General features: G+C 44.8%; 1 protein-coding gene and 1 long non-coding RNA gene across 5 annotated transcripts; both read left to right on the forward strand.

The window, feature by feature from the left end:
- Positions 1–2,621: 2,621 nt before the first annotated feature.
- Abhd5 (abhydrolase domain containing 5, lysophosphatidic acid acyltransferase) lies at positions 2,622–31,792 on the forward strand. 4 transcript variants are annotated; one of them, XM_028890427.2, is made up of 7 exons: positions 2,622–2,817; positions 13,424–13,509; positions 16,342–16,714; positions 21,783–21,937; positions 27,017–27,128; positions 29,045–29,231; positions 29,727–31,792. In XM_028890427.2, exons 1-7 carry the CDS (start codon positions 2,774–2,776, stop codon positions 29,814–29,816), a joined length of 1,047 nt encoding a protein of 348 aa, XP_028746260.1. In that variant the 5' UTR covers positions 2,622–2,773; the 3' UTR covers positions 29,817–31,792. The 4 variants fall into 4 exon arrangements, with proteins under 4 accessions (XP_028746260.1, XP_037063962.1, XP_037063961.1 ...); XM_028890428.2 differs by lacking the exon at positions 2,622–2,817 and adding an exon at positions 16,062–16,162 and having other exon boundaries at positions 13,435–13,509; XM_037208066.1 differs by lacking the exon at positions 16,342–16,714 and having other exon boundaries at positions 2,698–2,817; positions 13,424–13,525.
- Positions 31,793–37,725: 5,933 nt separating this feature from the next.
- Positions 37,726–42,447, forward strand: LOC114707659. The gene is made up of 3 exons (XR_003736686.2): positions 37,726–38,580; positions 38,737–38,828; positions 41,983–42,447. It is a non-coding gene; the product is annotated as an uncharacterized LOC114707659 (long non-coding RNA).
- Positions 42,448–56,557: the final 14,110 nt, after the last annotated feature.

Here is a 56,557-nt window from a genome sequence, read left to right on the forward strand (position 1 = left end):
AATGTAGTATTTCTAAAAAGCTGTAGCCATCAAAGAATGTTGAGAATAGGGAGAGGGGCTCAGATGAGGAAAAAAGGCTGCAGTGAGGGAGGAGCGTGAGAAGTTTGAGTGTCCCCCAAAGTTCTCACACCGGGAGCGGCTGCAGTGAGGGAGGAGCGTCAGAAGTGTGAGTGTCCCCCAAAGTTCTCACACCGGGAGCGGGCGGGGGGGGGGGTGGGGCGGGAGGGGGGAGGGAGGAGCGTCAGAAGTGTGAGTGTCCCCCAAAGTTCTCACACCGGGAGCGGCTGCAGTGAGGGAGGAGCGTGAGAAGTGTGAGTGTCCCCCAAAGTTCTCACACCGGGAGCGGCTGCAGTGAGGGAGGAGCGTCAGAAGTGTGAGTGTCCCCCAAAGTTCTCACACCGGGAGCGGCTGCAGTGAGGGAGGAGCGGGGTGTGAGGAGGGGGGGGGGGGGGGGGGGGTGGGGGGGGGGGGGGGGGGGGGGGGGGGGGGGGGGGGGGGGGGGGGGGGGGCTGCAGTGAGGGAGGAGCGTGAGAAGTGTGAGTGTCCCCCAAAGTTCTCACACCAGGAGCTCAACCCTAGTAGTGCTGTTGGAAGGTGAGGCCCAATGGGAAACGAGTGGGCCGCTGAGACACTACCTTCACGGATCAGTTAATGCCTTCATCTCAGGAGTCAGTTTTGGGGTTGTGGGTTTCTCATGAAAGAGTGAAGCCCCTTTCGTGTCCTCCTTGCCCTTCTGCCAGGAGATGAAGCAGCAGCAAGGCCCTCACCACACAGACTCATGGCACTCCTCACAGCCTCCAGCACCATGAGAGATAAATTTGTTACAAATGACCAGTGTTCTTCTACAGCAGCAAACATGGTCTAAGATGGTGAGTGATGAATGGAATCTAAATTAAAGGGTAGTACATTAGTGTAGGCTTCATGAAGGCCAGAGTCCTATTAACCCAGCCTCAACAGCAGTGTTAAGGACACACTAACCATGAGTGAGTACATGGGTGTGAACAAACAAACAACAAAAGCAGGTTGGAGCTGAAGACTGAAAGGAAAATAGGTAATAAAAAAGTTGATATTTACATTATCCGCTTGTCCTTAAAAAAAGGAAAAATAAAGATGGTGGGAACATTTTGCTCAACCCTCAATTCACATACTTGCTATTTGTTAGATCTCTGGGAACGAGGAAAGTGTCACTTAAGTATGATCTTATTATAATATGGTTTGAAGACTCAACCAATTAGCTTACATCAGGCGACTGAGCAGCCCAAGGCATCAGTACCACCCAGGTGCGGCTGAACTAAGTGAGCTGACAGCATATTCTCAGGATCCTTTTTGAGGTGGTGAGGTGGGTAGGGGATGGATGCATAAAAGGCCCAATGAGCTAGTCCTACCTGTACATAGCTTGTCAAGAACACAAAGAGCTAGGCTTCTTCATATCACTTTCTCCTGAGCTGAGGGACCTGCCCTAGCCAAGGAAAACATCCCTTATGCAACACCAGGGTGCCTCTATTTGTTTAATCACAGTGAGTGTCATGGCTCTGAATTCTATTTTTAAAACACAACCTTGGGCTTGCTTGCTAGCTGCTGACTTCTATCTGCCTGTACTGAGCTCTGCCGCCGGTCTGTATCACTTTCATACATTTGCTTATGTCCCCCGGTGGAAAACCAACCAGCCAACCAGCCAACCAAAAAGTTAAAATTATCCCGTGTGTGACGGAATGCTTTAAGGTTTAAAAAAAGATTGTTTTAAGGTTGTGTGTGTGTGTTTGTGTGCTACTTGTCTGTATATGCCTCATATGCATCGAGTGCTCTGGGGCCAGAAGAGGGTGTCGGTGCCTGGGACTGGAGTTACAGCTGTTGTAGGGCCCCACATGGGTGCTGGAAAACAAACCCATCCTCCCCTACAAGGGCAACAACCACTGAACCATCTCTCTGGCTCCCTCCCTTTAAATTTATTTTCAAGATAGGGTCTCACTGTGTAGCTCTGGCTGGCCTGGAGCTCCCTAGGTAGATCAGGCTAGCCCTCAACATTCAACCCACAGAGATAGGTCTGCCTGACTCTCTAGCGCTGTTATGAAGGGCATGTGCCAACATGCCCGGCTAATGAGAGTATTTTCATGAGCCATTCATCATTTCAGAATGGATTCTAGTTAGTTCCTCCCTCCCTCCTTCCCTCCCCCTCTCTCAGTTCTCTAGAGACCATGGGGGTGGGGGTGTCCAATTCTAAGTACCCAGACATAGGCTCCCAGCCTTCCCACGTGTCTGGAGTCTGGGTGGGTGCAGTGCAGGTTAGGGTCAGAGCAGTGCCCACTTAGACTGAGGTTGGATGAAGGGTCCCGTGAGCTGCACTCTCCCGGTGGCCGCCAGCGTGGCACGCCCACCTCTGGGTGCCGCAGACTCAGGCGCTCTCAGGCCGAGGACAGCTGGCTAGCGGGGCCCGGACAGTCCATCCGGGCGGAATGACGCCTCAATGGTCATTATGCAGATGAACGACTACCTAGCTCGCGAGCCTCCCGCCGCAGCGTCGGGCTGACCTTCCTTCGCAGCGACCCAGACTCCCCGAGACAGGCAGGCGGCGCATGCGTAGCTGGGAGGCCAGGCTGCGCGGAAGTAAAGCGAGCCGTGGCGAGGCCGCGCCCTCGAAGCGTCCTAGTGGGTGGACGACGCATGCGCGGGCGGCGCGGTCTTAAGGGCGGCCGCGGCCCGGGGCCGCCCAGTCGGCCCGTCAGCCGGCTTCGAGGTGTGTTCCTGCGCTTGCGCGGCGGCGGTGCTGAGCGCGATGGCGGCGGAGGAGGAGGTGGACTCGGCGGACACCGGTGGAGGGTGAGGATCACCCGGGAAGAGGGACGACGTGGTTTGGGGGCGCCCCAAGGAGGAGTGACGCTCTGGCGATGCCGGGCGGCCGGCTGAGGGAAGACGCGGGGCTGACAGGCCGCGGGGCCACGGGGAGAGCGGCCGCTGAGGGCGCCCGGCCAGGCGACCCTGATCAGCGTCACCGCTCGCCTCGAGCGGGGCGGAGATCGGGACTCCGCGCCGGGACCCAGCGACCTGGCCTGGACGCGGGGAGCCGGGCGTCACCAGGGTGGGGAGTGGGCATGTGGACTTCCGGGAACCTCCTGGGGAGGTTGACAGTCAGCTGTGCCGGAGAGCGTCCTCGGTGGCCGCCTGCGCTCGCGTCACACCTCCCTGGCCCGGTGCGCTCCTGTCACCAGGCGGTCTGGCTTTCCTAGACCAGTCTTCTAGGCGGCAGCAAACTTTGTGGAAGTTGAAGGGCAGATGCCTAACAGGAAGCCCTTAAGTTTTTTTGTTTTTGTTTTTTTGAAACTGTGTGTGTAGCTCTGGCTGGCCTGGAAATCAATGTAGACCAGGCTAGCTTCAGATCTGCAGAGCTCAGTCTTTTTGCCTCAGCTGCTCAGGGCTGGAATCAGGTGTGAGGCACCACATCCAACTTTTTGATGGACTCGTTTTAAGTTATTCTTGTCTGTCTTTGACATATGTCATGCCCTTGTGAGTGGAATACTAACTGTTGGAGAAATTAAATTACCATGAACTAAGTTATTGCATTGATTCTCAGAAGGCTGCTCTTTTGTATGGACAGGACTATACATCTCTCCCTCATAAGTGTTTTGACAGTTCCATTTCAGATGTTTGGAGACATTTGCATAGGAAAGATAGTTTATGATACTATGAAAGCAAATACTTTGGAAAGATGTTAGTTAGGGAAGGAATATTTTGAAATATGTGAAACCATGTTCTCCTAGTTTTGCTCAAGTGATAACAACTTGTGCCCACTTTTTGGTTTGTTGTTGAGCTTCCTAGTTACTTGGTATGAAATGCAGAGTGTCTCAGGGTACAGCCAGGAACTGGCAGCTTGTGTTCCTATCAAACTTGTCAAGACAGTTTTGGGCTCTGAGACTACTAGCTTGTGGACCTTTTTGGTCTTGATGGTGTGAGGCTCCAGAGTCCAGAGCACAACAATGAGAGCGAGTTATGGCTTGGGTGGTGTCTGGAGGTCACGGAGGGCAAGACCAGCCACAGCCCCAAGACAGAGGTAGCCCTCCCTGGTATATTTTTGGCAGGACATTTGAGCAGTTGCTGGGTATCTACTTGGAGATGGTCTTCTGAACTATACCAAACAAGCACAGAAAAGGCTGAGTTCCTGCTGGGTGTTCCCCAGTGTGGAGATAATCCTAATGTCTATCCTGTGTGCTAGATCTGACTACTCCCATTTTTATTTGGAACTACCTCTAACAAGTAGTTGAGCTAATTGGAACCTATCTCTTAAGATGTCTGCATTTAGTTTTAAGGCATTTCCTCATATTTCTGCTGCTTCTTGATTGGATTGGGACTCCTGGGATATTTGCCTACTGTTCTGAGTCAAGTTCTTCAAACCATTTGGACTTAGGCAGTGCCATATCTGAATGTCCTAAGAGGCTTCACATGTTGAAATTTAATCCTCATTGTGAGGAATTAGCAAGTGGAACTTTAATCTGATGACAGTCCATAGAGGCAAGGCTTTGGGAAGTGATTAGGATGAGATAGTCAGTAGAATGGAGTACTGGTGATTGAATCCTTGTAGTTTTATGAAAGAAGAGGACAGATCAGTATATGTACTGACTGTATGTTCTCAGCAACCTGTGTCTTGCCTTGTGCTACCCTGGGATTTTACCAAGAAAAGTCCGACACTAGAACTAATCCTTTAGTTTTGTACCTCCAGAACTATGACCAAAACACCTTGTTTCTTTGTGACTTATCAGTACATATGGGGAGATGACATTAATAAAGTAAGCAGTAATAAAGCAGTCCTCTCACAGCTATGTAAGTCTTGTCTTTCCCCTTGTGGAGACAAGTGTACCCAGAAGCTTTCAAAATCCAGTCCTTTTCAGTTGCAAAACAGTTGAGAAAGCCAAATATAATAAAAATAGGGTAGATTTCTGTGACTCGCTGTCATAATGTCCCAGAGAATTAAGTGCTGATTGAATTTAGGGGAAAGCTATCACAGAACTCCACTATTGAAGAATAGACTATAAAATAGGTGACTTGCAGGGCATGCTAGAGTTGGTGTGTACTGGCAGACCATTGCTGAATTTTCAGGAATTTTATAGCACCAGCATCCTGAAACCAGCCACTGTGGGAGAATTTACACCATGGAAGTCATCAGATGCTATTAAATAAGACAGAATTTCTCCCTTGCTGCCCAGTTGACTTTCCAGCATCCTGCTGAGTTTATGTTAAAGACTGTGTATAGTCCTGTGCTTTGGAGATTCAAGAGTGAGCTTCCTTATCTTCCTAAAGAACTGCTAAGATCTGTACATTCCTTCCTGCTGCTGTTGCTCTGTAATCCTTGCCCCATGACTTCTTTAAAATCATGAAATTGCAATTCCAGTACTTATCTGACTTGGGTCTTACACACACACACACACACACACACACACACACACACACACACACCACACTGACCTCAAGACCTCAAGTGAATACTGTACCACTGAGCTACATCTCCCAGCCCTCTTGAGTCCTTTTCAGTATTCAGTACTATAGTGAAACTCTTATTAGATAGCTTACTCTTATGACTTTTTGTTTATTCAGTTGCGTTGGTCTCAGTTAAGAGAATAAAGGCTAATAAAGGCTCTATTCTTTTAACTATTTTCTAGATACAGTAATTTATTATTTATTATTATTTTCTTTTTATTTTTTATTTATGCACAGTCCTTGAGCTGTCTTGTCTTTGAAGGGCTGAGATCGCATTCTCTTCTGTACTGTAGTATACGGTTGTGTTTGCCAGCTCTTTGTATCTGTTTTCAAGTTCAGCATGTCTAGACCATAGCCTTATTGTGTCTCCTTCCTTAAATGGTGTAAAGTGCACAGCTCTTCCCCTACTCTTCTATGTTTTTGAAGACAGTTTTATTCTTCTGGTTGTCTGCACTCTTATAACTGGCCTTTAAGTATCAAATCTGTTCCCTTTATTGTCTTTGGATAACAAGTCCCCACAGTCTAACAACCTGCCCGTTATTGTCCCACTGTTACCTGGGAGCCGCTTAGTTCAAAACTTTCATGTTCTTTCCTTCGATTTTTGTGAGCTTGGTAACTTACATCAAATCTAGCTCATTTCATTAGTGCCTTTTATACTTCCAAGAAGAACTCTCTTCTTCACACACAGTGGCTCTGTTATAGTTATGGTATATCCTGAGCCTGACTGTGACACCATTTGGAATCTGTGTGGCTTCCATCCAGCTCTGGAGTTTTATTTCCTTTCTATACATTCTAACTCTGGAAAGCCATACTTTTTCATGCTTCCTAAACCTGTCACCTGTTTCCCTGTCATTCTTCATGGTTTGTTTTACTTCATTTTCTATAACCCCAAATAGATTATTACCTTCCTTCTCTCAGGTCATGGTATTTTGTGTGTTTGTGTGATGCATGCTTGTGTATGTACATGTGTGTATGTGTTGCATGTGGAAGCCAGATGAAGACATTGGGTGCCTTGTCTGTCACTCTCTACCTTATTCCTGAGAGACAGGGTCTCTCACTGAACCCGAAGCTTGCTGTTCTGGCTACTCTAGGTCCCGGGATCTGCTCCCAGTGTTGGGGTTATTGCATGCTAGGCCATGCTGCTTCGCATGGGTGCTGGGATCTGAACTCAGGTCCTTGTGCTTGCACAACAGGTGCTGTGACCCACTGAGCCGTCTCCGCAGCCCCCATGGCATTTCTTTTAAAAAAATTGTTTTTTTTACTATTATGGCCTTCAACTTTTGAATTTTCTGCCTTTACTTTCCAAATGCCAGGTTTTCAGGCATGTACCACCACACTCGGCTCTAAAGTTTCTTTGTCTCACTTAAATACTGTTTAATAATATATTTATTTATGTATTTATTTTGTGAGCTCAGAAAAAGGTTTTTGTCCTACTCAAATATTTAGCAGAGTCCAAAGGGGCTGTATAAATAGTAATCTTCAATAATTTCTTATTAAATCTTTAACTATTATAAACTTACACTGACATGAACCCTGAGCTTACAAATCTATTAGTTAATTATTCATATTTCAGGTGTATGGCTTGTTTGTTTCCCTGAGATATTCAGAAATTTTTGTATATTAGTGGGACAACAATTAGAACCACTCACTTCAGTTTTCCTGGGATGTTGGAAACAGGTTTCTATTTCTTGACTTTAGATGAACCAACCCACGCCTGCACTCCAGAATGCCAATCACAGACCATCAAATGCAGGTGTCAACCCTGTGACAAAAAACAAAGATTATAAAATCAGGGGTAGGCCGCATAGTCAAAACAATGCTCAACAATATGTTTCAGGACTCAGAGATATGACTCATACTATTTATTTATTTATTTTATTTTATTTTATTTTATTTTATTTTATTTTATTTTATTTTATTTGAGACAGGGTTTCTCTGTGCAGTTTTAGAGCCTTTCCTGGAACTCACTCTGTAGCCCAGCCTGGCCTAGAACTCTGCCTCCTGAGTGCTGGAATTAAAGGCGTGCGCCACCACTGCCTGGCAACCCATACTATTATAATACCTATTCTGAAACATTATATTGCTTTTTTAAAAAGTCTTGACTAATTGTTAAAAGTTTTAGTTAAACTTTATGTGCCCCTGATTGTGAGTTATAAAAAGTGTAAAGATAATTTTATTAAAAATAGTTATTTGGTTTGAGACCTAGAACTTTTAGTTTTATTATCTTCATTGTCTGATGGATAAGCTTATTTTATAACTGACTTAAAGAAACATTTCTCTGACTTGTTGAACAGTGAGTGTGAGTGTTCACATGTAACTGCTTCAAGGGTGTCTGACATGAGGTTCTGACTCTTCTCCTGAGTGGCTGTTTAGGGACTGTGTTGGGGAAGGTAGGAAATGCCATAGGAAGGATATGTGTGTGTGCTTGTGGGCATGCAAGCTCCTGGTTTTATGAGAGAGGGTATTTCTGTATAGACTAGACTGGTCTCAAAATTTTAATCGTTCTGCGTCAGCCTCCTGAGTGCTGGCATCGCAGGCCTGAGTCATGCCACTCAGCTTAAGAATGTTCTAAATTAACCTGTAAGTATATTAGAGGGCATGTACTGTCATGATGGCCAGTGATAACTTGAATCTTTTTAGTAACATATATCCAAAACTGTTACGTTCATCACTTAAGTTGTACTTATATGTAGCATATTCTCTTTCCCCCTCTTTCACAAGAATGGGATTTAAAAATTCTGTTCCCAAGAGAAAAGGCCTTTAGTTGTGTTGCAGTTCCAATTTGGAAGTTTTTAATTCTTTGAGTGAGGAATTATTTCAGAGGAATTGTATATTACCTCTAATTTGTTTATTTATTAAAGAAAATTAAAGCTTCATGGTTTCTTTAAGAGAGAATTTCGTGCTTAGATTACAGGGAACAATAGTAAGCACACTTTCTCCTCTTGATTGTACCAGTAGAGGGATGGGACCTATTTTAAGCAAAACAGTAACATAATTAAATCCTCTTTACTTATAACCTAATTAGAAATGCTGCATTAAGTGGCCAACAGAGTGTGGAAATTGGCCAGACTTCTGTACATTTTCTTCAGGATACTTTGAAACCTCTTTCACCGTTTCACAATGTTTATAGATTGTGCAATTCAGGTTTAGTAACACTATAGATAGTCAAATGTCTCAGAGAACAAAACAGGAATTACCAGGAACTTAAGTGTTCATGGCATGAGAGATGAGTACATTGTTAATGATAGTTACAAAAAATTAGGTAGAAAGTTCAGGAGAAAATTCAGGATACTTAAAATCAGATTTTTTTTTTTGGTAAATATATTCTAATATGTTAATCACTACTTGGTTTTCCTAAGAGTTATCACTTTCAGTGTGTCTTCTAAAACTTTCCTTACTACATTTTTTTTTTGTTTCTACTCCAGTGGTTATAGATCTAGATCAAGAATCTTTTAATTATTATTTTTTTTAATTAGATGCTTCAGGACTTGCACTTTTTGTCTTACCAACAAGGTCAGTGCCCAGGTCGTAGGGCTTTTGTAGAAAAACTTTTGGCACCCACTGGCAAGCCTTCCTGGTGTTGTGTTTACTTTGGGGGAAATTACAGTCTTTGCAGTGAATGACTTTTCTTTGTATTGCAGTTGATTCTTCCATGTCTTCTGAAATCAGGATTTGCTGTGGATAATAAAGTTTACTGATTATTGCTCAAATAGGCCATACATTTCTATTTTACAAAACCGTGTAGAGAGTTTACTACACGAGTAAGTAGAGAATCTACAGCTGGACCTCGTGGATTTTTGCCTTGAATCTGTGACCTCAGAAGAATGGCTCTAAGTCTGACAGCCTTAGATTCAGTGTCCACATGCTAAGTCCAGGGAATGCCAGACAACAGAATGGCCTCAGACACGCAGTGGAAAGCATAGTCTATTTAGAGATGTGGTTAAGTTACTCTGCAGACAGAAGAGAGGGCTGGCTAGGGAATAACAGAGGTAGCAAGAAAGGCATGAGGACTCCTGAACAAGAGCCTGAGTGGTGGGTAGACAGACTAGGGCTTTTCACTCCTTAAAGGTGTTCCCTGGGGGCTGCTGTATGTGTGGGACTTGGTCTTACACATGCAGAATAGAAGTCCGCTTCTGTAAAAGTCTTACCAGTAATCTGATTAAAGCAGACCTGGACAGAGCACTGCTGGGGTCAGGGAAATGCTATTTTCATAGTTCTATTAGGCATGAAAATATGTGGGTTTTTTTTTCTACTTCAAATATGCTATAGAAAAAGCTCATCTGTAAAATCTGGTCTTGTGTTGATGAAAAGGTAGCTATGAAAATATAATGAGAATCTGTGCCCTTAATTATTGATGTACCCACTAGGCTTATAGACACTAAACTAGTCATTAGGAGTCAAAATTAATAGATCTAGCCTTCGAAGGTGGTTTTGAGGGTCAGGTGTGGTTTGTACCTCCAATTCCAGCACCTGGGAGACCGAGGCAAGTGAATCAAAAATTCAAGGCCATTCTCAGCTGCTTAGCAACACAAGCTTGGGTTTGCTTTTTGAAGTGGTAACTCAGTGGAGGAAGACCTATGCCTGCACTACAGTCTGTTTCATAACTTTTAAAATTCCAGTCTCCTGTACAAAGAAGGTTTCAGTCTGATTTTTTTTTGGGGGGGCGTTTTTTTGTTTTTAATGACTGAAGCAAATACTGCATTTGTGCTTTCTTTATCCCAACTTGTGCATGTCATTTGAAGCAAGTAGATTATAGTTCACTTCAGTTGTTTGTTTTTTTAATTGATCTCTGATTGTCTCTGACAAAGAACTGTACTATGATCTGAAGGATGTTTGTTAAAGTGATGAGATTCAGTTATAAGAAACTTCCTGTTCATAATTTTATGATCAAATAGAGATATGCAGGCACAAAAGAGGATGAAAGAGCGTCAGTTTAGTGATAATTTAAAAATAAGCAAAAACACATTACTCTCTTTTTGAAAATTAAAAAATTGTTAATAAATTAAAAAACAAGTAGCCGAAGCAACTTTCCCTGGTTAGTTTGCAGATAGATTTGCATACTCATCAGTGGACTAGTGTTAACACCTTCTTAGGTTTATACCTCAACAGTTGATCAGTGTAGCACTTGTGAGGGGTGGCCAGAGGTCTTCTTGTCTTGTATTGTCAATGCACAAATATGAAACTGACATTTTAGTGCAGGCCATTATATGTCTATGAAAAGCTGACCAAATATATCTGCTAATATTCTTGTCTTGATTCTTTCTATTTGTGTATACACCACACACACACACACACACACACACACAGAGCTACTGAACCTACTAGAAAATTTTGTCTAAAGACTTAGATAAGAAGAAAGTTAACTGTAACTATAAAGGATGGACAGGCATCCATTAGAGAGTGAAGCTGTTAGGGCATTGTCCTGTTCTCCAGTCACCGTCTGATGGCTCTTTCCTGGATTTCTGCTTTATATCAACTTTCAGTTATTCTTTGTTTTGAAGTTTCAGACCCTTGCCCTGCTCACATACCTTGTTGTAGAACCTGAGGTACACTAAGTGTTCGTTGCCTATATAGAGAGCCCATCTGCCTTTCTTCATCACGCTCTATTAGGCTGCTGACTGCAGCCTCCAGTTTCCAGTCACAGTTCTCAAGGGCTCACATGACCACCAGCTGGTGTATTTAACACTGGATATTTAAGGTCAGCTTTGAGATAGATTTAACTTTTGGTGTGCCGTGCAGTAGGCAGATAAATATGTAAACAACAGCCACTGACAACAGTAACTGTATCTGTAGTAAGGACCATGCCTTTGCACCCTAGCATCAGGAATAGTGTTTCTGGAAAAGTGAGGTATTAGGACCAAGGGAAGAGCTGGGTGGACCATAGAGACCTGCAGTAGTGTGACCTTTTGAGAGGGATGAGGCAAAGCAAGAGAAAAGCTGGGAAGGAGCAGACTGGAGAGGACCAAGGAGCCTGGGCCACCTGTAGACAGTAGACAGTTTCTCAGGCATTTTGAGGGAGGTACTCTCCTGTGGACAACAGGGATTTGGGGGTCTTTCAGAACTGAGCTTAAAAGGTCTACTTTTCTTACTAGCCATGTATCATCTATCCTGATTTTAACATCAGCTTTCACATCTGTGAACTGAGCCTAATCTAGACTAAGACTACCCTAAATTGTAAGTGACCTAATCATTCATCAGACATTAGTTACTGAGTACCTATTACATGTAAACTATTTTATAAGAAAAGGAAATGTTGTAAGGAGAGTCTGTGAAGTTTAGAAAAAGTTAGAGGCTGAATCATCCCTTCCCAAACTTAGACTAATTCTCTACTCACACCAATTTTTTTGTTTCTCTTGTTGCTTGTTTTATTCTGTTTAAGGTACAGGGAGTCAAACCTAGGGCCTCCAGTGTGCTAGACTAATGATTATCACAAACTGTACCCATCTTTGTATTTTATTTCTATTTAGTGTGTTGTCTGTCACAATTAGTGGTACTCTGAGGCAAAACCCCAAGAATCTTTATTATACCTTCTAACCATAGATCAAACTTAGCTTGTATCAGTTTTAAATATTCTTTGACTAAATCTTCATGTCTCTGTCCCTCTTGCCAGTGCTTTGGTTCAGGCCCTTAACTTTCATCTAGAATTGATCTCCTTTCCAGATTCGTTTGTCTTCTATTAGGAGTGTCTCACTACCATGACAGAATCCTTGCCAGCTATAGATGGCTGCTAAACTCTGTATTTCATCAGATCCCTGCAGTGGGTTTTGGTCTGCTGCCAGGCCTGAAGTTGAAGGTTCTCCCTACCTTGTAGTTGGCTCCTGGCAAGTGTCAGTTGTCTCCTCTCCACGTCCTCCCTCACCTGTTGTCTCAGACTTGTGTTCCTTGTTCTCTTGGTTCCACTGTGTTCAGGCAGGTGCTGTATTCTTCTTCTCATCTGCTGTTTGTTGGAGCCAAGGTTGTTGTGCCCATCAACAGTTAACCAGCTGCTCTAGGAGGTTGAGCACAGGCCATCAGCTCTTCGCCCTTTCTCGTGATGTCTGAAGCTTTTCTTTTTTCTATTTTCTTAGGAGAATTTTTAATAGTTTTCTCCTCATTTTAAGCCTGCTGCTCAGGTGAGATTAACCTATTCACACATAGTCTTTAGCAATTTTACACTTACCCTGTTAAGAAACTGCCTTACTTTGGGAGTGGTGTGTGGTGATATTGTGTTCCCCAAAAAATTGTGCACCCTAATAAACTTATCTGGGGTCAGAGAACAGAACAGTCACTAGATATAGAGGCCAGAAAATGGTGGCACTCACACCTTTAATCCTAGCATTCCAGAGGCAGAGATCCATCCAGATCTCTTGAGTTCAAGGCCACATTGGAAACAGCCAGGCATGGTGACTCACGCCTTTAATCCCAGGAAGTGATGGCAGAAAGCAGAAAGGTATATAAGGCATGAAGACCAGGAACTAGAAGCTTTTAGCTGGTTAAGGTTTCAGGCTTGGAGCAGGAGTTCAGCTGAGATCCATTTGGATGAGGACTCAGAGGCTTCCAGTCTGAGGAAACAAGATTAGCTGAGGAATTGGCGAGGTGAGGAAGCTGTGGCTTGTTCTGCTTCTCTGATCTTCCAGCGTTCACCCCAATACCTGGCTCCAGGTTTGTTTTTATTAATAAGACCTTTTGAGATTCGTGCTGCAGTGGTGTCCCTGTCTCCTTTCCTCCCTCCGTCCCTCCCGACCTTTCTTTCTTATTATTAGCCTTTCTATAATTATTGGAATTTGACTATCGGGAAAGATAAGGTGGAGTTGGTTACTTCCCTGTAGGCCTGCTCCATTGACCTGCTCCATCCACTTGTAGCTTGCCCTCACACAGGTGGTGGGGTTCCTCTGAGGCTTTGCTTTTCAGGATGTAGTAGCTGAGAGTTGAGAAGAGTGTGACCTCACCTGTCTGCACTTTGTTTTTGGCATTCTAGGTCAGGATGGCTAACAGGGTGGCTTCCTACCTGGTGTCCTACGTCTACATCACACCTTAAAGAAGCTGAAGAGAAAATGTTAAAATGTAAGGTTTTCCTCTTGTAAGTTACTTAACTATTTACTAAAATAGACCTAATATATTGCATTGTCCTGAAACTGAAGATAAGATTCTGTAGTGTGTTAGCTGCTGGCAAAAGAGCCTTCTTACTCTTCTGTGTCAGCAAGTGGCACAGTGTCCGGGGGGCAGTGATTGTCAGTTTTTTGGTCTTAGATCCCTGTTTAACTCTTAAAATAGTAAGGATCCCAAGGAGCATTGTTTATGGATTATAGTTATCAATATTTATTAGTAGAATTAAATTTGAATTGAACATTTTTAACATGTTAATTTTTTTAAAATAATAGTAATAAACCATTGCATGTTAAAATATTGTTTGTAAAAACATTGCCTGCTTGTCAAAAACTGTAATTAGAGGAGGAACATCGCTTTCATGAGTACAGATCTGTCTGATGAGCTGGACTCTACCTGTTTCTGTGTACTCACTTGTCACATGACTGCAGCCCATCGAGAATGAGAGTAGGCAGGGCATGGTGATGCATGTCTTTAACCCCAACACTCGGGAGGCAGAGGCAGGTGAATCTCTGAGTTTGAGGCCAGCCTGGTCTACAGAGAGAGTTCCAGGACAGCCAGGACTAAACAGAGAAACCCTGTCTCAAAAAACAAAACAACACAACAACACAAAAGAAGGAGAGTAGAAGGGCAAACAGGGAGCTAGAGAGATGTCAGCTTTAAAAGCACGGACTGGTTTTGCAGAGGGCCAGAGTTCAGTTTCAGCACTCACGCCAGGTTATGAATCCCCTGTAACTCCAGCTCCAGGGGATCTGATGCCTCTGGCCTCCATGGGCACTGCACTCACATGCACATACTCTTGTGTGAGTTCTCAACACACACACACACACACACACACACACACACACACACACACACAGACACACACACAACTTTTTTAAAGCATGACAAATAAAGCTTTAATACCAGTGTTAAAAGTTTTAATAGCCTCAAAACCTCTCAAAGACCTTCCTGCTGTGCCCAAGCTATGTACTTGAGAACAGATTCCTAGTGCTCCAGAGCCCCATTAGTGGAACATTGTCTAGACTGTAACCAAGTCACTTGGCCCAGACCTGCTGTGAAGTGGTGCCAGCTCTTGGGTAAGTCACCTTGCTCAGCCTCCCAGTCCTTAACTATAGAACGAGGCGGGGTGGGTGGGGGTGGGAATGCTCCTTTGCATTCTGACTGTACCATTCTTTAGATCCACATTTGTATTGGCACAGAATCCTGTTGTTTTTTCTTAGCACTGAAATTGAGCCAGACTTCTGGTATTTATTGTACAATTTTGTTCTGCTGATAGAATCTACAGGAAGGGCTTCCTATTGTGATTATTCCTTATGTTTCTGCTGATGTCTGTCTACACCTGTTTTTCACCCTCTTGTTTATACACTTAGCAATTGCAGAGTAAGTGATCCTAACTGGTTACCTTCTTAGAAATGAGTAGTTAGTTAGCCCTATTATGTGGGTTTTAACACAAAAATGAATTTCTATTCCATATACCTGGATAATGTTGCTCTGTACAAAGCTAGCAGAAATTTTAATTGTGGTTTGCCAAAATAAACTTTTTTTGTTTGATTGTTTGTTTTCTGAGACAGGGTTTCCCTGTGTAGCCCTGGCTGTCATGGAACTCACTTTGTAGACCAGGCTGGCCTCAAATTCCAAGAGATCCACTTCCCTCCTGAGTGCTCGGATTAAAGGTGTGCACTGCTTGCTACCACCCAGCAAATAAAAAACTCTTGCTAGGAGATTTATTAAAAATGCTAAATTCCCAATATGTGTATGGATGTCTGACTGAGAATTGGCCCTATTCTGATGTCAGACATGAATGTAAGTGACTGAACACTGGGATGAGCGCTCTACTAGATGTTACAAATAATTTTTATGGGAATTCTTAGGCCTGTTTCAAAAAGCTGAAGAGATTTGGCTTGTTGCGAGAGAGAGAATTCTGTGAGAGAATTTCTTCCCAATTAAGGCAAGGCATCTATTAAATTTCTAAATGCTGCCTTTCTCTTTGCTGCCTCCATGAATACAAAACCTAAAGTTAGTTCTTTGACAAAGGCAGGAAACATGTGGCTGTCCATATTTTGTCTGTTGCACATGTATATGCACAGGTGATTAAAGATATTCCTAGAGGGTAGCTATTCAGTTGATAATTTAATATCAGTTGACTTTAATTTTATCTTTGGTCAATTTAAGGCATTTAAAGTATTTAGTTTTATGTAATTGTGAACACAAGGGTTTTGATCTATAAAACTGTATCATTTTTATTTTCTGGGCAAGTGGCTTGAACTCAAGTCGCCTCATGATGAGGTGTTCTTGTCATGCCCTAACTCATCAGGTATGTGTTTAGTATAGATATGATCAATCCTTCCCCAAGTTCCTGATGACTTTCCATGGTCCTTTCCAGTTGACTTCAGTCTCAAGCTAATCCATCAAGTGCTCTGCAAATTCAAGTGGTATTCTTTTGTTATTGTCTGCAAAGCTAGAGACCTTAAAATAATGGGATCAGTGACCACTAAGTTCTTCTCCAGTTCTAGGCATGTAATACCTTCATATGCTAGAGTGGAGAGAAGTCAGGAGGTCATATGACTTGCCAAAGACTTTAACCACAGATACTTGAGGCTTGTCTAAGGTAAGTTTTCCCACATAGTTATAAAACATGGTCATTTAGATTTGCTTGCTTTACTCAGGTATATACTCTTTTAGGGTTGATATAATAAAAGCAAAAAAAAAATATGACTATTCATTGTGTTTGCTCTGAGAGCTCTCAGAAACAGTGAAACTGAGCAGAGTGCTCTCTGTTCCCACCAGGTGTCCCCTGCACTTACAAGAAAGAGCCTGTTCGCATATCCAATGGAAACAGAATATGGACACTAATGTTCTCTCACGACATTTCTAGTAAGACACCACTTGTCCTCCTCCATGGTTTTGGAGGAGGTCTTGGACTTTGGGCCCTGAATTTTGAAGATCTAAGCACCGATAGGCCTGTCTATGCCTTTGACCTGCTGGGCTTTGGAAGAAGTAGTAGACCTAGGTTTGACAGTGATGCGGAAGAAGTGGAGAATCAGTTTGTGGAATCCATTGAAGAGTGGAGATGTGCCCTCAGGTTGGACAAAATGATCTTGCTTGGACACAACCTGGGAGGGTTCTTGGCTGCTGCTTACTCATTGAAATACCCATCAAGGTAAGTGTCAGCAGCAGAGGAGAGGGTCACAACCAGCATCCAAGTATCAGTCTCTGGTTCCCATTCTTTGTAGTTACTGATTAGCCTTACATGATAGACATTCTCTTAAAAGACACTAAAGATAGATGACCACAACTGGTAACCAATTTTGTACCTAAAAGAATGAAATCAGCAGGTGCACACCTTTAATCCCAGCACTCGGGAGGCAGAACCAGGCGGATCTCTGTGAGTTCGAGGCCAGCCTGGTCTACAGAGTGAGATCCAGGACAGGCACCAAAACTATACAGAGAAACCCTGTCTTGAAAAAAAACAAAAAAAAAAAAAAAAAAAAAAAGAATAAATTCAGATTTTCCCATTACATGTATTATATGTTGATAAGCTTGACAAAGGACATTTTATTTGTTATTCATAATTATACAAAATCTAATCTATAAGTTCTTTTGAGACAGGGCCTTACTATGTAGCTCTGACTGGCCTGGAACTCACTATGTAGACCAGAATGGCCTCCAGTTCTCAGAGATCTACCTGCCTCTTCATCTCTAGGGCTGGAATTTAAGGTTTGTGCCACATGATTGGCCTAATGTATAACTAACTTTAAGCCACCGGTGAAAATACCATGGTGTTATTGCTTATTTTTACTATAACAATTAAACCTTTGGATCTATCGGGCTTCTCCAGACTTTTTGCTTAATTATAGTAAGGTCTAATGGGAAGTAGGCTATGTCTGTGACAGAGCAAACTGTGAGCTCTGAACTTCAGTTCCCTTCATAGTGCACCTTTCATGGTTTTTGACTCTATCATTCCCTGAACTTTTTCATTACAGAGTGTTGATGTAACTAACCGTCTTATTAAATAAGAAACACAGAAACAATGTAAAAGAGAAAGCCGAGAGGTCAGAGCTCAGAGCTAAAATCTCACCCTTCCGCCTGCGGTGTCCCAGCTTCCCGAAAGAGACTATATCCTGTCTGTTCGTTTCTTTTATAGTATGTTGTTCTGCCTTCTCATTGGTTGTAAACCCAAACACGTGACTGCCTCGTCACTGTCTGAATGTACAGCCCCCTAGGTCTTAAAGGCATATGTCTCCAATGCTGGCTGTATCCCTGAACACACAGAGATCTATGGGATTAAAGGCGTGCGCCACCACCGCCACACTCTTGCTATGGCTCTAATAGCTCTGACCCCCAGGAAACTTTATTTATTAACATACAATCAAAATCACATTTCAGTACAATTAGAATACCACCACAACAGAGCTTTTAAAGAAATAATTATTTTTGAAACAGGATCTTGCTGGGTGCAAGGCTGACTTCTAGCTTACTATGTAACCCATGCTGACCTCAAACTTCAACCTCAAGCCTTTTTCTGCCTGAGAACTATTCTGCCCAGCCAGAACTATTTTTCAATTCTTGAAAATTTTTTTTTAATTTTTAAAAATTATTTATTTATTTATTCATTTTTCTATTATCAGCTTGATACAGTATAAATTCTTGTCCTAATAGTGAAATGTTTCATTGAGGCTTGCCTAGTAATTGAGTAAAACCAAAACTTATTATAAGCCACAGTCATCCTAGTGTCCCCCCTGCTATATAGCCTCCCTGGTTCTGTGGGTTGTGATCTGATTGTTCTTTGCTTTATATCTAGAATCCACTTATGAGTGAGTACATACCATGTTTGTCCTTCTGGGTTTGGGTTACCTCACTCAGAATGATATTTTCTAGTTCCATCCATTTGCCTGCAAATTTCATGCTGTCATTGTTTTTCTCTGCTGTGTAATACTCCATTGTGTATATGTACTACATTTTTTTCATCCATTCTTCCATTGATGGGCATCTAGGTTGTTTCCAGGTTCTGGCTATTACAAATAGTGCTGCTATGAACCTATGTATCTTTGTGGTATGATTGAGCATTCCTTGGGTTTTGTTCTTTTCTTTGCCTTTTTAGGTGTGACAAATAGAATCTTTTTAAAATAGTTTAAGAATGTAATTTTTTAAACTTTAAGTAAAATAATGGGGATAACAGTGAACGCAGCATTTTATTTGGGGGTGCCGAGGGACCCAGTCCTACCTGTTCCTATCCGTGTCTTATATGGGCAGTCTCATTCTTCCATTCTATATTTTTAAGGACAGTTTGAAAAGAGTGAAAATCCCTAAGAATCCTACTGAAGAAGGATTCTTAGAGAAAACAAAGTTGGTTTGTTTTTGTTCTATTTTGTGCATTAGGTCAGTACAGGTGCATTTCTAAGTCCCCTGTCCATCACAGCCGTTTCCAGCCTTACTGTGGCAGTGTCCCTGTGTGTTCCCCATATTCCACCAGCTGATAAGAGCTGTGTGCTGTATACTTGACTTCCATTGAATTATTGGTGATGAATGAAATGTTCCAATAGTGTATTCTAGGAGATTGGTTGTTTACTGATATTCAGTGACTTTGTGTTTGGAGGAGGGCATTTTGTCTTAATTCTTCATCTTTAAAAAGAAAATGTCTGCAGAGGCACCTGAGCTCTGTGTACACTGTAAACTTTGGTGGTGGTTTTGAGTCACAGATGCATTTTCCCCAGATGCTGTTACTCACACCCTCCCTACCCTCCCTAAAGAGATGCTTCACAATGCATCATACCTTGTTGGTATGTCAGATATATGCCCAGTTGTGTGTGCAGAGGAGGGAATGTGGCTCAGGACCATGTGAGTGTGGGGTTTATTGGAATGGCACTTTAAATACCCACACAGTGGCTCCATCCCTGGGATGAGTGCTGTGGTGGGGAGGTGGACAGTGTTGTGAAAACCTGATCTGGTCTCCCGTCCAATGATGGTCTAAAGAAATATTTCTTGAGCTGAGATCTAAAAGAGGAATACTGGGTAGCAGGAGATTATTATAAGCAATGGGCATATATTACAGAGGCCCAATGCTAAGCAGGCACCTGGGCTATTTAGGAAAGGCCAGTGGGCAGAGAAGTTATGGGCTGCCTAGTAAAAGACTCCAAATGAAGGCACAGCACCTCCTTGTTCCTTCCCACACAGCAACCTCAGTTCATCTCAGTTGTTGTTGTTGCTGTTGTTTTTTAACTACAGTGTGATGAGTGGTGATGCCACCTGGAATTTCATGAGTAGATTGATATGATGGGTCACAAATAGAGCTACTTGCTGCTTGAGGCGTCTTGGGCTGTCTCCCCTTAAGAGTGAAGCTAGCCAGTGTTGGTAACCAAGATACTTGCCTCTTCCTCTCAACTGTTCAGATTTTCCTTTTAGATCTCTTTTCTTTGCAAAGAAATATCTGTGTCACAGGTATTTGCTGTACACTAAGAAAAGGATATGATAGAAGCTTAGAAGGTTGTATGGTGTACCATGGCACAAAACTGAGTCCCAGCACCTGGGGGACAGAGGCCAGGAGTGCAAAACCTGAAGGTCACTCTGGAACACACAATGAGATCTTATCTCAAAAATGAAACTAGTAGAAAGGAACTAGCAAAGAGAGCCATCCTAGGTTATACAGCATGTTAGAACTTGTCTCCACTAATAAAAGATTTTTGGACAGTATTATCTTGAGTTCCTACAGCCTTTACCTGACTGCTTCCTGACAATGCAGCCCTAGACCGAGCAGCTTCCTGGCTCCTCTTAAGAAGAAAAGCTCTTGCACTTGACCTGAAGCTGGAAGTGCTTTGGTGGTTTCAGGTCCTCCCTTTCTCCCCAGTGGTGTGGTGCCAACAGGAAATACCCTGGGCTACCTCTGGTCTGAGAATGCTCCTTTGTGTAGACTGGAATTCTTTCCGGTTACCTTCCTTGCTCCTTTCCTTATTTCAAGGAAGCCCTGAATTGGCTAAGGGTTGGTAAAATAAGATTTACTGTTCTGTTGCTGTGGTGACTTCAGGAATAAAAGCCTGCCGGGTGAGTAGTTGTCCTCTGTGAGCATACTAGAGTGGGAAATGAGGTTCAGCCTTATTCTGCATTAAGAACCATTGCATGCTGGTGCATGTCCACTATATGGCTCAGCTTCCTTCCGTCTGTGATGAGAGGTGAGACTGAGTTTTCTCCATGCTCCTGAGCTCTGTTCTCTGGGACTGTGTTCTAAGGCTTTCTGTTTGGAAAAAACACCAAGTAAGAATTGTTACTCATCCTTACATGTGCTGACAATAATAAAGCAGATTTTTATGTAAGGAATAAAACTATGTGGACAGTTTTCAGTTGCTTTGCCACTGTTTCAGGTGTGGCTAGGGAGGCTGTCAGAGACATTGTCGTCTTATTCTGGAGGTTACCTAGCATGGATAACTTCTTTGGTTACAGTTGAAGATGCTCTCGTGTTGAGGATGGGTTGTGCTTCAGTTACAACCCTTATGATGACTAGAAGAAATCACACCTGTTGCCTGGTGGCAGATCACAGTTGTGTTTTTTTCTTTATCAGGATAAGTTTCATAAGACAAACTTACACCTTTTAATGGTGTAATGAGTCTATTTGTATGAAATTGAAATGAAAAAGTTTGCTAGTAAAGAAGTTGGGGATGGATTAGGAAGAAAATTATGGCTAGTATATCATGATGTCATGGGTGGAGTAGACAGACATGCTCCTTTCACCACATCCAGACTCCAAACTAAAATGCACTTTGTTAGCCCAGGTTCTATAATTGTCAAGTTTGTGGGGAAACCCTAACTTGCCTTAAAATTTTATAATTATTGTCCCATAAGAGATTAACCATTCCACGAGTGCAATGTTGAGCTGCACAGAACCACTGGACTCTTCTGAGTGGTCAGTGATGGGTGTCACCTGCTGAGTGCCCTCTCCTCTTCCTCACTTTCCCCTTCTCTTTCTCTTTTCTTTTTAAGAAACACAGTTATATATTCTACTTTGGTGTGCTTTTTGCTACCCAAATTTACATATAAGCAGAGCCTTCTTTTTACTGTAAATCCCTCAAATCCTTCCAGTCTTAAGAGCTGACAGAGCAAAAGCATGATATTGCCTGGTTAACAATTGGTCTTCTCTTTAAGGGGATTCAGTCTACCTTGAGTTTGTTCAGTTAGCTCTTTACAGTTAACGGATGAATTTACAAAATCAACTTAAATCTATTATTTTTCCTCAACAGGGTTAGTCACCTCATTTTAGTAGAGCCATGGGGTTTTCCCGAGCGACCAGATCTTGCTGATCAAGAGAGACCAATTCCAGTTTGGATCAGAGCCCTGGGAGCAGCATTGACTCCCTTTAACCCCTTGGCTGGCCTCAGGATTGCAGGACCTTTTGGTGAGTGTTCATGTCCTGGGAAGGAATGATGTTTATAGATGAACAGTAGAAGTGTGCCTGATTCCTCTACCTAGGATAGGACAGGGCTGCATCCCATTAAAGCCACTGTCAGCTCAAAGTTCCAACCTAACATCATGGAGCAGCAGCAACAGCATAGTATACTGTAGAGCTCTTATGTAGAGCTGGTCAAATGGGTCCCTGTCACTTCCTGTCATCACAGGAGAGTCTGGTTCCGCATGTCAGCTCAGGAAACCATCAAAATTCAAAATATGATTTTTACTCAACACCTATTGCTTCTCTACTGTCCTAAATTGAAGTGTCATCCATCTGTGTTTACTGATCACCATTGTTAGTCAAAGTCGTGAATAAATCAGGGCTCTTACTTCCCTGATTATCCCTTCATAAGTGTCAGGCTGAATAATAATAAGATGAAGCTAATCATGTTCCTGGAGAGGGAGCTTTTATATGGAAAAACATTGCAAGTAATTAGCAAAGCAGAGACAGCGGAAGTGCTGGGGTAAGGCAGGTCAGTCTCAGCACCCCAAATCCAAGTAAGTGCAGTTTTGGATACGGGCAGGCGTGAAGCATGATGACCTCTGGTGGTCATTTGAGAGTACGTGGCTATCAGAGAGAATTAAGCAGTAGATCATAAAACCTAATTGATTGACTGTGGAGCGGACCAATGTCACCATACTCAGATTTCTTCTTTCCTCCTTCCTGTTAGTGTGATGAAAGGTAAAACCATCGTTTGCATGAACATTTTGGGGACTCCTGATTATTTATTTACTTTAAGTATTTATTTGTTTTGAGTATTAATGTTTAAACTCTTAGTTCTAGTGTCTTAGCTCATAGCCACAGAAATTTCCTTCTCATTGACTCAGATGATGATGATCTGAGCCTCTACTCTGCCCCCTTACAGTTTATATAAGATGGTAGTGCTTTTAGCAATAAATAACTGAATATCTGGTAAATGCCTTAAACCATGAGGTCTTTTATTAATTTTCTAACAAGCAGTCTGAGGTGGGTGGCTCTATCACTTTCTGGTAGCTTCTGTGATGTTGGTGCTTGTTTCTATACCTCTGATGATGAAAATGATCAACTGAGACAGGGTTTCACTATGTAGCCCCAACTGGCCTGGAACCCAAAATGTAGATCAAGCTGACCTCAAATTCACAGAGATCCACCTGTCTCTGTCTTCTGAGTGGTAGAATTAAAGGTGTACCACCATCCTGGCCCATGTCTGTGATCCTTTTAACAATCTTAAAAAAAAAAAATGTGTATGTATGGGTGTTTGGTCTGCATGTATGCCTGTACACCATGTGTATGCCCAGTGCCCTAGGAGGCCAGAAGATGGCATCAGATGCCCTGGAACTGGAGTTACAGATGGTTGTGAGCCACTATGTGGGTGCTGGAACTGAACTCAGGAAGACCAGCCAGTGCTGTTAACTGCTGAGTCATATCTCCAGCCCTGTTCTGTGATCCTCTCTTCCCTGGTTGTTATCCAATGATTCCAAGACATGAAGTCTCCTCTCACAAAGCAGCTCCTGGAACAAAGAGGAAACGGAAAAAATGCTCTCTAGAATCTTCTACGTCAGTGAAGAAGGCTCCAGTAGACCATCTCTTCTCTCTCTCTGCCTACCACTAGTTCTTTGTCTAGAAGGATACATTTTAAGGTCCTGATGACAATTTGCTCCAGAGCTCAAGGGAAGTCAGCCTTCCTTGGCAGTTGCTGCCTAAATCAGTACGATAGAAGAAAGCTGCATTCTATTAGCAGGAAAAGGAGAGAGGCATGGGAAGGCAGATAAAGGTATAGAGTGACCACTCCCTGGCTGGCTAGATTCTGTTCCCTTCTTTCCAGTCCTGGAAACCTCCTTGCCCTTTGGGTGAGAACAGTTGGGTAAGGGAGTCATAAGAAACCACAGGGTTGAACTAGTGACGTGTGACACTTCTTCAGGGCTCATTCAGATATGATTTCTCCTCCTTCAGTCTTCAGTCTGTCTTAAAAACCACTCCTTTCTGGATATTTGGCCACCCCTTGGTGAGCTTTTTGGATACTCATGAAATGTGAACAGTTGTACTGCATCACCAGCATACAAATGACAATTATGGGGAAAGGAAAGTGTGAAAAGAAATTAGGTCGGGCAGTGGTGGTGCATGCCTTTAATCCGAGCACTCGGGAGGCAGAAGCAGGTGGATCTCTGTGAGTTCAAGGCCAACCTGGTCTACAGAGCAAGATCCAGGATAGGCACCAAAACAACACAGAGAAAAAAACCAAAAAAAAAAAAAAAAAAAAAAAAAAAAAAAAAAAAAAGAAAGAAAAGAAAGAAAGGAAGAAATTAGGAGGCAGTCTTAATGAATTTTCACATCACTAACCAAATACTTTACCAAAACAGAGAGCAATGGATTTACATTAATTCAGTTTCAGGGGCTTTTGGATCATTGTGACTGGGAAGGAATGCACATCACGGTCATGGAGACTGTTCACATCCTCCAGACCAGGAAACATCCATTCTAGTAGCCTGTTTCTACCAGCTAGGCCCTGCCTCCTCAATTCTCTATCGCCTCCCAAAATAGTGCCACCAGCTATTTAAGTTTAGAACCTGAGCCTGTAAGGGATGTTTAAGGTTCAGACAGGCAGTGATGGGTGGGAGGCACGCAGGAGTGGAGTGTGGGGGGGGGGGGGGGGGGGGGGGGGGGGGGGGGAGGAGTGGATGTGAGGGAAGGCACGGAGGAGTGGATGTGAGGGAAGGCATGGGGAGTGGATGTGAGGGAAGGCGTGGGGAGTGGATGTGAGGGAAGGCGTGGGGGAGTGGATGTGAGGGAAGGCATGGGGTGGATGTGAGGGAAGGCACGCAGGAGTGGATGTGAGGAACAAGGCAAAGGCACGGGAGTGGATGTGTGGAAGGGAGGCAGGAGTGGATGTGAGGGGAAGGGGGGGAGTGGATGTGAGGGAAGGGGGGAGGGATGTGAGGGAGGGGGGAGTGGATGTGAGGGAGGGGGGGGGAGGAAGGCACGAGGAGTGGATGTGAGGGAAGGCACGGAGGAGTGGATGTGAGGGAAGGCACGCAGGAGTGGATGTGAGGGAAGGCAGTGGAGGAGTGGATGTGAGGGAAGGGGGGGGGGGGGGGGGGGGGGGGGGGGGGGGGGGTGGATGTGAGGGAAGGCACGCAGGAGTGGATGTGAGGGAAGGCGTGGAGTGGATGTGAGGGGGGGGAGGATGGAGGGGGGGAGTGGATGTGAGGGAAGGCGTGGAGGAGTGGATGTGAGGGAAGGCGTGGGGAGTGGATGTGAGGGAAGGCACGCAGGGGAGTGGATGTGGAGGGAGAGGATGTGGAGGAGTGGATGTGAGGGAAGGCGATGGAGTGGATGTGAGGGAAGGCGTGGGGAGTGGATGTGAGGGAAGGAGTGGATGTGAGGGAAGCGGGAGTGGATGTGAGGGAAGGCGGAGGAGTGGATGTGAGGGAAGGCATGGAGGAGTGGATGTGAGGGAAGGCGTGGGAGTGGATGTGAGGGAAGGCAGGAGTGGATGTGAGGGAAGGCGTGGGGAGTGGATGTGAGGGAAGGGAGGAGGAGTGGATGTGAGGGAAGGGTGGGGAGTGGATGTGAGGGAAGGCAGGAGGAGTGGATGTGAGGGAAGGGGGGAGGAGTGGATGTGAGGGGGGGGGGGAGGGGGGGGGGGGAGTGGATGTGAGGGAAGGCAGGAGGAGTGGAGGTGAGGGAAGGGGGGGAGTGGATGTGAGGGAAGGCACGCAGGAGTGGATGTGAGGGAAGGCGTGGGGAGTGGATGTGAGGGAAGGTGTGGAGGAGTGGATGTGAGGGAAGGTGTGGAGGAGTGGATGTGAGGGAAGGCACGCAGGAGTGGATGTGAGGGAAGGCGGAGGAGGGAGGGGGGGGGGGGAGTGGATGTGAGGGAAGGCGGGGAGTGGATGTGAGGGAAGGCGTGGGGAGTGGATGTGAGGGAAGGCACGCAGGAGTGGATGTGAGGGAAGGCGTGGGGAGTGGATGTGAGGGAAGGCACGCAGGAGTGGATGTGAGGGAAGGCGTGGAGGAGTGGATGTGGGAGGGGAGGAGGGTGTGGGGGGAGGGGTGGATGTGAGGGAAGGCGTGGAGGAGTGGATGTGAGGGAAGGCGTGGGGAGTGGATGTGAGGGAAGGCGTGGAGGAGTGGATGTGAGGAAGGCGCGCAGGAGTGGAGTGTAGCGCCAGTTCTCTGTCTTCTGCTACTGCTTGTGCTTGGGCGTGGCTGAGGTGACACGGAAAATCATCTGTGGCTCAGAATTCTCCACGTGATGTGATTCTTCAGAAGTGGGAGAGCCAAGCAAAGGAGGAACATTTTGCTAGAATAATGACCAGTGAGTGATCCAGGAGAAAATAGCCTGTGTGGAGCCCTACAACAAACACCCGGGCCAGAAGAGGCCTCTGCCCTCTGCTTTCCTTGAGGCCTTGTGCCATCCGTATGACTCAGAGGGAATATCTGAGTGTCCCAAACAGAAATTGTGAGTTTATTTTATCATAGAGAAAAAAATTATATATCGCCTGGTTTGCTTATTTAAACTCTAACATTCTTATTATGTTACTATCGAGAGAAAAGAATTCAAGTCAATAATGTGATTTTATGTATAGGCTGCTCTATTCAATGACCTCAGTTAAAAAATTTATTCAACAAAAACAAGTTCTTTGAAATTAAGATATTTGAAGCTTCTACAGCACACCTGTGGGTCAATGTAGAACACCCTTCAAGGGAACTGGAGAGCATCTTTCAGGATGTATGCTTTTTTCCAACCTAAAATATATATTTAAAAACATGTCAAAAAAAAAAAAAAAAAGGCCGGGCCATGGTGGCGCACGCCTTTAATCCCAGTACTTGGGAGGCAGAGGCAGGTGGGTCTCTGTGAGTTCGAGGCCAGCCTGGGCTACCAAGTGAGTTCCAGGAAAGGCGGAGAGCTACATAGAGAAACCCTGTCTCGAAAAACCAAAAAAAAAAAAGTATATACATAGCACTTACAATATAAATAAACACTATTTCTATGCTGCAAGTTAATAACTTAGAAGATATGTGTTTTTATTTTCTGTCAAATAGGGTTAAGTCTAGTGCAGCGCTTAAGGCCTGATTTCAAACGGAAGTACTCCTCTATGTTTGAGGATGACACTGTGACGGAGTACATCTACCACTGCAACGTACAGACCCCGAGGTAAGGCTTATGATTCTAAATTTTTTCTCCTTTTTATTAGCTCCTTGAAAATTTTGTACAATCTAATTTTGATCATAGTTACCTTTCCCCCAACTCCTCCCATAATTATCCCCCTTCCCTACTTAACCCAGCTTTGTGTCCTTTTTTTTTTTTTAACCTATAAAATACAGTTGGTGCTGCTCATATATTTTGGCTGTGTGACCTTCTACTAGAGGGTGGTTGACCTGCCAGGGAGCACCTTAAAGAAAACGGGTCCTTCTCTCCCAGCAGCTGTCAGTTGCCACTAGCTCCTTATCCAGGGGTAGAACTTCACGCCCTCCTCCCTTTCCACGCTGGGATTTTGTCTTGTTTGAGCTTGTTCAGGTCTTGTGCTTGTGTGTGTGTGTGTGTGTGTGTGTGTGTGTGTGTGTGTGTGTGTGTGTGCGCGTGCGCTGTCACAATTGCCATTAGTTTCTACGTGAGGCTCCCCCACTGTGTTTAGAAAACTATAATTCTAAATTTACTGTTTGTGCTTCAAACTTTTCTTTTTATAAATTTGTTTTCATTGGTAATTAAATATATTTTAAAAGGGATATTTCTGCTACATAATTCTGTCTATTCATAACGTGACCATTATGTAAAAACGTGTATTCTGATGGGCATTATAAATAAGATACACTTTCTTTCCCTCAAAGAGTATGGCTAATCTGAGGACAGCTTAGGTTAGGAATCTCAAAGAGGAGGTCTAGGTTGAGAGAGAAAAGAATTTCACTTCGAACTTATTTCCTAAACTGAGTGTGAAGGCTCCACCACACAGGAGGTGCCCAGTTAAACAAAGGCAGTGGTCTGCAGACTGCTTCTAGAGCCTTGCAGGCGTGTGCACGTGGGCAAGGCTGGCAGCACTCTTCAGTACACGTGGCTGCTGTCACCCGCCTCACTGAGCACCTCCTGGGCTAGGGCTGAGAAGGGTGAGTGGGGGAGCGTTGCTTGTTAACTTTAGGACTAGAGAGGGAGAGAATACTCAAACAAGTGCAGAGCAGCCAGAAAATGCAAGGGAACAAACATGATTTTCTAAAACAGGTCTTTTGGGTACTAGGTGCAAGGGAGCAGTAGAGAGCAAACTGAAGATGTGGGGCGCTGGGAGAAGCCTCCAGAAGGGAGCTTCAGGTTCTGTGGTTTGTGGAATGTCAACAGTGTGATCCCTGCTGGGCATGGGGCATGAAGTTGAGGGACATTCATAGGGAGTTTGAAGCCAGCTTGGGAGACCACCAAGCACAGTGACTCCTAACCCAGTTTAAGGCTCGGACTCTGGAGTTATAGGCTGCATCAGTGACAAATGCTGAGACATCCTCGTATGCGCATGCGCAGGCCAGGGATGAGTGCTGTAAGGCACCACAGCACTGCCTCATTGGGCAGCCTGGGGCAAGGCCAGCCTGCATACTTAGCCTCCTCCTGTGTGTTTCCCTCCTCCTGCCCTCCCTGTTGGAGGTTAGACCCTGGAAACCATTGGTGGGTGGAGCTGCAGCAGCAGTGTGTGAAAGTAGGTTAGAGTCTCTGTCAGTAGAAGAGCTGGAGGCTGCTGATCCTAAGAGACTGCAGTTTTGTGACTGGCTGGCTGGTCACTTGTATCTCTATTGTCATTGACTTGTTCAGCAATTTCTAGGGGCTTCTGCAGAGCATCCATTACTCCCAGCTTCAGTTTCTTATTTTGAATTAGAAGAAAACTTTAAATTAGCTGCATTATATACTATAGCTTTGTTTATCTAATAAGCAGTTAACATATGGATTTCCCCTTTACATTATCTAGTAAATTGTTTAAAGGTTTAAATAAACATTTTTCTTAAACGCTGGAAAGCCAAATATGAGTATGTTTTAATGATGAGACTGTAGTGCAGACTCATCCCCAGGATCATGCAGTATGCTTCTCCTCTCCACAGTGGTGAGACCGCTTTCAAAAACATGACGATTCCTTATGGGTGGGCAAAACGGCCGATGCTTCAGCGGATAGGAGATTTGCATCCTGACATTCCAGTTTCTGTGATCTTTGGTGCCCGATCCTGCATAGATGGCAACTCTGGTACCAGCATCCAGTCACTGCGACCCAAGTCCTATGTGAAGACAATAGTGAGTGTGGATCTGGCCTTGTTTTTCATTCACAGTGAAGTCTGATTGTTACTCCCTTGCGGTTCCCAGTCTGGGCCCCATTCAGAGACCTGATGTCACAGGGATGTGGGAGGCTTTAGGCCATACACACTTTTATGTCTCAATAGTGAATCACCTTTCTGAGGGCCTTCTCAATCTCTGTGGGGACACTGAAAGACTGGTCCAGTATCATATAGGCTCACGCCCACCTCCCAACGCAGTACACACAGTTGAACTGTTCACTGGCTCCTGCATTAACCCATCAGTTTAGAGTGTCTTTGTGTTTCTTGCATGGTGGAGTTATTAAGATTCAGGAGATTTTCCTGTTTATCTCAAAGCCTTCTGATGGAAATCCTCAGTAGTTTGCGGATGAGTCTCACTTACCTTTTTAAGACTTAGTGGTTCTTGTTTCTGAGCACAGTTGTCTACCTACTGTTGTGTTTCACTCACTGGCCTTGCCGGCTCTTCCTTTCCCAGGCTATCCTGGGGGCAGGGCATTATGTGTACGCGGATCAGCCAGAAGAGTTCAACCAGAAAGTCAAGGAGATCTGCCACACGGTAGACTGAGCACACCCAGCTGTGGGAGCACCTGTGACTGACGCCATTCTTGAGCAAACCCTACAACCACGGCAAGAGTAAGAAGTACAACTCAAGAACCAGGCAGTCTCCTGGACTGGACTCTTCTGGACTTATGAAGTCACTTCCACATTTAAACCAATTAGTGCCTTCTAGAAGAATGGCTTTCCTTTCTCCTACACAAAATTGAAATACACAAAAGTCTTCCAATTTAATAGTAGCCTTAAATAAAGGTTATTTGTCCTTCTGATGTACTGAAAAATTGTGGTTTTTCAGCTGAGACTTTTCCCATTTTTACCTCACTTTGCTAGTTAGGTGCTTTCGTATTTCAGTCTATATGCCAATTTAACTAAGTGACTTCTGGGTCTGTTACGCTAAATACTGTGAAGGTGCACTCTATTTTGTTCGCATGTATTTACCATAGTTAATAACAACTAACATAGTTAATCCAAGTATTTTTAAGTAAAACAAATCATTTTAGAATGCTTCATTTTTGAAATGGAGTTTAGAATATTTCATTTTGAAATGGAATGAAAAGATAAGTTTTGATTAAGAAGATGAGAGTCGATTGCTAGTATTAACTCTTCTGGTTTTCCCGTTTCATGTTTAAGGCTGCAAAGCTGTGTTCAGCATTTTTAGTGTGTCCCATGGTGACATGCAGGTTGCCACAGCACAGTCCCTTGGAACCTTCTGTGTGTGACCCTCTTCTGGGCTTCTATGAAACTATTACATATATACTCAGTAATTCAAGTACTGAGAAGCTGAACCCCAGGTGTACCCTTTCCTTCCTGTGAATGCTGTTCTTTTCCAGGAACCAGGATATAGCGAATGAACAGGTTTTTCTCAGTTACAGGGATATTAAGACTGTTACCTTCCAGTAAACCAAGTCATACTGTGTTTTCATGAACAGCTAACTTATATGGTGCTTAAACTGAATTACATTTTTAACCACTAACATTTAAAAATAGGTGGTGCTGTTATATCTCATGGCACCAGAAATGAGCTAGAACTTGTATTTATTTTTTATTGAATATTATGTTAATCTAATCACTTATATACTTGAATCAAGATAAAAAAAATCTATAATGTTGTTTGAACTGTTTGGCAGAAACCACCATTGAATTTATAACTTTTTCACAGTTAAAATGAGGGAAACTTTGAAACTATGAAAAAGCTCCATGTGGTAGTTAGGTGCTAAGAAAGCCCCCTGAACAGAGAACAAAGAGGATTGTTGTTTTCAACGTTGTTTGATAGATCACACAAATAAAAACTGGACCAGCACAAATCATGGCTTGGTGATTTGGGCTATTGCATTTTTAGTAGCTAATTAGGAAATTTTTTGGAAAATATAAGATTATATCACAGTTAATTAACTGCCAGAAGGATTAACTGTTCTGTTTTCAGCGCCCTTACCTGTGGGAGAGCGTGTAGATTACACTGAAGCAGGAGATGCAGCTTCCCAGTGGCCTTCATCTGACTTGTTAAGTGAACAGGTTGTTACGGAAAACCAACAGGAGACCAGAAGTGCTTACTTTCTCTACCGTGAGGATAAAAATAGCTTTTTCTTTGATGTTAGTGTTTTAGATGGCCAAATTCAAACTTAAGAGTGGTAGAAAATCTGGGCTGCACTTTGGTTTGACACTCACCAGTCTCAGTCTCTGCTACCTGAAGGAGAAAGTTTCTCCACAAGAAACAGATCCACCCAAACGTCAAATGAAGCTGGCTTTCCTGCTGACTGCTTTGCTTTATTGGAAACATGTCATGATGCTTCTCAACAGTTAAACTTTTCCTTGGTATATGTGATTTTGTAAAGATTGAAGCAGAGAAGTTTATAATCTGAGAATTCTTGAGAATACAATGGTCGCCAAATGTTTTTCTTATAAAAGGCCTCTTAACTATACTTGACCTTTGCTAAGTTATTTGTACCTCTGCTTTATTTTACAGAATAAACTTGACAGTGCTCGCACCAGAGGGGCAGCTGTGTGTTTTCCTGACTCTTTGGCCTGGACCCATCTGTTAGAACGGTTATGACAGGACCATGATCCAGTCATGTCCTGTCAACACTGGTTCTGAGGGCTGGCTGCTCTGGGCTGTGCCAGTTTTGTGGCCGCCACACACAGCTTCACTCATGTCCATGAGGGTACTAGAAACGGTTCTGTTCTCTTCACTGTAGAGTGCATTTCACAATGTCACAACTCTTTGAAAATGTCCTTATTCATGTGTCTTTGATTAAACAGCCACGCCAGGTCCAGCAGCACACTTGTACCAAGTATAGGAAATAAGAGTCCCAGAGGAAAGTAGTGGAGAAGAAAGGGTGGCTGATGGGGTGACAGCTACAAACAGCATTGATGGGGAAACACGTACAATGGTACAAGTGTGGATAATCATGTGAAAATTAACACAGAATCCATTCCTCTTGTGTACAGGGATAAAGTCTGAATAGATCAATAACCCAGTTAGAAAAGGGAAAGCCTCTGAGCACTGTAAAAATAAAAGTCTGGAACCAAATGTGGTTCAGCTGTAACACGGTCATTGTATTAGTTTCCCCATGCTGGGACAAAATATGGAACAGAAGCAGTTGGGAGAAGAAGAAATTATTTCATCATTTGTAGTAGGCAAGGCGTGGCAATATTCAAGGTGGTAAGTGCGGCAGGCTGCTTGTTCATATCTCATCACTGACTAACCAGGAAGCAGAATGCTCAGGCAGGGCTCAGAGCCGGCTCTCATCCTTTAGCCTTGGCCTCCATCTGCCAGCTATGTCCAAAAGCTTGCATGACCTAAACCAGCTGCCAGCTGAGGACCAAGCGCATATCTATATCAGTAACAACTCCCAGCTGGGGACCAGGCACACATCTATATCAATAACAGCCATGCACTGGACTATTATACAGTCTTATGAATGAGGTTGATCTATAAGGGGCTATATAGAAAATTTTTAAAACATCAAATTTTGAAAACCAGAAAAATGCAGAATATTCCATGTATATGTATGCAGGCACACAAAAATATGTGCATGCATACAGAATAGTGTGTGTCTGAAGTTTCTTAAACTTATGCTTAACACACATATGCTCATAGATATGTATAGACAGTTTTTGGAAGAGAAATGTGTACTTGAGTTTGTTAACAGTGGTTACCTTTGAAGAGGGACGCTTCTGTTTATATACATATATAAACTTTGGAGCCTTGTACACTCATTATGTTTTAATAAAAGCCACATAAAATACAGGGAAGAAATCTTGGTTACTATAAAATAGCTAAAAGGTAACTATGGGATTTTCCTGGCTGTGTTGACTTCTGTATGGCCATGTAGATCCACGCTGGGGCCGAGGGTCAGAGTCAGTGTGTGGAAGGCTGCATGCCAGTTATTAAAACTTGGGCTATGAAGTCATAGCTTGGAAGCACAAACTCTCTGTTGTTTTGAAACAGGATCTTGCTGTGTCACCTGGACAAGCCTCAAACTCATGACTCCTCTGCCTCGACCTCCCAAATGTTGAACTGCACACATGTGCTAACACACCTGGCCCACCTTCTTGGCTTAAACTTGCTGAAAGGGTCCCTGGCACTAGAACACACATTTCTCTATATTATGACTTATTTCTTGAGCTGGGGATGTAGTTCACTTTAAGTAGAGTGTTTGCCTAACATGGGCTTGGTCTCCAGCATTGATGGCACATGCCAATAATGCCAGCACTCAGGAGATGGCAGAAGAAAGGTCAGAAATTCAAGGTCATTCTTAGCTATGTAGTAAGTTTGAGATCAGCCAGGGCTATGTGAGACCATGTCTCAGCAAGTAAAAACCACATTTCTTTACTCATCTCATGTTTGCTAGCGTATCCTCATGCTTTTTTCCCTAAAAATTCTCCTTAGAAGTTTTTTTTTAATGTTATATTCAAAACTGGCTGAATTTATTTGCCCAGTTACAAGCAATGATCTGGCTTTATGGTCACCTTAAGTTTTACAGCTGAGAGGTAAGCTAATTAAGAACTTCCTTATCAATTTTTTTATAAGTGAGTTAGATAAGTTTTATTACATCACATTTTTAATTCTCAAAAAATTGTGCATTCACTTAGGGCTTAACATGTTTCCACGAAGCACTCGGGAGGTAGAGGCAGGCAGATCTCAAAGCCAGCCTGGTCTACAAAGAGAGTTCCTGGACACCCAGGGCTATTACTCAGAAAAACCCTGTTTCGAAAACCAAACACACAAACAAAAAAAGCAACAACAAAAGTGTTTCCATGAAGTACCTGGTAATTGAAGATTTAGAATAAACCAGGCCTACTTTATTTCTTTCAATATATTGCATTCATTTGTGAAGGAAGAGTCCCTTGGCTGACAGATGAGAAGGCAGAACACTCTTTGTCCCATGGTCTGATCCTGGACCCTTGTAGACATGGGTGTGTACAGGCTGAGGCTTCTTCCGTGGTAGAGTTAGGAAGACGTCAGTCGTGGCAGGGTGGGGATAGTGCCCCATGCACGAGTGCAGTGTTTGCAGTGCTCGTGTGAGCTTGTGTGCCAGTTTTCATGGTTAGACGTTAGCAACCCAAACAACTGGGTGTGGAGTCTCAGCCGCCAACACCAATGACTAAAGGTATTTCCCTCCGGTACTAACCAGCTTAACATGTTTCTACTGAGTATACCAATGACTAAAGGTATTTCCCTCCGGTACTAACCAGCTTAACACGTTTCTACTGACTATAAAGTCCCATCAGACCTTTCCCAGATACCTGTTCAAGTGGCAGTGCTGGGTGGTGGCGGTGGTGGTTGTTTTTGTCAGGGGGCATTGAGGCTAGGCGTGTGGAGACTTGCGGAGTGAAGAAGAGAAGCCAGGACAACATGAGAGGGCTGCATTCTGATGAGATAGCTGGGGGCAACCTCTGCCCTCTGTGGGCCCCTCCCATTTCACAGTGATACCAGAGGCTGTCATTCTCATGCATGAGCCTGCCTCAGCAGAAGTCTGAGCATGTCATGGGACTGTGCCGACTCTCAGAGCAGCAAAGTGCAAACTCAGGCACCTGAGAGTCCCCGCAGCTGTCTGGTTCAGATGCAGAGCCAAGGCGCTGCTCCTAAGAGGGTGTCACTCTGAAGGCAGTGGGCAGGGCCTGGGAACTTGCACTTTAACAGGCACCTCCCCAGGCCATGGGATGTGGGAATGCTCAAATGTCTCTCAGACAGTTCATTTGGCCAAATTCAAAAACTACAGATGCTAAAACAGCATTTTGTCCTTAGCCCAGTACCCCACGGAGACGGGCAGAAATTACATTGAAACTCTGGGACTTCTCTCTTGTTCTCTCTATGACTCCCCTTCATTTCACAAGGGCCATGAGCTGCCCTTTGCTCCGCCTCTATGGCTCATGAAGTCAGAAGGATTGCTGGTTTATTTCCCGGAGTGTGGGTTTCCTCCTCACTTCCTCAGTTGTGGATGAAAATTCCCTTCTGTAGTCCGAGTGCTGGCCTTCCCTGAAGCACCATGGTTGCCTGCCTCCCTGTGTCCATGTTGTCATTCTTCATACTCCGTGGGTGAGTGGTTTGGCCCCAGCAGGATCTCACGTTACTGTGCTGGAGGATGAATTCCTGAGTCACCCTTCCCTAGTGTCCCTTAAGACCTGGCTTGGACAGCAACTCCCAGTGCTGAAGGACAGGCTCGCACGTTTGCACACTCACCTCCTGCCAGCCTGCTGTGGCACATCTGACAAGCTCTGGCTACTCCACCTGTGCTCTGGGTTTGGAGTCAAGAACTAGCCAGTGCAGGGAGAGCAATGTGTGGTTTTCCACTGATTTTAGAGAACAGGCTTATGTCAAAGGGTGGTGTGCAGGCATCTCATCTGGGCAGAAGCTGTGGCATCTTGTTGGCTGGTTGCCCCTGGGGTTCTGCTCACCTTAGCGTGGTGCTGCTGTGGTCAGAGCGTTCCATTGTTATCTGACGTCTTCGTGCTGTGGATTAAACTATGCAAACAAAAGCAAATGGTTAAAATTTTGGGAAATGCCAAATTCTTGTAAACGGAGGGGAAATTCGGAGGCTTCTAAGAACTTTGGATTGCAAGGCACCTCAATGTGCTGTTTCACTCAGAATCCCAGAAGGTCAGCTACAGTCAGTGAACAAGCCAGGAAGTCAGCAATGTTGTGGGAGGAATGTTTTTCAAACTTCTGCATTGCTGATGGGAAAACAATTTAAGACAGGCTAGAAAGACATAAAATCAAAGGGACATGGAAGGGGTAGAGGCAGCTCCCCCCAGAATATGGAGTCTGGTCTGCATTGCCAGTGAGTCAGAACTTCCACACAGCTGACAAAATCAAGACTGATACAGACCGCAGACTTATGCTAAACCAGCGGGTCGTGTTTGATTGGGGCTGGACCAGATGTAACCTTTGAGTTTATCGGAATCAATAGCCTCTCTACTCCCAAACCCCAACAATGTGCCTCACAGTTCATTTACAAGAGAAAATTCTTTAAGAGAAATAGTAAGCCAGATCATGTATTTTTATTTAATATTTGAACTTTGCTTCGTCTTTGAACTGGATTGTAAATTGTGTATCCTCTGAGCATTTTGCCTTTATAAGCCACAAATCCTATAGATGCTGTGTTTACTCTCGCAGGAGCCCTTCCCCCATGCTCTGTTGGATGACCTGTCTCATTTTTATTCTACTCTGTGAGCCCGGGTCTGCTTCTCACTGAGTCCTGCTGAAATTCTTTTCTGTAGTAAAACCAAGCTCCCAGTTTAATGTGAGTGGATGTCTCAGAGGGGGAAAGTCCTCAGGCTACAGGTAGCTGCCATTCTACCAGTCATGGTCCCCTAAACCGCTCCCTTCATGCCCAGAGGGGATGCTCCTGAAAAGATTCCTCCACACCTGAACCTGTCTTCTCGCGCTGACGCCAACATGGGACTGGTGCCAGGTCTCCTTGCTGCCCAGAGATGGGTGAGAGTCAATGTCATGTGACCAACTGCTGCCCGCCTTTCTGACCTAAGCTTCCAGAAGCCAGTCAAGTCAGCCAGGCATCGTGTGCAGAGCAGCTTTGGCTCTCAGACTTATCTGGAAACCCAGGAAGGAAGAACAAAGGAGGCCTCAGGCTCAGTGGGGCCCCACGCCTGTCCAGTAAGAGCCTGCACTCCACAGGGGGCCAGGAGACACTCCCCATTCTTCCTGCACTTCTGGAATGCTTTGCAATCTGCTTGGTGGGTTAGAATCCCTTTGTTAAAGACACCGAGCTCCTTTACTGGGAAACAGTGGAGAATAAGCTGGTTGCTTTTCAGATGTGAGCTGTTGAAGTTTGCATGGCAAGTGCCCCCTATGGGGATACTGATTGGGTAGACACAATAGCAGTGACCTCAGAATGAGAGAAGCCCAGAATACATGGCAGGAACATGAAGAGTGATCAGGTCATCTCAGGTGATGCAGGACCAAGGCATCCTGACTGAAGAAAGGCTGAACCAGGCTTTTTTTCTTTTGGGCCACCAACCAGCTCCCAAACCATGACAGGGAGACTTATTCTTTTTGAATGCTCAGCCTAGCTTAGGCTCATTTCTGGCTAGCTCTTTTAACTTAACCTGTTTTTCTTTATCTACCTTTTGCCTCGGGGCTTCTTACTTTTCTTTCTGTATATCTTACTTTCACTGTTTCTTGTGTCTGTCTGGTGGCTGCCTGGCTTCCTGCCCTGAGCATGTCCCCCTCTTTCTCCTTGTTCTCTTCTTTCATTCCTCTTCTCTCTTTAACCTAGATTTCTCCTCCTATTTATTCTCTCTGCCTGCCAACCCTGCCTATCCTTTCTCCTGCCTAGCTATTGGCTGTTCAGCTTTTTATTAGACCAATCAGGTGCCTTAGGCAGACAAGGTGAAACAGATGCAGCACATCTTTACATCATTAAACAAATGCAGCATAAACAAAAGTAACACACCTTTACCCAGTTAAAATAATATTCCACAGCATAAACAAATGTAGCACATTTTTGACCAGTTAAAATAATATTTCACAGCTCATTGGAAAGGGTACCACTGATGCCTCTCTTTTTACTAACCATCTTGAAACTTCATCAATTTTGGGTTTCATCCTAGGGATAACATGTATTTGTGAATAAAGTGAGTCCAGGTACAAAGGGAAATGAAGTGAGACAGGGGACCGGGCACATTTACAAAGGGAAATAAAGCCCACAGCACATAGCTAGGGTGTGGGAACCAAAAATCTTCTCACTCCCTTTATAATTCTTTTCTGTGTAGTATTGCCAGAGATTACAAATAACAGGGTCAGGTTGGCGTGCCATGGGTTACAGTGGTCAGAAAATTGTAGACATGACAAAGGTGGATGGCTTCATTGTTCAGCCAAGTTTTGATCAAGATCTTTCAAAGCTGCCAGTGCCATGGCAAGGTGGGGCAGGTGTGTTCAGAATGATTAAAGGTGTTCTGCATTCAAAACAGTAACAACAGTACTGTAGTCCATGCCACAGACTTCACTCAAAAACATGAGTAAGGTCTGGACACCTTCCTGCAGGGTCACAGCCTCTTTACAGGCAAACATCTGTCCCCGAGTCCCTTGTGCACTTTCTGTTAAACTCAGTTACAAGACAAACTCTTGTCCAGGCACAGAGACTACATCTGACCTGGAGATTGGCAGAGCTGAGGCAAGAGGTGGCACCAAACAGAAGGAGGTGGTGGTTACACTCTCTCCACTGTGAGTAAGAAGCAGTGTTGATGGGACACTCGCCACAGCCTTCAAACTCTCACACCTGTCCTTCCATCCTTGGAACAAGCCATAGGGAAAGGTAAGTTTATTTCACTGTAGGGGACCCAGAGACACAGCATTTGCTGGGAGCAGATGTTGGTGGGGTGGGGCGGGGGCAGGGGGCAGATGGCCTTTTCTGGGCCAGCTCCTGCTGGTCGTGGCCGCCACCTGACTTCCACCCACCTTCCTTCCACAGGTAGCTCTTGGAGTATTCTGAAGGGAGCCTGGCCTGGAGATGTGATATGGAAGATGAGGTCAAGGAAAACTCCTCCCTGACAGAGACAGAGGGTGAGAAGCAACCGACAAGAGATTTAATCATAAAGGGGAATGAATTTAGTCTGTCTTTACTGTAAGATGGCTTCCAAGCCTAAGATGGAGGCAGGCTGGCTTGTCAATGAGAGACATTAATACAAGGCTGCCCTCGTTTTCACTTTACCTGATACACATTCCAAATAGAGAGGCCGAACACTTTTATTTAAGTGGGGAACAACAAACTATTTTTAAAACAAACTACTTTGAGATTCTCTCAAGTGTTAAGCAGTAATAGTGGAGGAGGAGTCAAGTAGACATCACCCAGTGAGACTACCACCTAGGATGGGTGCCAGGGATCCTTGGCTAGAGCTGATAGAGTTATCCAGAGAGAGGTCACACGCTTTTAGTAGTCAGCATGGGAGCCTGATGGTTCATCTTGAAAGCAGGGGTTATCTAAAAAGTTTGAAATTCTTTTTTTTTTTTTTTTTTGGTTTTTGAGACAGGGTTTCTCTCTGTAGCCTTGGCTGTCCTGGAACTCACTCTGTAGACCAGTCTGGTCTTGAACTCACAGATAAACGCCTGCCTCTGGCTTCCAAGTGCTGGGATTAAAGGCATGTACCACCACTGCCTGGCTGTTTGAAATTCTTTTTAAGGAAGATGATTTGAGCTTAGAATTTCACACTGTGTTTTCTCTGTGTTATAGTTTGAATCTGAACTGTCCACCACAGGTTCATGTCTCGAGAGTTTGGTCTGCTCTGGGTAGTACCATTGGGGGATGTTGTGGAACCATTGAGTGGTGGGACCTAGCTGGTGGAAGTGGCAGCCAGGCCACTTCTTGGCATTACATCATCTAGAGTTCTCTCTCTGCTTCCTGGTCACCATGTGAGCAGTCTGTCTCACACTCGTGTCCACCATGCGTTTCCCCTCAGTGGTGGGGTTGAAATAGCCAAAATGAGCCTTTCCTCCCATAAATTGTCTATGTTGAGTGTTTGCTCACAGAAAAAGCAAAATAAGTAACACATAAGAGGGAGACGGAGAGTGGGCATTCTTGGACGTACAAAAACAGCATGCCATGTGAGATGGTGGATCTCAGTGCAAAATGAAGACGTGAGACTTCTGTTAAAAAAGTATAAGGAGGGTCAAGACAGCCACTGCAGAACACAGCAGTGTGAAACCCTCCTGAAAGTGACTCAGTTGTCCAGGCATGCACAGGTCACATGACTAGGAAGCTGACCCCCAAACCAAGAAAGCTCCACATCCATAAGCTCTTTCTGCATAAAAGGCATTGTATCCCAGTTCGTCTCTGGCTGTGTAAGGTACCCCTGCCTCCTTGTTGTGCAGTGTACAACTTGTGTGCTGGTCTTCAGACTACCATGACAAAAAGAAAAAAGACTTACAATCTAGAATGTCCTATCCAGAAATGGTTGACCCTGGGACCCAGAAAGGACCCTGCTCTGTGGTAGGGTGACAGATTGTAAATGAGCCTCAGGAAAGAAAGGGGGAGGACCACTCACTTCTTGGACAGCCAGGCTCCTGTGGCCATCGAAAGGGCATGGGTCTTGTGATGTCCTATTTTCCAGAAGCAGAGGGAGGTGGGCCCACTACCTGTATGGAATTTAGCCATCTTATCTCATGGTACTTAGTCATGTTGGCATTATATCACAAACCCTCACGGGGCAAAAACAGAAGAATGGTCCATCTAAGAATAGACCTGGCAAATGACAGATCTTGCTTCCTTGGAACTTTGTTCCTGGGTTCCCTGAGCTGTTGGGAGTGCAATTCCATGGTAAAAATCAGTTAACCTTTGGCCACTGTGTCACCACCAGCTGCTTCAACAGATCTAGGGCTGAACAAAGTTCGGGTGAGAATTGACAGTGGTTACTTGTGAAAGTCCACAGAAGTTTCCTAGTGAGATCTGAGCTCGCTTTACCAGCAGGGCTGCATAAGAGGATGACTGGACCACGGGCCTGGGTACCAGGTGGTTAAAAGGGTCTACACTTGGCTGTATCTAGCAAGGGGGAGGTCTTTTGCTTCTCCTCATGGCATTGTTATAAAAAGCCCTTTTGAATAAAGTTCTGGGCTGTTGGGTATTGACCCAGGTTCTCCTGAAGCTGTCCTGTGTTTCTGTCTTTCTTTTTCTTGGCTAGGCCTATCATTATATCTACAAGTTCCTTATTCCTCTCTCTTCCTCAGAGGAACCCTGTAAAAGGTGGGAGCTAGTCACCCACAGTTACCGTCAACATTAGGTAGACAAAAAATCCTATCTACCAGGTGTGTTCCAAACTATTGGCAGAGACCATCCATGGTCAGTCTACTCTGGACAGGGGGTCTTGTTCAGCAAAGGCTCATGAACAAGATTTCCTGCTCATGAGCTGGGAGGCAGAGGGGACAATGCTGGACAAATAGACCTGGAAACAGGAAGGGACAGGCCAGGGAGAACCCAGGGAGGTGCCAACCAGAGTCAGAGGCATTTCTGGGGCTGGAGAAAAGGCTCAGTAAAATGCCTGCCATACACTTATGAGGACCTGAGTCCGACCCCCTGCATCCACATAAAAGCCAGGTTCTGGGAGTGGGGTCAGAGGCATTCAGATGCCTTGAGCCCATTGGCCAGCTAGACTAGCTTGTTTAGTGAGTTTTGCATTAAGTGAGAGACCCTGCCTCAAAAAAATAAGGTGGGGAGGAGCTGGAGAGATGGCTCAGAGGTTAAGAGCACTTACTGTTCTTGGAGAAGACTCAGGTTCAGTTCCCAATACCCACATGGTGCCTCACAACCATCTGCAACTCCAGTTCCAGGGGATCCAATGCCTTTTTCTGACTTCCATGGGCACCTGAATGCATTTGGTGCACAGACATACATATGGGCAAATATTTGTACACATAAATCTTTTTTTAAAAATAGGGTAGGGAACAACTAAGGAAAACACTTAATACCAACAACTGATATCTATATGCACTACACACATTTTTACATGTGCACAAACAATTTTTTTTTTTTTTTGAAATAGAAAACACTGCTTTGTGAGGGCCTAGCCTGCTGTTTTGGGAAGTGCCACTCCTGGTTCTAGGGGGAAAATAGCAGCTTCTCTTCCTGCCTTTCAAGCTCCTAGTCTTGGCTGTGGATACAGCTGAGGACCTAAACTGCTCATCAGGAAATAACAACAGAGGCAAACTCTTGGTTCTTGTTTTTCAGGAAAGGGCAACAAGAGAGAATGTTCTACAAAAACATCCAGAAAAAGAAGCCTTCCTTCCCATGGTTGTCTTACCAGGCCTGCTTGGGAGGTTCCATGCAATAGCATGGCCTGGCCCCAACCTTGTGAGTTAGACTCATCTGGTATGCAGGAGAACATTTCCTGAATGGGGTGGATGTGCAGCCTGAGCTGAGATCCGCCAGAGACTTCTACTGCCCTAGGACAGAGCTGCGTGTCTGCCCCACGCTGTATCCAGGCCTCTGCCTTGCTCTGCTATGGCTGAGAGGAGGATGAGGAGTTCAGAAATAACGTGTTCATGACTCCACAATTCAGTGTGAATGTCTTCTCCAGCTACACAGGGACCCTTGGTGGGGGTAAACGTGACCAAATGGGAGCGATGGCTCAGTGGGTAAAGATGGCTACAACAAACCCAACCACCTGAGTTCAATCCTAGGACCTTCATGATGGAAGGAGAGAACTGACCCCCACAAGTTGTCCTATGACTTCCACATGTGCCCGGGGTGCACACACACACCAACACCACCAGTCACTAAATAAAAGTTTAATAAAAGTTTTAAAAGTTGTCCTGTAGCATGAATGTTAAAAGTTCTTATTAGCCGGGCGGTGGTGGCGCACGCCTTTAATCCCAGCACTCGGGAGGCAGAGCCAGGTGGATCTCTGTGAGTTCGAGGCCAGCCTGGACTACCAAGTGAGTCCCAGGAAAGGCGCAAAGCTACACAGAGAAACCCTGTCTCGAAAAACCAAAAACCAAAAAAAAAAAAAAGTTCTTATTAATAAAATTAAACCTGGGCCAGGTATTGGGGTGAAATGCTAGATGGTCAGAGAGACAGAACAAGCCACAGCCACCTCACCTGGCCAACTTCTCAGCTGCTCTTGTTTCCTCAGACTGGAAGCCTCTGTGTCCTCATATCCGAATGGCTGTCAGCTGAACTGTGCTGCTCAAAACCTAAAAGCTTAACCAGCCAAATGCTTCTAGTTTCTGGTCCTCACGCTTTATATACCTTTCTGCTTTCTACCACCACTCCCTGTAATTAAAGGCTCGCTTTCTGGGATTAAAGGCATGATGAGTCACCATGCCTGTCTGTATCCTTGAACACATGGATTTCTGCCTCTGGAATGCTAGGATTAAAGGCGTGTGCTACCACTGCCTATCCTAAGTATCTAGTGGCTTTTCTGTTCTCTGACCCCAGTTAAGTTTATTAGGATACACAATATTTTGGGGAACACAATACCACCACATTGTCCTATTGCCTCTTTTCTTTCATATTATGACATTAGATTTGTCATCTCAGGCTGTCCTTGAACTCAATGTGTCTCACAAGCTGGCCTTGAACTGTCAATCCTCCAGCCTCTGCCTCTCCTGTGCTAGGATCAAAATGTATGCCACCCACACCAGCCTGCTCTACTGTCTTGATTCCTCTCTCTCTCCCCCTTCCTCCCTCCTTTTTCTTCCTTTCTTTTTTGTTGCTGGAAATCTGACACGCTGTGCCATGCTGCTCTCAAAGGTGATTGGTACAGAGGACTGTCTGTTTCTATCTTCATGCCTCAAATTTCATCCACAGAGCCACTGTGGGGAGAGGCAGGGAGGGAGATAACATTCAAGTAGAAGAGTAGGAAAATGGGCTGAAATCTGAAGCGAATACTATAACTGTTCAAGGAGCATACAAGCCTAGACTATTCTAACACTCCATACTGAAGACGACGATATGTAGATACACAAAGTGGGAGTACATTTTAGGATACAATGATAAAGGAAAGAGGATTACATCTTGAAGTCATTCAGATGGAGCAAATATCAAAGCTTCAGGACTATTCAGTGTTTGGTAACATCCTCAAGTGAACCTCTCTGGGCCCAGAGCTTTCTTTTTTGAAAGCCTTTAACTACAAATCCACCTCCTTGATGGCTGGTAGTCCTGCAACCATTAAGTAATCTGAATGCAGAATTTTTTTAACATAAGTTTTTATTGCTTCTTTGGGAATTTCACATTATGCACCCCAATCCCACTCATTTCCCAGTCCTCCCATATCTGCCTTCCACCCTTGTAGCCTCCCCTATGAAAGAAAATAAAAAATAAAACAAACAAACAAAACCAAAAAACATCTCTCTGACACATCTGGGCGCAGCCTGGTCTTCTATCAGCTGGCGACGTCTCTTGCTCTGTCACAGCTGTCTTGTCTCCAGGTCCGTTATTCATGTACCATTTTACTCTCCATCTTTGCTGCCTCTCCATCGCATACTCATTGTCGTAGTAGCTTTGGAATCTGCAGTGTGCTGCAGTCACTCCTTTGCCCAAACAGCTTTGCTTGCAGATGTTCATTGCAATGAGTCATTGGTCTGGTTCAAGGTCTCTGCTTCTGCTACACTGTCAATACTGGACCCTCACCAAGACTCCTCTCAGATATCCTGCTGTAGTCCTGAGTCATGGAGATCCTGAAGCTATGGATCCACAAGACTGGCCCCTTCAAGTGTTCCAATGGCTCATAGATAGGGTAGCTGTTGGGGTAGGCCAACTCAAAGCCCTAAATCTGAGCCTGGGTAGCAGCTGAGTTGGTCAGCCAACACCACCAGGGCCAGTTCTCCGGAACTGCCCAGGTGAGGGGTGGGACCAGCTCAGCACATCCCTCAGAATCCCATGGCTTCAGACCACAGACATCACGTGGCCTGTGGTGGTAGTATGGGTCTGACATCAACACAGACCTTGACTGCAGTAGGACCATGGACCCAGACATCACTATGGCCTCAGGTAGTAGCTTAGGCCTCTCACATCATGCAGTTCCTCACCACCACCGGGTCTCCAGTTCCACCTCTCTTCACAGAAAACAAACTGCTCCGCTTCTCTCCTCTCTCCACCTGCATTCCTGCTCATCACATCGACCTCCCACACCACAGGGCAGTGGGTAGGCTCCCCAAAAGCAGACTTTTTTGAACTTCCTGAAAAATAAATCATTTTTAAAATTTTAGATCTGATATATAAAAGCTGGAAATCATCATTCTTACTCCCAAAGAGGAAAAAAAGGAAAAGAACTAAAAAACCAGTAGCTTTGTTTGGCCTTGATGGAGAACTGAGGTCATAGGGCAAACAGCAACCCCAAAATCTGGAGAGAAAAGCAAACCCAAAGAATTGCCCTCAGGGACTGAGCACATAGCTCAGGGGTAGTCTGGCATGTGTCAGGCCCTGAGTTTGATCCCCAGAATGCTGGGGAGATAGCCTCTAGGCCGTGGGCACTGTGGTGAAATGGGTGAGTTGTTCAGCTTTGGAATGGCAGCTTTTGAGATCTCTGTACACGCAGGCCCTTGGGAGGCGGTTGGTCTAAAACTGAGGGAGAGGGTGGGTTGGATATCAAGACTTGGGCGATGGTCTGAGAGTGCAGGCCAGCGACAGAAAGCTTGCCTAGTGTGTTGTGAGGTTCTGGGAGTCAACCACCAGCACCACTGAAATAAAAAGCAGATCTGTTAGGAAGAGGGTGACAGTCGCAAATCAGGCAGCACGTTGTTGAATCTTGTATAATATTAGAGGAACCAGCCTCAATACTATACATCCCAGGGGCCCAGGAGAGAGAACTACTAACGGCGAGGACTATTTTCAGGAAATAGAATCTCAGCACACCAAGCTCTATTATCCACTTGTTTTAATTCCTCTGGCATAACATCCTTTACACACAGCTTCAGTTCTGTTTTCATGTCTAGCTCCTTTCTTGCCTGATTTCTCTCTATATTTATCTACAGTCCCCTCTAGGTTCTATCTTAATTCCTTCATCTAGTTCTGTCTCTTCTAGGTTCTCATCTATCTAGTTCTTTCCCCTATCAGCTCCTCTCCCATCTCCTTCTCTCTCATCTGGCTCTTCCTCATTTTGTTCTTCCCCATCTGGCTCTTCCTCATCTTCCATCTCGTTCCTCTAGTCCTCTCTTTTAGCCCTTCAATCTAGTTCTTCCCCATCTCAGTTTGTTCCTCTCAAGTTCTTACCCATCTAGTTGCCCTCGAAGTCCCAGTATATAAAGGGAGGGTCCGAGCTAAATTGTGTAAAGCTATTACTTAATGTCCGCCTCTCCTAGGCGGTGTCTCCTTGTGGAATTTACTGTAACTCAGGAGACTTGCAGGTGGGCTGTTATCATTGTTAGTCCTCGGAAGTTGGGCACCCACCTGGGTGGTATTTCCTGTAGTCCTTGAAAGTGGCCAAGGGAGATAATCTGATTTCAGAGAAAGCCTTTCCTGAGGCTGTTCTCCAAATTCCTAGAATGTGTATGTCCAGAGAGTGATCAGTCTACACTGTTAGTCCTTCTTAGGGGAAAGTCAATTGGAAAAACTATGAAGGCACACATGATTGTCATAACAGAATACAGCTGATATATAACAAGCCAAGTAACACCAAAAACTCCTTGGGATTTGGCTTCCTCTGGAGGAATTCCCTGATTCCTCCAGGTAGTGACTTTGCTGTAACCAGCTGAGTTCTTATGATATATTCCTGCGGCCCGCAGCAGTTGATTGAGTGAGGGAAGTAGACGGAAGGAAGCCAGGCCCAGGTCAGAGCCCTGGGAAATGGGCACATCTAACAGCCAGTTGTGCAACATGTTGAAAGCAACACTGTCAGAACTGGACCATTCCTGAGAGTCAGGGAAGAGGGAACTCTCAGGCATAGGCTTTTGAGAGTAGAGACACTGAGCATGGTTTGAAGGTGAAATGTCTCATAGGCACATGTGTTTGAACACTTGGTCCACAGCTGGTGGCGCTCTTTGGGAAGGTTGTGGAACCTTTAAGAGGTGGAACCTCACTGAAGGAAGTGTGTCACCTGGGGTGGGGCCAGGAGGCTTTGTAGCCTGGCCCCACTTCCCACTCCTTTGCTTCTGGAGTATGGATGCAATGTGACCAGCCAGCTTCCTAATCCTGCCACCATGCCTCCCCTGCCTGCAGCTGCATCTTCCCAGCCCTGATGGACTATATCTCTTTAGAACTCTAAGTCAGAATAGCCCTTTCTCGATTAAGTTGCTCTTGGGTGCTCTGTCAATCACAGAGACTGAAGAGAAATTCAGTTTTAGCACACAGCAGAACATAATCCATGCAACACTCAGTACATCAATGAAGAATATTACTGCGGGGATAATTTTAAAGCTATTTGAGAAGAAAAATATCCATGGAGAGCTGCGTGTGCAGCTGGACTTGCAGGTACATTTCCAGACAAAGCAGAATAAAATGCATGCCTGTACCTTCCCATGCTTTGTATTTTTACCTGAAGCTTTGATCTATGTTTCTATATTGGTCTTTGCTGTTTGGCTCATTTCAAAGGGACAGATGGATAAACTATTGTCCACTCACCAAAAACTTCATAAGCCAAAGAGGTAAAGGTTTGTCAAGATGTAACAGCAGACAGGATCTGGAGAGATGCTCTGTGGTTAAGAGCACTTGTGGCTCTTGCAGAGGACCTGGGTTTGATTCCAAGAACTACATGTGCAGCAGCACTTTCGTACACTCTCACACACATAAACACTAAAATTAAATAAATAAAAAAGTTAAAAGATGTAAGAGATGAAAGGATGCTTGGTAACTGATGAATAGCTTACAACCATGGGCAGGATTACACCCAAACTCCGAGAGAGTATGGGGACAGACCAATAGTACCCTTGAAACAGGATGGGAAGGACACTCAGATCACCAAAAGAGGCAAGGAAACCAGCAAGTTCCCCAAGCTCTCGCCCAGCAGACCCGTGTGCAGACACCATGGTGACCACTACACTCTTCCACCCTTTTTGGAAGAGAATTTAGCAACTAGTATCAAGAAACTCCAAAACTTGAGCCTGTGCCCTTTCACCCAGGAACTTTGATTCTAAGAAGCTGCTGGAGAAAACAGACAGATTGGGGTCAAAGGTTCACACAGCATGTTTGTCTCTGTGCCCCAATTATAAGGAAGGAACAGAATATGCTAAATGTTGGCAAGTTAGGGTTGCCTAAACAATTCACAGAACTTGAAAATGAATGCTAAGGAGACACTGAAGTTACACTTAGGATTTTTAATTATATTGTAAAATATTCATGATGTCAAGGGAGGGAAGGGATACAAATTTGCATAAATTACATATTTTCGCTTTTAAAAATATGAACAAAAAGAAATACACAAAATATTAAGAGATCGACATGTGGGTGGTGGCTGGTGCTCTCACTGGAAAATGCAGATATATCTATTTTTTTTACAGCTCAAACTTCAATAACAAACACACTCATTATGTATTATTGACTCTAAAAAAACATTTTTTCTTGAGCTTAAAAACCCTTTGTGACTACAAAATTAAATCAACTCTGAAAAGTTAATTAACTTGAACAATGTGTTGAAATAATTAAATTGATAAGAAAAGTCACTGAAATTTTTAGAGGCGCTAGGACTACTGTGAATGTGCAAGTTCTGTACACAGAGAAAATATTGGTTTTAATGAGAGGAAGAGCAATGGGGATTGACAATTAGCCCAAGCAGAACCAGTGTGAGTGTGGGGATTGGGAGGTGGGGAGAGAGAGAGAGAGACAGAGACGAAGAAAAACAGAGATGGGTTTTTTCTTCTTAAAGATCTATTTTCATTTTATGAGTGTTTGTCTGCATGTATGCATGTGCACGATGTTCGTGTAGTGCCTGCAGAGGTCAGAAGAGGGCATCAGATCTGCTAAAACTGGGGGCACGGGCGGTTGTGGGCCACCATGTGGGTTCTGGGAATCAAACTTAGGTCCTTTCTAAGAGCAGCCAGTGCTTTTAACAGCTGAGCCATCTTCCCAAGCCCAGACAAGTCTCAGAGGATCTTCAGGAAATGGTGATCCCATGGTCAATATCATCACTGACTGCTTGAACAGGCAAGTGTTCATACCAAAGCCTTCCTTCCTGGCCGCTCCCTCGAGTGCTGCAAAGAGGCCTATTGAGCCAAGGGTCTCCACGTGGAGCATGGTACTCAGATCTTGGGGCATTTTAAGGCTCACGACTCCTTTAAAAGTGCCCTAAATCTTTTACCTAAACACATATTGAGGACTAGCTTTTGGGCTGTGCCCCCAAAGGGCTGGAGAGAGGCTAGGCCTGGTGCCTCTCTCAGATAACCTTGGCTCTGTGCTTGTGACCCAGAGATGGTCAGTATTTTGCCAGCTCCCAGGAATTGTCCCTCCTCATGCCCATGGCCACTTCTACCCCCAGGTCTGGGGCAGAGCAGCCTCTGAGAGGCTTAGGAAGATGAGTAGAGAGATGCACAGGAAGGAGGAGGGAGAGACTTAGGATTCACAGTCCTTTTTGGTTTGGGATGAATGGAGAGATGCCCTCTTGATGGGTCTCTGGCCAAAAAAGGTCAATTGGTCGCTTTTCGGCTTCTCTGATCTAGCAGGTTTTCACCCCAACATCTGACTCCTAACACTTTATTGGTAAATAGAACTACTTAGATTAAAAACAACACATGTGAATATGCCTTGAGCACACTACAGAGGGGCAGGCTTTGAGTTCCATCACCATGAACTGAGGGATCTTGTTACTTCCAATATGACCAAGAAGATTTATGGTTTCCCTGGAGCAGAATTCTCTGACTCCAAGTGTCAACATGCCAATGGTTCTACTAAAAAGTGCCAATATGTGAAAAAGATTTATTCAGGTGGTGTGTGTGTGTGTGTGTGTGTGTGTGTGTGTGTGTGTGTCTGTGTGTGTGTGTGTGTGCTCCTGGGACTAACCCCGTGGGAAGAGATGGGAGGCGGCCCGCCCCGTAAGGGAGAAGTGGCAGTTTAGCCAGGATGGAGATGATTTAACTACCTTTACTTCCATCTGTGGTCTAGGGGTCAAAAGACAGAGAAGGAGCAAGGAGACTTGGCAGTGGAGACCAGGCTAAACTGGAAGACTATGAGTCACAATGGGGTGTGAAGTCAGAGAGGTCAGCACAGAGCAAGGGCCCTCCCTCTTTGCCTACCCTTCCAGATGGCCAGAGACATAGTGAAGGGTGTCCCTCTACCAACCACTGTCAGCCTCTCTGTCCACTTCCTCTTTTTCTTCTACATCAAGTTAATGGCAAACCTAATTCTAAGCCGACTTAAGGAATAAAGGTAGAGTGTGGGGCACCCCATCTGCAGACTCAGGATTCCCAAGAAATGAGAAGTATCTGGCTGAGTCTGGAATACACAGACTCTTTAAGCTGAGGGTGGGTAAGGAACCCAGATGGATGCTCCAGGGTAGGAGTAGTTTGGACGAAATGCCTTGGGTCTGGATAGCTCGGAATTCAACTCTGACACTGCAGGGAGCCCTCATGGAAGTTGGAACTCAGTCAGCAATTGGAGATGTCACCTCTTGTCACAGCAATGTTGTCTCTGGACAGCTCCAGCTTCCAGGTTAGCAGCTCAAACTCACCCAGTTCAGTGAAGAATTTCCCCAAACAAAACAAGGAATGCTTCAAACCCTTATCCTTGTTAGCCAGGCTTGTTGTCACCCCCTCATCTACACACCCAGGACAAACCCAGTCCTCCACCACACACCTTCCCCAGCTGTGTGTGGGGTTGTGAAAGGCAGAAGCTGGGCTGGGGAAGAGTGGGATGGGGGCCGAGCCCACCCAGGGTTCAGCCTTGCAGGGGAACATAGTGTAGAGTGCTGTTTCCTGTCTCTAAGAGACTGCATATTAATTAGTTTGCTATTTTGCCTTACCTATTCTGGGATGGATTCCCTAAAATAGTAGAAGAGGAGGAGAACTCTCCCTGGCCTGCACCCCAGGCAGTTCTCACGGCTGTAAGTGCCCTGGCAGTTCTTCACCCTCTGCTCAGGTGAGAGGGAGGAGCTGTTGGGAGGGGCTGAGGAAGGTGTTAATCCACACACATCAAAGATGCATGCTTTCATCCGGCTGCAGAAAGGAGAACAAGGAACTCACACAGCTTTAGTCTGATCAATTAGCTTACATCCTTCTCAGAGGTTTGAAAAGAAGAAAAAAAAAGAAAGAAAAGAAAATCAGACTAAAGAAAGTCTTCCCAGTGACTTCTATAATTCAAAGGAGCGTCTTTGCCATATCGCCTTGCTTCAAGGGGCCACACTGATATCTGCTGGACTTCAGGAGGGGTCTTGAAACCCCTGGGGTGCAGCCAGCAGGTTTGGCAGCCGGACCACCCTTGGGCCTGAGCTCCTGAACCCTGGTAGGGGTTGGAGTTGGGGTTGGGGAGCAGGAGGGTGCAGTTCCAGATCAGGTCTCCTGTCTATCCTTAAACTGTTAACGCTTGGATGCAGGGACTCTACTTCTAGAGGACACTGACACAGCAAATAATTGAAGTTGAATTTGAACCCAACTACTGCTGACAACTAAGTGATACTCTGGGTCTGGGTACCAGAAACAAACCTGGAGATCATTATTTGCATAAAAGTTTCACCAGGGCCAGGGGAATGGCTCACTGTGTAAAGGATGCTTGGTTATGAATCAACACAGATGTAAATTCTGGGTCTGCCTCACTCCTGGACTCCTCTGTCAGTTTTGGAATACAGGGGTGGGTGTGAGTCCCTTCCTCCCTTCTGCCCCATGGAAGGCACAGCCCATGTAGATCACAGCATTTGGATCTCCCTGTTGGAGCTGAAATCTCAGCAGCAATGTCAGCCAGTCTGGGCTGGGTGGGCGATAAAACTGTTTGTTGGCTTTGAAGAGATAGAAACCCTGCCAAGGCAGGTGGCTCTTTTCGGAGCCCTCTGGTGTGACTCCCCTGCCTACAAGGGCTCCTCTTTCTGGATGCTCTATGTTCAGAGGCCAGCCGCTTGCTTTGAAGATGTAGACACTGATCAAAACATTTTGGGCTGGTCGAGGTGACATACATTCACCCAGCACCTGAGAGGCAGAGGCAGCTAGATCTCTGTGAGTTTAAGGCCAGCCAGGGATTCACAGTAAGACTCTGTCTTCAAACAAACAGCCATTCCTGGAACTTTTCTCTTTGTTTTCCTTCAGAGCCTACCTAGCTCATGGAATGCCCACAGCAGGCTCACTGTTTACCAAGCATGTACTGTACTATATGCCACACATTCTGCTAAGGGCTTGACAGGCAATAACTACTTAATGTTCACAGCATTGTGTGAGCCAGGTATCATTATCACCATTTAAACATTCTAGCAGAGTGAGAACCTGTCTCAAAAACCAAAATAATTTTAGCATGTACCACTATCTTTAGTAAGCATCCTGAGCAATGTGAAGATAATGGAAACACAGGCCTTGCCCACCCATGAACTATCTTTGCTGCCAAGGCCTGAATCTCTAGTGATGTTCATGGACTCCTCTGGGTCTGTCCAACTGCTAGATACTCACAAAATCTCCCTTTGGAGCCAGAACTGCCATTGTATGAGATTGCTACATTCCCTCTGGATTACATTGCTCAATCATAGCTTCATCTGCCCCATCCCTCCCAAATGGAAACCGGTTTGGATTTGCCCCTTCCATACACATCCTGATGCTGTTAAGATGCCAAGATCGGGGTGCAGTGTGATATGGTAACAGCTTGCTTGACTGAGGCTGCAGGGACAGAGGAGACATGGATACCACAGGAGGCAGTGGAATCAGAGAAATGGCTGGGGAGATGGGTGTGATCATGTGTTCTCACCTGGGTGCTCCTCACTGGTGTGGTGAGCTGGGAGCATTTGCATGGGGGCCACATTGGCCCTTTTAGGTCTTGATAAATAGAAGAGGTTTTAAAGGCTTTCAGGCAAAAAGAAGGATGTGGCACCCGGCAGGAAAAACAGAGGAAAAGAGTCCACAAGTTTTCTGCCACTTCTAATGAAGCCACCTCACCCACTGAACAATAAGCCACGCGGCATTTATTTCTCAATGCTGAGCCAAGGATGCAGGGTGTGAGGCCAGTGCAGTCAGGCGGAGTCAGGCCAGCCTGCAGAGCAGATAAGCAAAGGGGGAGGGGAGACAGGAGTTCAGTGACTTCCAGAGCCACCCCCGCCCCTCAGGCCTTGGAAGTTCCCGAGCTTAGAGCCTGATTACCCCACACCTTCCCTGCAGGCAGCTCTAGGAGACAGGTGAGCCAAATCAGGACACATCACTCCACCTGTGACTCAGCTGCTGCCATCTGAGCAGAGTCCAGGGAAGTCCTGCCCTGACATCCTGAGCAATCTGGTATCAGTCCACTGTATGGTGCAGTGAAGTCTTAGCTCTGTCGTGTGTGTGTGTGTGTGTGTGTGTGTGTGTGTGTGTGTGTGTGTGTGTTATGTATGCATGTGGTATGTGGGGTGGTGTATGTTGTTTGTATGGTATGTAGGGGACATTATGTGGTGTGTGAATATGTGGTGTGTGTACGTATGTGGTGTGGGGGGACATTATGTGGCGTGTGAATATGTGGGGTGTGTATGTATGTGGTGTGTGTGTGTGGTATACAGTGTGTGTGTCATAACACCTGTTGTCTTTTAAAGCCTGTAGAGCCCCCCTGTTGTCCACAAATACAAATGCAGAGCTCATGATGACTGCATAAATCCCCCCCCCACACACACACACATGTGTAACATCTGGGCCGGAGATCATTGGAAACAGAAATCCACAATGAGGGGTGAGGACTCAGCCACAGGACTGCCTGAGTTCAGAGAGAAAGGCAGTGTAGGGGTGTGGTGGTATTGTGTTTCCCAAAATATTGTGTACCTTAATAAACTTATCTGGGGTCAGAGAACAGAAAAGCCACTAGATACTTAAGATAGGCAGTGATAGCACACACCTTTAATCCTAGCATTCCAGAGGCAGAAATCCATGTGTTCAAGGATACAGACAGGCATGGTGACTCATCACGCCTTTAATCTCAGAAAGCCAGCCTTTAATCCCAGGGAGTGGTGATAGAAAGTAGAAAGATATATAAGGCGTGAGGATCAGAAACTAGAAGCATTTGGCTGGTTAAGCATTTGACTGGTTAAGCATTTGGCTGGTTAAGCATTTGGCTGGTTAAGCATTCAGGCTTTTGAGCAGCAATTCAGCTGAGACCCATTCTGGATGAGGACTCAGAGGCCTCCAGTCTGAGGAGACAAGACCAGCTGAGGATCCGGTGAGGTGAGCTAGCTGTGGCTTGTTCTGTCTCTCTGATCTATCAGCATTGACCCCAATAACTGGCCTCAGGTTCGATTTTATTAATAAGACTCTTTAACATTCATGCTACATCTGGTGCCTGGCCGGTAGGAGGATCCCGAGTTTGAGGCCGGCCTAGGAGGCTTGGGAGAAGCTTCGGCCTGGACCGAACCACAAACAGTTGTGGGGACCATGGAGGCAGTGGCTGCTACTCCGAGTTGCTGGCTTCTTCTCATTGTGTTTGTGACTGCGGTGATGCTGCTACCTGGGACAAAGGGTTTACTGCTGCTTATTCAGAGAAGAATTGCCAGGACCATTGTGTTACAAGAAAGCATCAACAAAGGTCAGTTTGGAAAAGTTTGGCAAGACAAATGGTGGGGAAAAATTGCTGTGAAGATATTCTCTTCTAGGGAAGAACATTCATGGTTCCAAGAGACAGACATTTATCAGACTGTGGTTGCTCCAAACCACAGAGGAGGCACAAAAAAAAAAAAAAAAAAAAAAAAAAAAAAAAAAAATCTGCAGGGAACCATGACCACACCTAACAGCAACTTTGGAATCTTCAAAAGGATGTCAGGATCCCACAATAATGATTCCACATGGAATACGATAAAGCCATAAAGCTGATTAACACCAAAGAAAGATTGACTTTGGATTACAAACTGGTCAGGACAATTTTGAGATGACTAGCTGAGATGATCCAGCCTGACAGACTACTCGAACAAGGACTTGTGACAAGCCCTGAACTTTCCTATTTTGCAGAGACTGGACAAATGATACAGGACTTGACAATTAACCCAAAAATTTTCTTTTCAAGATTCCCTAAAGATATCTTTACCCCTAGAAAGCAAAAAGAAAAAGAGAATATAGATATGAGATAGATCATTGAATCTACTCTGAGAAAAAAGTTAAAAAAATAATAGGATAAATAGGTAGATCACTGAATCTACACTGAAAAGAAAAAGTACTTTTAAAAAGGAATTACTTGTTTTAAATAAGATAAGTAATGAAATTTTTTTTGTCTGAATTTGTCAAATGTTACTGGACTGGACATTGTTATATATTAATGGAGGTTTTTGTCTGAATCTGTCAAATGTTAATGGACTAGACATTGTTAATGTAATCTTGACTGTGTATATTATATATACTTATTGGACATAATTTTTCTTGTATTAGTTATAAGCTTTTTTAAATTTTAGACAAAAAGAGCAGCTATGTGGTGATATTGTGTTCCCTAAAATATTGTGTACCTTAATAAATTTATCTGGGGTCAGAGAACAGAAAAGCCACTAAATACTTAAGATAGGCAGTGATAGCACACACCTTTAATCCTAGCATTCCAGAGGCAGAAATCCATGTGTTCAAGGATACAGACAGGCATGGTGACTCATCACGCCTTTAATCTCAGAAAGCCAGCCTTTAATCCCAGGGAGTGGTGATAGAAAGCAGAAAGATATATAAGGCGTGAGGATCAGAAACTAGAAGCATTTGGCTGGTTAAGCATTCAGGCTTTTGAGCAGCAATTCAGCTGAGACCCATTCTGGATGAGGACTCAGAGGCTTCCAGTCTGAGGAGACAAGACCAGCAGAGGATCCGTCGAGGTGAGCTAGCTGTGGCTTGTTCTGTCTCTCTGATCTACCAGCATTGACCCCAATACCTGGCCTCGGGTTTGATCTTATTAATAAGACTCTTTAACATTCCTGCTACATAGGGATGTCTGCCTACCCCACAGAGCAATGGTGTGCACTTCAGGAGGCGGGTCTCTACCTCCCACTGTGGCTCTTTCAGAGACACATTCTGCCTCTTATGCAAATTCTCAGGGTTCTGGGTAGTTTTCATAAGGAGCCAGGCACTGTGACATGAGCCTGATGTTCCAGCATTTGAGAGATGGAGGCAGGAGGATCACGAGTACTAGGCTGTCCTGGGCTACATAGTGAGTTCAAGGTTAGCTTGGGCTATGTGAGCTGCCCCCCCCAAACACACACACAGGCACACACTACAGAAAGGGAGCCGGTGGAGAGATGCCGCAGGAGGCCCGGATGTGAGCCAGGCTTCCCACCCACTTGGACGACCTCTCAGCCTCTCCCAGGTTCCATTTCTTTATCTGCAAATAAGAACAACAGCACCTACACTGTCTCTAGCACACAGGAGCTGCCATTGTTTTGCAACTTCAACACGTTTACAAGAACATTTGCTGCATGTTCATGGCTTATTAAATATTATGTGCAGCTGTGGACCACACCTGTTATCATCCTACAACGAGGAAGCTGAGGGTCAGAGCGGGTTGGGATCTTGGCTTCCCTCAGAGTTCAAAGGTGGAGCAAAGAGACAAGAAAGGAAAGGAGACAACCTGTGTCACAACACCAGGGCAAAGTGTGACTCACAGTGACCAATGAAAGGCCTGTGCAGATCCACAGCCAGGCAAGGGTCTTATTACCACTTCACAGTTCATCTGTCCACATGACAGGCCTCAGCAGTGCCTGACCTCAGCACACCCTCCTTGGATGGTCGTTGTTATTTGGAGACAATGCATTTTCATTTATGCG

This window comes from Peromyscus leucopus, chromosome 7, assembly GCF_004664715.2.
Source record: "Peromyscus leucopus breed LL Stock chromosome 7, UCI_PerLeu_2.1, whole genome shotgun sequence".
Taxonomy (NCBI): Eukaryota; Metazoa; Chordata; class Mammalia; order Rodentia; family Cricetidae; genus Peromyscus; species Peromyscus leucopus.

Coding starts and splice junctions, on each gene's coding strand:
- Abhd5 (XM_028890427.2), top strand. CDS start 2,774: ATGGCGGCGGAGGAGGAGGTGGACTCGGCGGACACCGGTGGAGG. Junction 13,510..16,341: donor TGAAGAGAAAATGTTAAAAT/GTAAGGTTTTCC, acceptor TGTTCCCACCAG/GTGTCCCCTGCACTTACAAG. Junction 21,938..27,016: donor CAGGATTGCAGGACCTTTTG/GTGAGTGTTCAT, acceptor TCTGTCAAATAG/GGTTAAGTCTAGTGCAGCGC.